We start from the raw sequence: 68,424 nt of genomic DNA, 5'->3' as shown, positions 1-68,424 counted from the left end.
ATTATATATTAATAATGACACTTCAGTAAGTTTCATGATCAACAGAATATAAAGATAAAAGGATACATTAAAAACACAACATGGTAAAGCATAACAAATTTGTTTGGATATTTTGAAGTTTGGTGTTTTAGTGGCTTAAGGACTAAGTATTAAAATAAATAATGGGGAAAAACTTGAAAGTAAGAGTTAAAGAATTCATAATTGTAGATAACACTGATTTATAAAGTAGAGCATTAAGAACAGTGGTTATTTTCAGTGGTAGCAGCAATTTAATATAAATATTTTGTCTGCTTGGCTTAGTGGAAGAGTCATTGAATAAATATATGTCATTTTAACTAAGTTCTTGAGGTGTAGCAGTACTTCTGTGTGGCTGTTATGGTCTTTGATCATCTCTGTAAGTTAGTCTTAATTGCACGTTAAATAACTTTCATGTTTTACCATTTTTCTCCCATGCATTACTGTGGTGTCCAGTTTAGTTTCATACCTGCCTAATAAGAATAACTGGATCTTAAAAGTATTGATAAGGTTATAGTTAAATTAGACTCAAGTCCCTAAACATGGATAGAATATTTTGTTTTGGAGTTAATCCATTTGTTATGTTTCACTGCGGTGACTTAATCCTTGTAAAAAAATTTTTTCTATTTTCTTTTCAGAAATTTCTGAATAAATTGGCAGAAGAACGCAGGCAGAAGAAGGAAGCTTAAGATGTGCAAGAAGCTTAATGATTTCAAAGAAAATAATGGTTCTTTGTTTTTAAATGTTAACCTTTTTTAAATACAATACAGATAGTTAGAAAACTATTGTACTCTTTTGTTATAGTGGAAAAATAATAGACGTCTGTTCATGTGTTAAGTGTTATAGCAAAAATACATATACGGTTAAGTTAAGAATTGTTTTTGTTTTATCAAAATGGTAACAGACAGAAATACTTGTTAGAGACTGACTTCATATGCTACTTAAGACACTTGCACCACTAAGAAAGATACGTAGAAACATTCAGAGAAGTGAAATTTAGTAGTTCCAAGCTTCAAAGAAATGTCAAAACTTTTGATTCCATTCAATAAAGAACAAAACCAATTGTATTTTTATTACTTTCATCTGAAACATTCCACATTTTAATCTGAGCCTTGCAGACTTTTCATTTGCAGTTCGAAGCATTTTTGGTTTTGTTTCAATTTTTGAGAACTTCATTAATGTGAGATTGGTAATTAAAATGCAGGTGCAGTTTTCTTTTAATGTCATGCTGTTTAGGTAATAAGAAATACTAAGTAATTGGCTTTAGATTTTGTAATTTTTTCCCTAAGTTCCTGCTAGATTTCGTATTCTAGTAGTCATTGTCTTTTTCAGTGAAATGTAAAAATATTCCCATTCTCTTTGACCAGTATTAATTTCTTGAGATATTGCTTGTCACTTGAATCCTGTAGCTGTCATACATCTGGTATAAGCACATTTGATTTTTGAAGTGTGTAGACCATCTCTTCATATTTTCAAGATGTAATTTTACATTTCTGCATTTTAAAAACAGTTTGGCCATAATCTTAGACGCACGCTTCTAATTCATATACTGCATATGTGACCTTTGTGAACAGAAATTTGCATGTATAATCTGTGTTTACTTGTAACTTTCTGGTTATATACTGCTTATATCTGTGGATTCAAGTTTCTGAAGTGAGTACCAATAAAAAAAAACCTAGGCCATGTTCATTGGTTATACATGTTTGAAATGTTAACCAATATATTTGTCAGTTGTGGTTTTTATTCACTGTTACACTTTTTGCATGCTTTAACATTATTACAATTTTAATTTAGAGTGTTCTAAAGACTGCTACTAAAGATATGAGTTTTAAAGCTTTTAGTGCTGGTGGATTTCTTGTTCCTGTTACATAACTGAAAATGGGACTCTTCATAGTTTTTGTTTTTTTGGTTTTTTCTTCATAGTTTTTTAAAACCTTGGAGTTTTAAGACGTTACGGGTGAGGAAATGGTAAAAGCTCATGTTTAGACATGTCTAAGTATTTAACGATAAAATTGGAAGTAACATGGAATAACAAGAATTGGTTTTACCAGCCTTTCGAAGTTGTTGGGATTATAGGTATAAGAAATTATTGTCAAACAAATTTTTAATTAAAAAAAATAAGAATTTAAGGGATTCTCTTTGAAACTCTTAGGTCCAAGTGTATTAAAGGATATATCAAATAGTTGAAAGAAATATTATGATCTACCACTGAGGGGCAGATGACACTTTTTTAAATGTAACATGCACAAAAAATCCTTGCCAGTTTACTTCTGTAGTTTAATTTTGGCCTTTACTAATTACCTGCTTTTGTTTAACTCCAACTTTTAACTAACAGCAGCTACACAAAGCATTTTGTGTACACAAATCAAGGAATCCCTTGATTGTTTTCTGTCAATGATAACTTTTTTCATAGATCCTACTTTGTTAGATACACCAAGTTGGAGAAAAGAATGTTTAATATCTTCATTTGATAGCATTTGAAAGCAGAAATTCTCATAAATTGCTAGTGATTAATAAATCTGTAACAGCTATTTCCCAGATTACGGCAAACCTTTATTTAAGAGGAATGTTTCCACTTTAACCAGCTATAAAGTTGAAAATTTTCCCACCACCATTTTAGTTTTTAGTTTAATCTGCTGTTAATCCTGGGTAAAGGAAACTTTTTTTTTTTTCCCGCGGTACGCTGGCCTCACTGTTGTGGCCTCTCCCGTTGCGGAGCACAGGCTCCGGACGCGCAGGCTCAGCGGCCATGGCTCACGGGCCCAGCCGCTCCGCGGCATGTGGGATCTTCCCGGACCGAGGCGCAAACCTGTGTCCCTTGCATCGGCAGGCGGACTCTCAACCACTGCGCCACCAGGGAAGCCCGAAGGAAACTTTTGTAAACACCTTCATGTTTGTTTTACAGTTTTAACCGATTGTTGATAAATTTGGCATATGAGAGTGATCCTGGTAAGGCTTGAGTTGGCTAGCTGTAGTATTGTGTATCTTAAAAATAATTTTAAGATTTTATTAATGAGGAAGGTGAATCTCTGGCTATAGAGTACACCAGGAGGTACCTCCTCTAGAAAATGGTATGATTGCAAGGACCTTTTAAAGGTTATATCCTTTCTCTGAATTCTTTTACCCCTTAGGGTGATGGGGACAAGTAAAGGATGTATGTATACCCTATTAAGTATTATGGTGGCATTAAGTTTATAAAAGGGGAAGGGTACACATATTTATGCCTCACCTTGTTCACAGTGCATTTTTGGTGGCTTTGACCTGTAAAAACATCATGAATAAAAATTGTGACAAAAGAGGCTCACGGTATGTAGTAGAAATCTGTAGAAACACTACAGATTATATTTTTAAATCAAATTAGTAACAAAATTGATATAGACAGTTTGGTTAGGATAATATGCACTAGGGCTAGGAGTGAGTAGCTCTGTACTCTTCTGTATTGGTCTCCATCACAGAAAATGGCCTAGGATAGCTGAAAGCTCAAAGTATTGAATGGTTACGCATTTGAGATTATATTCCCTTGACAAGGACCTTGAGCTGTTTGTTGAGCTGCAGTGCCTCTCCAGTCTGATGCAGGTCCTTTGACTGTCATGGGTAAGACCAAGATTCTTATCCAACATGGTATGTAAACAAAATGGTTCTGTGAATTCTTTTCCTTTAGTGGTTCTCAAATGTTAGCATGCATCAGAATTACCCGGAAGCTTCATTTGAACATTGCTGGGCCCTGTTCTTAGAATTTCTGATTTGCTAGGTGTAGGGTGGGTGTTAATAATTATCCATCTTTCAAGTTACCAGGTGATGTTGATGTCAAGGATAGAGGCCACACTTTGATTGGTTTACCTGTAGCTGAAGTGTTACTGCTAGGCAGTTGTAATCAAACACCTGGTTTAGATAACTGTTGCTTGAAGTACTGGTTTTGCTACCATTAAAAACTGAAAATAAGGGGAATGTTGGAAAATAATCATTATTTGGGGGCACTCGCAAAGCATTTTTTAAAGAGCCGTTAATGGGAGACACCCACTTCAGAGCCCTAGATACAGCTTTCCCAAGTCAACCCTTTGTCTTTTGCTTGGAACATTAATAAAATCTTGAACAGCTAATTTACTGAAGTTTCAAGTGAATGGCAAAATGGAAGTAGGTACCTCTCATCACTCCATGTATAATTTGCTGAATTATAAACTTTATAGTTGACACAGGCTAGAGCTCAGTTAAGGTACTAGTTAATTTGGAAAAGTTCTGAGGGAGAGGACTGTCAGGTAATACATGATTAATTTTTAAAAGGCTATATTAATACTTTTAAAAGGCTTTATCTTAAGACGTTTTAGTCCTGGCCTTCCCTTGAAATTACAGTTCTTGCCTTAGATTTATAATTTCCATACAGTTTAAGAATTCTGCAAAGTCACATGTACAGTAGAGAATGGGAAAATTGAAAGGCAGTATGTTACATGTAGTAGAGAAATGTCAAACGTATCCATGACAATAGCATTTGTAAACTTCGGGTGAAAATTGCTGCCATTAGATACAAGTTTAATGATCTTTGAACCATCTTGTCATTGTGCTTCATACATGGCAGCATTGATGTATTGGTTCTGAGGACCTGATCCAAATGGATATACCAAGAGCAGCAGGAATGTCCTACCTTTGACAAGGACAAAATACTGAAGTTTCAGTCATTGCACCTGACTATCAAAAGTAGGGCCAATTTCTATTTGCTCTATTAGCAACCTTGCTAGGGTTGTTAAATCACAGCTACTTCCTTGGCAACTACTACCAACTATGTTCTTGATATATGTCCCCCCCCTTTTTTTCCTACACTTTGTATCAAGTTAAGCCCTAGTTCATGCTCTGTGTGCACTCTATTTTGTGGTATGAAAACCTGTGGAAAGGAATTGGAGTTTAAATGATACTTGGTGTAATGGATGGTGAAACTTTAGTGAAGACCTAACTGATTTTCCTGATGGTGGCTGCTTCTGCTCGCAAGTACAAGGTGTGTTTCTGACCCATCTCATTTTAAGTAGCTGGGCTGTGCAAAACCAGCAAGGATGGGCTTGGCTCAGACTGGAAAAGAGGAATTTTTTCTTCCTCATATCACCCTTCTGCAAAAACCTTTGCTTATTTTACATTTACAACTTTATACAAATTTGATCCTCTTTTTAGGATAGTTTTTTGTTTGTTTGTTTGTTTTGCGGTACGCGGGCCTCTCACTGTTGTGGCCTCTCCCGTTGTGGAGCACAGGCTCCGGACGCGCAGGCTCAGCGGCCATGGCTCACGGGCATAGCCGTTCCGCGGCATGTAGGATCTTCCCGGGCCAGGGCACGAACCCGTGTCCCCTCCATCGACAGGTGGACTCTCAACCACTGCCACCAGGGAAGCCCATAGGACAGTTTTTTTTTTTAATACACAAAATTTACCATCTTAGCCTTTTTTTTTTTTTTTTTTTTTTTGGGGGGGGGATAGGTAGGAAGTGGATTTATTTAGAGAGAAACACTCCACAGAGTGTGGGCCATCTCAGAAGGAGAGAAAGGCCAGTCATTTTTTAATAACTTGCTTTACTCTGTTAATACCATAATTCACTTAACCAATTCCCTATTGATAGGCTTTTCAGTTTCTTGGTTGTTTATAACATAGCTATGAATACCCTTACGTATCTATATATATGTCCGATTTCTTCCCCATACATGGAGTGTTTGAGTCAGAGGATTTACACGTTCTACATTTTGATAATTCGGGGAGAGTGGGAACCTGTTCATAGCCATCCTATGCCTTCATAACCATCCTCTCCTGATTCCTACTTCACCTTCCATCTCAAGTTAGAATTGTTAGTGCCTGAGACGGTTGAATGTCTGCAGCATTTTAAAACTGCACCTCTGATGGTTCCATTGCAGTGTCTTTCCTCATCATTGGCAAACTTATTAGCCTTCATTATTGTGATAGTGTTTTCCATTCATAGACCATCATCACCACCATCCAGGCATAGCATAAAAACATGACAGTACCCTGGGCCCATCAGGCTTTCTCAGCTACAATGGTGAACTCACAGTGAGCTGGGAATTGAGATCTATAGCCCCTTTGTGTGAGAAAAACAACATAAGCCTTTGAATGGTTCAGATTAAAATAAGCCAGGATTTAGCAAAGATTATTTTTCAACATAACTTACATGGGTTGTGTTAATAAGTTCCATTTATCTCCATGATTAGCTTTTAAGATTGCCAGAGTCATCTACAGATTAAACTACCTATTTTGATTTTGTTCTCCCTCCTGTTCATGCCTCTTCTAGCCTCGAGTTGATAGTTCCGGGTTCCTTGAATGAATCATGCTCCACAGACCAGTAAAACAGCACCATCTTTCCAGAGCTGTTGGCTCAGCAGGCAAGAAAGCCAAGCCCTTCCAGTTTAGGATACAGATCTGCAAACGTGGTCAAAGTGGTTGACCAAGGGACAACTGCCAAACTTTCTTTGGAGCTTTGGGTGACTCAAAGCAGTTTTGTTTTGTTTTGTTTTTGCGGTACGCGGGCCTCTCACTGTTGTGGCCTCTCCCGTTGCGGAGCACAGGCTCCGGACGCGCAGGCTCAGCGGCCATGGCTCACGGGCCCAGCCGCTCCGCGGCATGTGGGATCTTCCCGGACCGGGGCACGAACCCGTGTCCCCTGCATCGGCAGGCGGACTCTCAACCACTGTGCCACCAGGGAAGCCCCAAAGCAGATTTTTAATCAGTGAAATGGCCCTAGAGAGAAGCCCTCGCTTGGATTCAAGAGTTTCATGGAGGGAACTTTTTTTTTCTTTAGTTTTAGCAGTTATAAAAGCTTGTGGTTTTTTAAAGATTCAAGTTGTACAAGAGAGTAAAAAGATAAATCTCAGTCCCTCATTTTACTTCCCCAAGGGGAAGAAGTTAGAAGTTTTTGTGTGTCCCCTGTCAAATACAATGTATATTCGGAATTTTCTTACACATACTATACACTGTAGCTTGATTAGCATCACTAAAAATATATTGGGACTTGCCAGTGATGAAGCAAGGAAGAATGGATTAGAGTAAAGTGTACGGGGCAGCCCATCCAAGATCATGGACGAGGAAATTCTTGGACCCTTAGGTCTCACCCTTCTATCTTACCTCTGGACAGAGTATTTCCTCCCTTAGCCTGGGCACCATATATATATCGGTAATTTGCGCCTGTGTGTTAAGCTCTAGCTTCAAAAAGTGTGTTCCTGAACGTGTATGAGTGCAGGTGCTTGTAGATCAGTTAACATGCCTCTGTGAATTTGTCTTAGTTTATTATTTCTGTGTTATGTTTCTGTGTCAGGATCTCTGGATATGGTTTGGTACATGTCACTCGTAGTGTGACGCTGTGTATCACGTTTGGTGTGTGTTCCTGGGTGTGTGAGTGCGCTGTCGTTATCTAGATGTTCCTATTTGATGTCAGTGTGTTTGAGGTAACCGTTGCGGTGTGAATAGTCCACGTCTGTGTATCCTTTCTGGGTCTCCTTCCCAGCTCCCCCACTCACTGCATCCCATCATTCTTGAAGGATGGGCGGTTGTGGGGACACTGGCCCAGCTCCACTTCGGTTTTCCTGAGAGAACACGACAGGACTCCCACTGTTCCCCGCGGCCGCCAGGGTACGCCGGAAAGGCCGTTGCGCATGCACATGTGTGCAGCTTGGGCGACGAGAACTTTGAGGTCGCCCTTTCTCTCCCGCGCGCTCTCTGGCGGCCTCGGAGGGCAACGATGACAAAACGAGAGGCGGAGCCGGCGGCGACGGCGGAAGTGAAGTCACTTCCGGGCTGGGGTGTTTGTTTGGACTGGAGAAGGGAGGCGGCGGGCGAAGCGCGCGTCAAGCGGGGTAGCGGTGCTGCCTGTGGAGATCCGCGGAGGCCGACCGGATTCGTTGGCTGCCGTCCCCGCTGCCGTGCACTGGGTGAGGGGTTCTCTCGGGCGGAGCGGCGAGAAGGGTGCGGCGGCCCGGCGGTGGAGGGGCAGCACCTCGGCGACGGCTGAGGGGCCTAGAGGGTCCCCTGGGTTGTTGGCTACCAAGCCTGTATGGCCCCCATTGTTCCTTGCCTCTTCCAGCCGAGTCTGAGGGATGATCTTGGACCGACTTAGTCTCTTTCTTCTCTGAGAAATGGCCGTCGCTTTTTTCTCATTGTCATTATTATGGTTTGGATCTCGCAGCTCTCTATCCGGGTCCTCGGTGGCGCGCGAGGGTTGCTGGGATAGCACTTTCTCGCGTGCTCCCCCTCCAATCGCTTCACCCACCCTCCGATACCCTTTTCCCCTGCCCCCCACTGCCGCCTCGGCAACAAAGCTCATTGTTTCTCCCCACTTTACGCCTGCGCGTCGCCACGCGCAGCCCCTACTTGCTGCGCTTGCGCGTTCCTCCAGAAGCTTGGGTGGGGGAAGAGAAAGGGGCGGAGGGACTGGCGGGCTGGCGATAGTCCTAGGGGAGCATTCTGTAACCGTCCATGAGCCTGTACCTTTCTGATGATCCCCTTTCTCCGGTTTCTTCGCCTTCCCCTGACCCTTATTTTTAGTTACATTGTATTCCGTGCTCGGGATAGGAGGGCCTTTGGAGTACTGGCAGCTCCTACTCCAGGACTGTTTTGAACCAGATGAACCCATCCAATTCACATTCTTTTGATTTTGGTTATCTCACTTTTTAATTTCTACTACTGTGCTTATTCTCTCCCACCATCAAAAATATATGGCTTCTGGTAAAGTTGTTTGTTTCAAAGCATTTGTTGAAGCAGTCAGCAATGGTATTCTCTAGTAACTGCAAAAGGTGGCCTTTTCTGCTTCCTTTTGTTGTCTTATTTTCCCTGATTTTGCAACCCCATCATCTTACAGAAACCGCAAACTCTAGAAAGAATTTGGATTCCAGTATGCCGTGGGATGAGGTCTAACAGCTGACAGCTTTTGACATTTCAACAGAAGACAGATTCCCATTTTGCATGTGCTGGTTAATCTTGTTAACCTGATAGCATAATTTGTCACAATTTGCCTTTGAGCAGTTGGTCGGGTGTTGGTTTGCCTTTGAAATTTCGTGGGCTGCAGGTTATGTTTGCAAATAAGGGTCTCTCAGGGTTTTTAATGAGATTCCTAGTGTTTGCTGTTTTGTGCTTCTGTTTCTGGTTTGTGAGAGGGTATTTGGGGCAAATTAGTCTGTTTATATTACAGAACTTAATTGTGAACTTGAACAGAGCTTAATTTTTTCTCACAAATAAGTGTCTATGATAAAAAGATAGGTAATCCCCCCCAAAAGTATAGCCTCCTTATCTGTTTCTTTCAGGGATGGGAGCTAAGTGAGTTTCATATTTATTATTAACCTGTGAAATAGGCAGGGTAAGTTTTTTTTTTAATACAAATTTTAAAATATTTATTTATTTTTGGCTGTGTTGGGTCTTCGTTGCTGTGCGCGGGCTTTCTCTAGTTGCCACGAGTGGAGGCTACTCTTTGTTGTGCTGTGCAGGCTTCAGTAGTTGTGGCATGTGGGCTCAGTAGTTGTGGCTCACGGGCTTAGTTGCTTCGCAACATGTGGGTTCTTCCTGGACCAGGGCTTGAATCCCTGTCCCCTTCATTGGCAGGCGGATTCTTAACCACTGTGCCACCAGGGAAGCCCTAGGCAGAGTAAGTTTTATCCTGCCCATTTGGAAATCAGGAAAATAGAAACTTGAGAGATTATTTTATTAGGCACATATTTCCATAGCACTTAGTAATGCCAGGCATTGTTCGAAGTACTTTTACAAGTCTTTAATCTTTCATGTCTGTAGGCAGTAAGTACTACTGTAAAATGAAGATTATAAATGAGAAATGTGAAGTAACTTGCCCAGTGTTACATAGCTAATAAAAGCTGGAATTCAAATCCAAATACTCCAGAGATTATGTGCTCTTAACCACTATAGTGTGTTGCCTGGGATTTAGTAGTATATCCAAGGTACTCTAGGTGGTTAGTGGCATATCTGGGACTTGAATCAATGCAAGGTTAAAGTTGTCCAAGTTGTCATCTTTGTGATCTGGATCACCCTGTTGCACAGATGCATTAATAGTTTGTATATGTTACAGCCTGAGGTTCAGTTCCAATAACTCAATCTTTTTTCTTAATGTCTTCATCGTTTAGAGTGGTGCTGTCCAGTAAGATAGCTACTAAGCACATGTCTGTTGAGCACCTGAAATGTAGCAAGTGCAACTGAAGAACTAAAATTTTAATTGTATTGAATTAAAATTAAATTTAAATAGCCACATGTACCTGGTGGCTACCACATTGGATAGTGTGGGTTTATTTGAATTGCCTTTGCTTTTTATTTTTTGTATCAGTTTTTATAAATAAGGATGGTATTTCTGATGTGCTTTGAGCTTTTATCAGCAGTGTTGAGCCATCCTTACTCTGACCTGATCACCCTGGTTACACTACAGTTGAGATTAGGGTTATACTCTCTGGGACTTTTCTGTGACATTGTTTCACTCCTACAGATGTTTGGACCTATTATTTTTATTTATACAAATTTATATTTGCTCTAAGTGTTTAATAATACTATTATGTGCCAGGCTGTCTGCCTAGGTACAGATGGGGAACCTGAAACACAGAGAGGTTAAATAACTTGCCCATCGTCACATGGCTAGAAAGGTAGCCTTGTTCCAGAGCCCCTTTTTTGTTTTTTTAATTTTATTTTTATTTGTTTATTTTTGGTTGCGTTGGATCTTCGTTGTTGCGCGCGGGCTTTCTCTAGTTGCAGTGAGAGGGGACTACTCTTCCATTGTGGTGCGCAGGCTTCTCATTGCAGTGGCTTCTCTTGTTGCAGAGCACAGGCTCTAGGTACGCAGGTGCAGTAGTTGTGGCACACAGGCTCTAGACCGCAGGCTCAGTAGTTGTGGCGCACGGGCTTAGTTGCTCTGCGGCATGTGGTATCTTCCTGGACCAGGGATTGAACCTGTGTCCCCTGCATTGGCAGGTGGATTGTTAACTACTGCACCAGCAGGGAAATCCCAGAGCCCATGCTTTTAATCGTTCCTTTATACTGACAAACATTAAAGCAAAATATTCAGCGCTGCTCACAGACTTCTGAATTAAATACAGAGGCTGATGCAGAAATTTCTTTATCTTCTCTAATTAAAATACATACGTATACAATATATATGTGTACAAATAAGGTTAAGGAGTCTACTGTAGTTCAAAGTAGAGTCCAGTGGAATAAGAAAAGGTGTTATGTCTGTCTGGTCAGTTTTTTTATTTTGGGGGGTTTTGGGTTTTTTTGGCCGTGCCACGGCTTGTGGGATCTTAGTTCCCTGACCAGGGATCAAACCCAGGCCCCCAGCAGTGGAACCCCGGAATCCTAACCACTGGATCACCAGGGAATTCCCTGTGGAGTCAGTTTAATGAAAGAAGCGGAAAGAGAATCCTGTTTGAATTTTAATGAAAATTTTTTTTGAAGAGTTAATGTTTTTATTTTTTTATTACAGTTTTATTGAGATATAATTGAAATATAGCACTGTATAAGTTTAAGGTATACAGCATAATGATTTGATTTACATGTATCATGAAGTGTTTAATGAGAATTCTTAAGAAAGTAGGGGGAGACTTTCTAAAACTTAAAAGATTTCCATATTTTAAAATTTTGTAGGGACTATGAAAGGATGGACACTGCTGGAAACCAGTATGTGTAAGAGGCATTTCAGAAGGGAACAAAGAGCTGAAGTAAAGAGTTTGTAGATTTAAAGTGCCAGGCATCAGAAAAAACAGCTCTCACCTAACCAGAATCTGGCAAAATCTCTGAATTTAGGTGTTAGGCTCTCATATCAGGCGTGATGTAAACAGCATGTTTACAAAAGAAAGAAAATTCATTTTCTACAATAGTGAAAGTTGGAATATTCGTAGGTTATTGATAGAAAGGACAAGTCTAAATCTGTCCCACTTAATATTACTGTTCAAATATGAAAGCAAAAGACAGTTTCAGACATGAAGTAGCTTAGAAATTTATATCCTCAGGTAACCTTTTGAAGAAATATTAAGGCAAAATAAAGGTGTCAAGTTAGCGGAAGATGATTATATATATATATCATATATATATATATATATGATTATATATATATATAAGGGAATACCTAATAGTGTAGATCTAACAGTGCTAAATTATTTCTACAAAACTCAGGATATGGGGTGGGGAGAGGAAGTGGGTAAGTAAAATCATCCTAAAGGTCTTGCTTTGTCTGGGAGCAGGGATTGGGTTGGATATATTGAAGAAGATAAAGCATTCTAAATGTCTTGAGTTGGTTTGAGGGTGTATAGAGTATTTTTTTAATTGATAGGAAACTGTTCAAACTAATTTCACAATAGATATAAGTCAAATCATTGTGCTGTACACCTTAAACTTCTACAGTGCTGTATGTCAGTTATATCTCAAAACTGGGGGGAAAAAACCAACTGAAATTCCACAGTAGTTTGTAAGTTACAGAAAATAAATCAAGTATTTTTTTTTAATCTGCTTAAAATAGTAAAGTAAACATTACAGGAATAGAATGTAAAAAGAAGCTATAAGAAAGCTAAATATGAAGTTACGATGAAAGACAGTACCAAGCATCAGTTACAAAAATGTTAATTCCCTGTGAGACAGATCCTCAGACTGGGTCAAGTAATCTAGCTGTTATAGTACAGGACTTGAATATATTGCTTTCAGAATTTAACAGGTAAAGTTTAAAAAAAAGAAAGAAAAAAAAGGTCAGCCTAATATATATGCATCATTTTTTTATGTAAGAAATAGAAATCACAACAACAAGGTCCTAGTGTATAGCACAGGGAACTATATTCAATATATGTGAAACCATAATGGAAAAGAATGTAAAAAAAGAATGTGTATGTGTATAACTGAGTCACTTTGCTGTACAGCAGAGATTGGTACAACATTGTAAATCAACTATACTTCAATTTTAAAAATTCACAGAAAACAAAAGAAATGGAAGTTACACATTTTTCTCTTTAGGCCCAAGGAACATTTTGCAAAAATCATTAGTTGCCTGCAAACAAAACTGTAATAAATTCCCAAAAGTGAAGGTTTTCTGGCTGCATTTTATAACATAATAAAACTAGAAATCAGGCATCAAAAGGTAACCAAAAGAACCTTAACCACTTGGAAATTAAGAACATTCTTCTGAATAATCTCTGGCTTATTATAAATTAAATAATTTGTAGTTACCTAAAGTTGGTAACTGTATTCTATATTAAAATTTCTAGGGAAAATTCATAGATATAAAATTTTTGTGAAAGCTTGAAAATAAACATTTGTCAACTTGAAAAACAAAGAGCAACAAATTGAAGTTATGTAAAAAGGAAGGGAAAAATAATGTGAGAAAAGTAAAATTAATAAAATAAACAAAAAATAAGTAGAAAAGATCAATAAAACCAAAAGCAAGAGTTTTGTTTATTAAAGTTGAATTTTTAAATAGGTAATCCATTCCCAAAAAAAGATATAAAAAATATCCTTAGCCATCTAGTTCTCCTCCCTGTAGGTAACCAGTATTCTCAGTTTTGTTTTTAGCAGCTCTTACTGACCTATAGTTCACATACCATGCAATTCATCCATTTGAAGTGTATAGTAGAGTAGTTTTTAATATATTGCCAGAGTTGTGCATCGATCACCACAGTCAATTTTAGAACATTTTCATTACCCCAAAAAGAAATCTTGTTCCCATCACCTGTCATACAATATGTGTTCCTTGGTGACTAGCTTCTTTCATTTAGGATATTTTCAGTATTCATCCATTTATCAAGTGGTGGACCTTTGGGTTTTATCCACTTTTTGGCTATTAAGAATAATATTTCTATGAACATTTGTGTGTATAAGTTTTTATGTAGACATATTTGTTTTTCTCTTGGGTATATACTTAGGAGTGGAATTGCTGAGTTATAAGGTAATTCTGTGTTTAATCTTTTGGGGAACTGCCAGACTGTTTTCCAGAGCAGCTGCACCATTTTAACATTCCCACTGGCAGTGAATGAGCATTCCATTTCTCCACATTTTCACTAATATAAAGTGGTATCTCGTGGTTTTGATTTGCATTTTCCCTGAAGGTTAAGGATGTTGAGCATCTTTTCATGTGTTTATTGGCCTTTGGAGAACTGTCTATTCAGATCCTTTGCGCATTTTTAAATTGGTTGTTTTGGGGACTTCCCTGGCGGTCCAGTGGTTAAGACTTCACCTTCCAATGGTGGGGGGGGGGGGGGGGGGGGGCGAGTGCGAGTTCGATCCCTGGTTAGGGAGCTAAGATCCCACATGCCTCCCGGCCAAAAAACCAAAACAGAACAGAAGCGATATTGTAACAAATTCAATAAAGACTTTAAAAAATGGTCCACCTCAAAAAAAATCTTAAATTGGTTGGTTGTCCTTTTATTATTGAGTTGTAATAGTTCTTTATATATTCTAGATATAGTTCCCTTATCAGATACAATTTCCTTCTCAGTTTGTTTTCTGTCTTTCTAGAGATTCTATGCATTTGCAAATTGTGAACACACACCTTTTTTTTATATATATGAAGAGTTTATTACACTTGCTGTTCTGCAAATTGCAAAGTTGGAATTTTTTTTTCCTACGATAGATCCCTGGTAGGCCTAATCGAGGAAAAGAGGAACGTAGTCAAATTAGCTATGAAATAGGAGAAATTAGATAGTTTCTATTATAACAAAATTGAAATTATGGAGAAATAAAATTTTAGTGAAATAAAAATGACCATAGTTAACCAGAGAGGTAGAAAACCTGAATAGATGAATCAAAACAAAAAAAACAAAATTAAAGGTTGTTAATAATGTACTAGTTTAAAAAGTACCAAGCCCTTATAATTTTTGATTCATTTGTCTTCAGGGATCCCATAATTCTTGTTATTCAAATGATTCCTTAATATAACGATGGGAAGTTTCTAGTTCATTTGTTTGAAAACTATTTTCTGTAGAGTTCTAGCAATCTGGGTTTGCAGTTATTTTCTTTCAGTGTGGTCTTTTGCTTTTCATTATTGTTGAAAAGCAGCTGGTTTTTCTCATTCTTCTTTGAAAATAATGTCTTTTTGGGTTTTAGAATTCTCTTTGATATTCTGCAGTTTGATATATCTTGCTTTTTATTTATCTTACTTTGAGATTCTTGGGCTCCTTAAACATGTTGGTTGATTGCTTTCATCAAATATGCAATATTCAGATCCTGCCTCTGCCCTATGTTTCTTCTTTTCTTCTTCAGGAATTCGATAGTTGTCACTCTGCCCTCTATATTGTTTGAACCCTCTTTTGTATGTTCTATCTTTTTATCTTTTTGCTGTTTTCTGGATACTTTCTTTTGTTTTTCAATTCTGTTGTATCTAATCTGCTGCAAGACTTACTACATTTTTGTTTATGTTGTGATTTCTGTATATCTAGAAGTTTTATTTGGCTCTTTTCCAAATCTACTATGCACTTTTTATATTTTGCTGCTTTCTGAAGATATTTTCAAGCTTGATACGTAATGATCATTTTTGTCATCTGCCACATGGGTCTGATTATGCTTTCTATAAATTGCACTGATTCTTGCGTGTTGTATCTTGCTTTTTCCTTCTGGATTTAGTTATCTTTCATTTTGAACTCTTCTTTGGCCTTGAAAAATCATTTTTGGAGGTCCTTAAGTCCTAGCATGAAGATGCCTTCCTCCCAAGGAGTTTTACATTTGCTTTTGCCAGGCACTGGCACTAGAGACACTACCAAGTCAGGACAACTTCATACTCATTTCATGACTTGGGATGTTCTGGACCTCCCAGGTGATGAATTTATTCCTCCTATCCACAGGAGGACCAACCACAGTCACAGTGTCTGTGTTCCTTTCCACCTTTTCCTTTTGATTTGCTTGGTGGGGAGTGGGAGTTGCTTTTGGTTCACCCTTACCCTGAGCCTATAGCCCTTTAGGGTCCCAGCTTAGAGTGGGGAGGATCTTCTCTTCAGTTTTCCACCTTGACCTTTATGCCTTTTGCCCCATGAAGCATCCAAGGTCAACCCAAAGAAGGCTAATGGGCAAAAGTCCTCAGTGCGAAGGCAGCTTCAGTGTTTAAAAGTTCCACTTTGCTCTCTGAATTCCCACTTTACTTACTCTTCAACACTTGAGTGCTTTTAAGTGTTTCTTTAAGACTATGGCATCCAACACTTTCAGTTTGCAATGGGAAGACTGGTCCAAATAATCTAGCCCACCATTATTGGTAAAAAGAAGTCCTGATTCATTTATTTTATTTATTTATTTATTTTTTGCGGTACGCGGGCCTCTCACTGTTGTGGCCTCTCCCGTTGCGGAGCACAGGCTCCGGACGCGCAGGCTCAGCGGCCATGGCTCACGGGCCCAGCCGCTCCGCGGCATGTGGGATCTTCCCGGACCAGGGCACGAACCCGTGTCCCCTGCATCGGCAGGCGGACTCTCAACCACTGCGCCACCAGGGAAGCCCTAAGCTGCAAATTTTTAATAAAATTCCAGTCAGACTCCTATGGAAAAATTATTCTAAAGTTCGTATGAAGAATAAAAGTGCAAGATTTCCCCCCCAAAGAAAGTTGAGACGGGAGTTGTGCTACTGCGTATTTAAACTTACTGAAAGGCTCCTGTAATCAGAAGAGTAAAATACTGTGCTGAAATATTTGAGGATGAAAGGTCATAATGTCTGCAACTTATCAGATGGTTAAGCAAAAAAAATTGTACAGAGAAAACAACTGTGGCAAAATGTTAACAGTTGATGAATCTAGATGAAAGGTACAAATGTTTATTGTACTATTATTATGACTTTTCTGTAAGTTTAAAATTCTTTAAAATAAAAGTTGGAGATAAAACAGTATACATACAATACACTGTCATGCAACAAAGAATCTAGAAACCGTGTAAGTGGGAATTTGATTATGATAAACATCAGGAACAAGCTTTCATTAAATAATGAATGATGTGTTCATATGGAAAAGTATAGATCTTTCACATCATACTCAAAGAAATGCTCACACGAGTTAAAGATCTAAATGTAAAAAAAAGAAACTATAAAAATACTGAGAGAAAATAAAGGAAATATAACCTCAAGGTAGGAAAAGACTTATTACTAAGCAAGATAAGCATATCCCAGGAGCTGTAGAGGAAAACAGATTCTTTTTAAGCCCATCTGTTTGCAAAAGTAAAATGCTATGTTGCTTATATAGAGAACTGTTGAGGATGCAGAGAAATGGGAGCACTCAGTGTATTATAGGAATGTACATTACCATAATATTTTTGGCAAATAATCTGTCTTCTCTTAAAGCTATAAGTGCACACGGCCTTTGACCCAGTTATTCCCACTTACCAGAATGTATCCCACAGAAAGCTCAGATAGAAAAGGATATGTGTACAAGGGTGATCAAAGCAGGATTGTTTGTAATGAAAAAACTGGAAAAGTAAATGCATCAAAGGGGGAATTGTTGAGTAATTGGTGCTGTATCAATTAAAAAGTAAAGTGGGGGGCTTCTCTGGTGGCGCGGTGGTTGAGAGTCCGCCTGCCGATGCAGGGGACACGGGTTCGTGCCCCGGTCCGGGAAGATCCCGCATGCCGCGGGGCGGCTGGGCCCGTGGGCCATGACCGCTGAGCCTGCGCGTCCGGAGCCTGTGCTCCGCAACGGGAGAGGCCCGCATACCGCAAAAAAAAAAAAAAAAAAGTAAAGTGTATTTCTACGTGTTGACTAGTAAGTATATTTCATGTAATATATTTAGCATGATTCTGTAAAATATATAAATCCTTTATGTGTGTTTCTGTAAGCAAAGAGATATGAAAGGACACATACTAAGCTGTTAACATTGATTACCTCTGAGTAGGATTGGAGATCAAAAGGAAAAAACTTAAATACACTTAGGACCTGTTTTGTACATTTAACTTCTTTTTTTTTTTTTTTTTGGCTGTGTTGGGTCTTCGTTGTTGTGCGCGGGTTTTCTCTAGTTGTGGCGAGTGGGGGCTCCTCTTCGTTGCGGTGCACTGCTTATTGTCGTGGCTTCTCTTGTTGCGGAGCATGGGCTCTAGGTACGCAGGCTCTAGAGCACGGGTTTAGTTGCTCCGCGGCATGTGGGATCCTCCTGGGCCAGGGCTCAAACCCGTGTCCCCTGAATTGGCAGGCAGATTCTTAACCACTGAGCCACCAGGGAAGCCCTAACCTTTTTTTTTAAGTAGGGTGTACTTTGTATATGTACATTTCTTTCACTTTAATGCTTCTTTTTTCAACAAGATGTCCTAACTATGTACAAAATTTTTTAAATGATTATTGAAAACACTATAAGATGATACATTGCTGTTTTACTATTTTGTAATTTTTGTTTAGGAAAATCTTAACTATATGTAGTCTAACAACTACTAGATATTTTATATTAGTAATTTAATATAGCGTGTTCTGAGTTAGTATTACTATGTTATTTTAAAAATCCTTTTATGAGAGTAAGGCTAAAAAATTATTTGAATTACATTTTCTGATAATTTTAGGATTTTAAAGCATAATAAACATTTGAAGTAAATATGAACATTAAAAAATTGTGGGGAAATTACTGGCTTTCTCAGTTCATTTCTGCCAGTTTTAAAGTGGTTTGGATTGAAGCATGAACAAAGATAAGATAGCAACAGATTGGTATGGTTTAATTACCAGATTTTTTTTTTTAACTGTATTTGTCGAGTTATTATCTACATTGTGCCCTCAGACATCACTCAAGCAAATTAGGTGCTTCTGTTGTATTTCTAGTAGTTCCTCTTTTAGTTTTGGTTGGTTTTGCTCTAGAGAAAAACTTTTTCTCAGCCACAAAAGACTAATATATATAGATTTGAGTTCATTGACTCTTGGAGTCTTGAAGCTGCTTCTTTGGGGCTGCCTCTGAATGGGATGGTGATACACCCCAGCAATACACCTTTCACTGTATATTTTTTTGGTGGTTTTCCTAGTGGTTACCCTGGGAATTACAACTAACATCTTAGTTTGTAACAAGTATGAACTAATAACAATTTAGTTTCATATAGAGAAAAAGAGTTATAAAGCAAAACATTATTAGTGACTTTTGTATTTACCTATGTAGTTACCATTGTTTATTTCTTTGGATGAATTCAAGTTAATGCTAGTATTCTTTTGTTTCAACGTGAAGGACTCACTTTAGGTTTTCCTATAGGACAGGTCTATTGGTGATGAATAAGCTCTCACTTTTTTACTTATCTGGGAATGTCTTAGTCTTTTTTTTTAGTCACTTTGTATATGTTTTCCTACTGCCTTCTGGCCTCTGGTTTCTGATGTGAAATCAGCTATTAATCTTATTTTGAAGATGCTCTCTTTGACTTTCAATAACTTGATTACAGTGTGTCTCGGGTGTGGATTGCTTTGAGTTTATCCTGCTTGGAGTTTGTTGAGCTTCTTGGATGTGTAGACTAACATAGATTTCATCAAGTTGGAGGAGTTTGGGGCCATTATTTCTTCAAATACTCTTTCTCTTCTCCTTCTGGGACTCCCATTATGCATATGTTGGTACATGTAGCAGTGTCCTACTGGTCTCTGAGGTTCTGTTCATTTTTCTTCATTATTTTCTCTTTCTGTTTCTCAGGCTGAATAATCTCAGTTGACTTACCAAGTTTGCTTATTCTTTCCCTGCTCAAATCTGCTATAAACCCTCAAGTAGAATTTTCATTTATTGTACTTTTCATCTCCAGAATTTCTACTTGGCTTCTTTTTATAATTTGTCTCTATTGACATTTGCTATTTGATGGTGATATTTGCTATTTTTATGGTTTCCTTTAGTTCTTTGTACGTGGTTTCCTTTGGCTCTCTGGACAATTAAAACACCTGATTTAAAAGTCTTTGCCTAATAAGCCTAATGTCTGGGCTTCCTCAGGGACATTTCCTATTAATTTCTTTTTTTCCTGTTTATAGGCCATACTATTTTATTTTTTTGCATGCCTTATAATTTTTGTTGAAAACTGAACATTGTGACTATTATATGGCAACTCTGGAAATCATATTCTCCCCTCTCCCCAGGGTGGTTGTTCTGCTTGTTCGGTTATTTGTTTAGTGACCTTTCTGAAATAATTTTGTAAAAGCTTGTATTATTTTTTGTGTGGCCATTGAAGTCTGTCCCATTAGCTTAGTTGTCAGCTAGTTCTTTTCTTTTTTTAAAAACTTATTTATTTTTAATTAATTTAGTTTTGGCTGCATTGGGTCTTTGTTGCTGCACGCAGGCTTTCTCTAGTTGCAGCGAGCAGGGGCTATTCTTCATTGCGGTGTGCAGGCTTCTCATTGCAGTGGCTTCTTGTTGTGGAGCACAGGCTCTAGGTGTGCAGGCTTCAGTAGTTGTGGCTTGCAGGCTTTAGAGCACAGGCTCAGTAGTTGTGGTGCACGGCTTAGTTGCTCCGCGGCAAGTGGGATCTTCCCGGACCAGGGATCAAACCCGTGTCCCCTGCATTGGCAGGCATATTCTTAACCACTGTGCCACCAGGGAAGTCCCAGCTAGTTATTTTCAAGAGATGTCCTTTAATACCCCTAAGCAAAAAATAAAACTCTCCCAGTCTTGGCAGATGGGTTTTTGTGTATGCCGAGGTACACCTTTAACACTTGGGCAGTTTACAGCTCTTTCTTAACCTTCGTTTTATGTGCAGAGCCTGACGCCTGAAAAGTGTAGGGCCTTGTTAGTTGTTTTCTGAGCGTGCTGTCAGCACTGGGCATGCCCATGGCCTTTTAGGTTTCCCAGAATATGCAGGAGCTTTTCAAAGCCTTTATTCCCAAAGCATCTCCTTCACCAGCCTTTCCTCCAAGGCTTTTTGCCCCAACTGTTATTCTTTGCAGGCATTGGCTACTACATTTGCCTTTAACTTGCTTTTGACAAATGCCAATTTAAAATTGTAAATTTTATGGTATTTGAACTATATACTCAATTTTTTAAAATAGCAAAACACACAACACAATCTAAAGAGTGTGGTCTAAGAAGGATCAAGAACAGGTCATAGAAGAAAATTTAAAATCTGATACAATACCTTATATTAGAACACCTTGTACTCAGTAATTGTAGGTCTGTCAGCGTTCTGAAAGTAAATGATCCTTACCCCTCTGGCTTTTCACTTGGCTAACTGTATCAGAAATCTGGTCAGCAGTTGTTCCTTCCTCAGCTATCTTAAGGTTTAAGGTTAGTGCCCAGGCTCCAGTTGATTTTTACTGGTTCCAATTATGATTTGTTTCCCAAATATTACTTGACAGCGAAATTTCATTTACTGTCCTTCATAGACTCTTTCACTGGGATCTATACCAAAGCCACGGGTTGTTTGATGAGGTGATAATCGGCAAAAAGCTGACCTAGAGACATGTCAAATGCAGGGATTGGGCCCTTTAGGCTAAGCACTATTTATATTTTATTTGTTACTGGTTGGCGTCAAACAAGCAGGGAGGGAGTCCCTTGAGATTCTCAGACTATAGAATTTGCTGATGCAGATTTTTCATTGTTTCATTGTTATGCTCGTGAAATGTATGGAGAACACTTTTTTCTTTTAAAAAAATTGCGTTTATATATAGATAATACTTTAGTCACCAGAAGCACATTCAAACACAAGTTAGTAGTATTTCTAGTACATGTCTCACACGTATAATTGCTACTTAACTATTCAATTCTACTTGAATATCCTGTACTCTGTGCTAAACATGATTTTTATTTGCTGTTTTTAACTAAAGATATAAGTCACTTATTAATATCGTGGTCTTCTGAAACGTAGGATTTAATGGGCACGAGTTGGGATAGGACACATGTTGGGAAAATAATAATGTAAAGCTGTTATAAATTGGGGTGTCTTTGAATATAGTTTAATGATCAGTTCATATGCAGAGTAAACAAAGTTCCATCCAGTTGCAAAGCAGAATTGACCCCCTGCTTTTCATAATATTTGAGTCTAATCTAAAATGTAATTTGTTTAAAGATGAGCATATAAATGTTTGGTAGCCTTGACATATAAGAATGAGTAATTTTCTAAAAAAAAAAAAGTAATCTTTAGAGGAACTGATTGCTCTCTAGTCGAAACTTGTTATCAAAATAAGGGGGTTTATTTAATCCAAGATTAATGATAAATAAAAATATCAAAGATATCCATCATCTGTTTTCTGTCATGTCTGCTTTCACAGTGCTACACTTTCTTAACCCACATCATGTTTTCTTTCTACCCACAGCCTAGCCCATAAATTTCAGTCTGTCTCTGCCTTTCTTTCATATACATACAACAATGAATAAGTAAGGCAGAAGTTCTCAGTAATTTTTAATTCAGGACTTCCTAACAATTGAAAATGCTACCACCATGATGACTGTTCTCATTCGTATTCAGTCTTGGGGGAAATGCATATGTGTGCCAGGATAGGACCCCCTACCACAGCTTAGAGACTAAATTCATGTTATATGAACAGCTATAAGTTTTATTATCCTTAGGTTTTCCTAAGGATAAGTACATAAAATGAATGTAAAGGGCCAGGCAACATACCTAGAGCAAGTCTTTCCCTGAACCTTACCCAAAGAAAAAAAGTATTTCCAGTAGAAGATTTTAGTTTTAGTATTTTATTTGATTATAAGTTTAAGAAGGCCTGAAGAAGTTTTTTTTTTTTTTTAACTCTATTAGGTATGCTATTTCCTTCCTTTGGCACAAGTCACACTAATGTTTGGATTTATGTACAAGTGACTCTTGCTTTATGTAAACCCATTTTTTAGCAATTTTAGAGTCAGTGAATTGGTAGACTATTGTAGAATCTGAAACTTTATGCTTCGAACTTTTAGCCTGCAACATATCAGCTAGGTTAGATCATGTTATCACCTGTTGAGTAGAGTATAAGAAACCACATCTACTGTATGAGATTAGATGCCTGATACTTACTGTGCAGTGGGAAAATCCAGACATGGAGGAACTCAACATGGACCCAAAGATAAAGCAAATAGAGAATGGGCTATGAAGTCGAGAGAGCCAGAGCTGTACCTTGCGACTAAGGAAATAGGAGTTATTAAAAGTTTGTTAGTTTTCACTTCCAGTCTCTGGGCTTTTTAATAACAATTTTAAAAAGTAGAATTTGCTTTTCATAAAGTCTCTTGATGACTTAAGTCTTCCAAACCATGCTTGTTTTATAAAGCACAGAATATCCAATTTAAAAAAAATTGGATGGTTTGGGGATTCCATTTAAGCAATTGATTGCCTTTGTTTACTGTTATTAGAAAACATTAGATGAATCTAGGCTATTCTCAGCTATTTCTTAAACATTAAAATCATTTAGGAGGAAAAGCTTTCCAATTGCTGTGTTTATCATGTGCATTAATATATCATGTACATCTAATACCTAATCATGATGGCTGGTAATAATAGATGCTCACTAAGAACTGAAAGAATGACTGACTAGATTAACTGTATTGTTCTTCCTTTAAGGTTAAAGACTATATCTAACACCAACCATGAAAGATCCAAGTCGCAGCAGTACTAGCCCAAGCATCATCAATGAAGATGTGATTATTAACGGTCATTCTCATGAAGATGACAATCCATTTGCAGAGTACATGTGGATGGAAAATGAAGAGGAATTCAACAGACAAGTTAGTTTTGTGTATAAACATGCTCTTTTATTGTAGCCTATGACAGCTGTCATATAATATAAATGTACTTTTCCCTGAAATGCATTTTTCACCTGGTCCCTTATATATGAAATACATGGATTTATGTGCTACCACTCCTATTTTAGTTGGATGCTGATACTACCAGGTTTAACTGCTCATTGAAATAACCTAAGGAGCTTTTTTCGGGGTCCCACCCAGAGATTCTGATTCAGAAGGATTTAGGGTGGAGCCTGGGAAACGTGTTTTTTAAAAGCTCCCAGGTGGTTCCAGTGAGCAATTAGGTTTGGAAACCACTACCTTACACCAGTCAGATTGTTCTACTGCAGTGAAAGTCAAGAGAGCTGGAATCAGGAGCAAATAGGCATAGGTACTGGGGTACAGATTGTACTGTTTTTCATGTAAGGTTCTCATTCTGATCAGCCTCAAAATCTGACACCACTGTTTTTTTTTAGAGAACTCTCATATATTGATAGATGTCTTTTATTCCCATATTTCTGGTACCTGTTTCTACCTTTCATCTAGTTTCTCTCTGATCCTGGCTTTGATAATTAGTAGCCAGCTTGATTTCACCATATCCAGTTATATATATTCAAGAGTAAAGCAATGTAGTCTTATTTCAGTGAGAATGTTTAGTTGCTGACCCTACCCTCCAAATAATTTTATTTATTTATTTATTTTAAATTTTGGCTGTGTTGGGTCTTCGTTGCTGCATGAGGGCTTTTTCTAGTTGCGGTGAGCGGGGGCTACTCTTTGTTGCGGTGCGCGGGCTTCTCGTTGAGGTGACTTCTCCTGTTGCGGAGCACGGGCTCTAGGTGTGCGGATGTCAGTAGGTGTGGTGCGAGGGCTCAGTAGTTGTGGCTCACATGCTCTAGAGTGCAGGCTTAATAGTTGTGGCACACAGGCTTAGTTGCTCCGTGGCACATGGGATCTTCCCGGACCAGGGCTCAAACCCATGTCCCCTGCATTGGCAGGTGGATTCTTAACCACTGTGCCACCAGGGAAGTCCTACCCAAAGATTTTTTTTTCCAGTCATTTTTGAGTGGGTTTAGGGTTTGTATAGTTTTAGAAGCATCACAGGTAATTCTGATACACATTCCTCCATGAGAACACTTCTTTGTTACTTCTTCCCCGCCACCCTCAGTGGAAAAAAAAGAATATTCTGCTGTGACAAGTAAAGACATAGCAAAACCCTAAACAGATCTTTCCAGGTCTTATGGAAAAGATTTTTTTCTCCTTAGCACAGAAGCAAAGGAGGAAGGTATGACATTATGTTTTTAAATGGTTTAGTTCAAGATTCTTTAAGACTTTTCTAGTGATTTCATCTTACCAAGTATGCTATAAATTACCCTTTATTTATTATAAATCCAGATAGAAGAGGAGTTATGGGAAGAAGAATTTATTGAACGCTGTTTCCAAGAAATGCTGGAAGAAGAAGAGGAACATGAGTGGTTTATTCCAGCTCGAGATCTCCCACAAACTATGGACCAAATCCAAGACCAATTTAATGACCTTGTTATCAGTGATGGCTCTTCCCTGGAAGATCTTGTGGTAAAGAGTTATTTTTTCATCTTTTTAAAACCTAGCTCATCTCTCCCATAAGTGGAAAAGCTAGCAACCATCTGTTTAAGAAGAGTTCTACATCTCTTCCCCTTCAGAAATTCTGCTGCTTCTTACTATGGAAGCAGAGGCCTCCTGGTCTTACTTGTGATAAGGAGTGACTTCTGGCAACACTCTGGAGGTAGCCTGAGACTACTAACAGACTTCTTGCCACTGCTTTTAGATAATGATAACTATGTTGCCCTAGGAAATGTCTTAAAGCATTAATTCAAAAGGGAGTACACAGGATGTTCATGTGACTTGCCTATGCAAAAGTAGCTTGATGGAGAGGTTTTGCTCTTTAATTGTCTTAAATATTTGGTGAAATTACAAATTTTTTCTGAAAGATAAAATTTGAGGTTTTTTTTCCTGACCCAGGATTTTCATTGAGTTACCCCTAACTCCATTTGGAACTATGATAAGGACTTTTACATGCTCTTGGCAGAAAAGGAACACAAATCTTTTTATATTTTTAGTTATTCTCAGTGTCTCATTGCTGATAGTTTATTTGTAGTGAAAAGTTTTTTCACGAATTTTGATAACTAAGCATCAGTACTAGAGTAAAACCTAATGATTCGTTTGCTAAAATTAAGATAAAATAATTTAAAGTCAGAATGTTAAATTTTCTTTCCATATGGACAGTCTGTCTAGTTGCTTCTACAAGATGGTTCTCTGGAATTTACCCCTAGACTCTGAAGTAATTTTTGCAGTTGTCTTCTGTTCACTGTGCAGTGATTTCCTAACCTGGCTGTACGTCATAATTACCTATGAAGCATTACAAAAATTTTCTCAGCAACATCCCAGACCTGCAGAATCAGTCATCTAGGCATGTTAATTTTTTAAAAGCACTCCCAGAGGATACCGCCAGCCCGCCCTATCAGGCATTTGGAAACCATTTTTCTAAAGGGCTGTATAGAGAACACTGAAATTTACTTGTGGTATAGCTTTTGTTGCAGTAAATGACACTAACCCAATTAAGCAGATACATGATCTGAATAGTCTGTTGGGATATGCTTGCTTATGGCTACACATTAGGCACTCCACAAATAATCCTGGTTGCTCTGCGGAGGGAAGCCCTTTGCTGGGCATAATGTATAACTTTAACTGGACCCAGCGTCTTTTCATTGTCTAGAAACTGGTTTGTTTGACTCAAGTCCATTTGAGGTTAATTCCTTCTCATTCTTTTGTAGCTGCCAAAAGATTGGACATTCAAGAACACTGCTTTTTAAATTTAAACCTCAGACTTTTAAAGTTTAGATATATTTCCCTTGAGAGAAGGGAATGGTTGTATATAAATTATGAAACTTAAATTATTGCTCCAACATGTTGTTTAATATGCTTTGGTCTTGAAGTAAGTGATATTGGGGGCTCAGATTCAATCTGAAATCCTGCCAACATGCCTACCATTTCAGGCCCTGGAATCGTCCTGGTTTCTTTTTTTCTTGATCAACTTGCATTCAGAGATGTGGTAGAGGAAAATTTCCAGCCATTCCCTATATGCTGACACATCTGCTTAGGAAAGTAAAGATTTAGAAATACAAAATAATGGTGGTACAAGTCTCTCACGCTCTTAGAGGCTTTGGCCCAGTCTTCCCCTAACTGATGCAAAAATGAAGTCCCAGAGAGTGACTTATCCAGGCCTATATAAGAAGTTAGTTAGCAGAGCTGGGATTCCAACTTAGGTCTTCTGACTCCCCATGCAGTTTTCTTTTCCTCTTATATACCATGCTACCTGTGGGAATTAGAATACAGCAGTTGTAAAAGACAACTCCATATTTTCAAGGAGCATCATAAAGTAAAATTAATCTGTAAATCATTCCCCAATCACTTTTATCATCATTTCAACACTTGTTTAGTATTTTTGCATATTATGAAACTGTTTAAATAGCAAGTCAAGTATCATAGTTAAACGAACAGAATTCCGTGTTCTGAGACACTCCTTTAGTTGATGTGAAGTTAGTGAGTTTCTGATTACACTTAAGCAAATTTAATTTCAATTTCTACTTTCTCTTTAGAAAGTTGATAAAATTTGGTATAATATACGTAGCTTACATCTGGTTCCTCCTTTCCCTGCTGTGGATTTTATTTTTTTTTTTACTTAAGTTTGACCTTACAATCTGAATTCTTGCCTTTGTCTTATATTTTTGGAAGATGTTTTTGCATGTGGATCTGGGTTGAATGCTTCTGAGTATCTGAAGCTTATCTGTTAATGAACTTGCTTTTTTATGTACTTATTTTCCAGGTCAAGAGCAATCTGAATCCAAATGCAAAGGAGTTTGTTCCTGGGGTGAAGTACTGAAATATTTGAGTAGACGGGGCCCTCTTTTGGTGGATGTAGCACAATTTCCACACTGTGAAGGCAGTATTAGAAGACTTAATTGTAAAAGCTCTCTCTTGTCACTGTGTTACACTTATGCATTGCCAAAGTTTTGTTAGTCTTGCATGCTTAATAAAAGTGCTGAGACTGTTATTAAGTAAAAAGCTGTCAAACATTTACTGAAAATAGAATTGGCCCCATGGCTTGATGTGAAGACAGTGAGGAAAGAAGCACCAGTCAAGTTGTGTCAAAGCACCAAATTAAATGACCTCTAAATCTTAGTGAATTGTCCTTTTTGAGACTAAACTGGTCCCTTAAGGTTAACTGATACTTGTTAATGTCTAAATTTTTTTAAATGAGTAAATTTAAGTTCTAGTAGTTAATTTCTCAGTTCAGACTTAAATTTGCATTTGTCCCCATCAGAAAGAATCTCCTTTTTCTGATGAAGGCTTGTTAGTTAATTTGAAATAATTTTTTATAAACAAGTATGTCTTAGGTTCACTACCTTAGTAACCAAAGTCCTGGCTTTTACGGTATGTTATCATGTAAGAAATATTGAATTCTCCTAATGTTACATCTGAGAAAGTATGTGATTTGAGAACTACATCCTCTTCTAAGGAGTCATTGCATCAAAGCTGTACCTGTGTAAAGTCTAACATTTGACCAACCCATAATCCAACTGAACAAAGAAATTGTAGCCTGTGATTTGAGTGGTGCTTCTCCTTGCTTTGTTAACTATCACTACAATAGTCTGCAGCACAACTTTTCTTTTAACAAAGCTAGAACAGTTTTGGCTTCTTAAACTTCTTATTTGGGTAGGTTAAGCTGCCATACGTGTTCAGTGTGAATAGTGTTTAAGTTGAAAATATTGTAAAAAAATTATATTTTTTCAAAAATATTTAAAAAAATAAATAATAGTAGAACTGAGCAGATGGTTGTGTTTATTGGTGCTGGAATACAGACTCTCCAGTGGTGATACTTCCTTCAGCGTGGGCTCAGTCCCTCAGGACAGCCCTGCTGGCAAGATTTGCTGAGGGAGCAGGCTTTATTATTATATTCCATAGTGTCGAGTATGTTGTTATATAAGTGTCTGTCCAAAATACAGCAGTAAAATAAATCCCATAGCCCCTTCCGTAGCCCACCTTGATCACCTCAGGCTGCAGTGTCAAGGCAATTAAATATATCCATGTTAAGAAACTTTCTGGCTGGCCAGCATAATGGTAACCTTACTGTAGTCTAACCTTCATTGAGTTTTGCCCTTCACAAACCATTGCTGTTCTGATTGGACTGGTTTGCTATTTTGATTCACCTGGACCTTCCCCTTTTTCACCCTCACAAGCTAATTAATAATAGGTTTGTGGCTAATATTTATTTGGGATAGGCTGTCAAACCAACTAGCAATTTCCTGGTTCCACATACAATTCTGCCCCACGGCCCTACTCAGTCGTTGATAATGTCCTCTGTGTTCTTCTTGAGCTTGGAGGGCTCAAGATTAAGAAGGCCATCTAGTCAGTTCTGGGTCACATTCTTCCTAGGGTCCTTTGGTGTGCGTACCTGTGCCTGGTGTTTTTTAATAGCTACCTTACTAAGCTAATAAACAGGTTCTTTTAAGATGCTGAAGCAGACGATCCTGCTTGGCTTTCATTCTTTTTGGAGCCATAATACCACCAGTCCCCTCTGTACTCTAACAGCTCAGTACCACAAGTGGCACAGCAGGCTGCCAAGTATGAGGGTTACAGATCACTTCTCTGAGCCTGGACGGGGGCAAATGAGTTCATTTCCACATACTGCCGAATTATCATCATGCAGTATAATTAGAGGTTATAAACTTGAATTAGAGAGGCATTGTAACCTAATGTTTAAGAGCAAAGACTAGCCTATCTCAGGATTGTGTGATTAGTTAATACACATCAAGTACTTAAGACAATCCCTGGTACATAGAAAGTTCTATTTAAGTGACTTATTACAATTAAGGAGTTATCTAAGCTAAGCTCTCACTTTGTTGGAACTTGTCTGAGGCAATGTGCACATTAAAACCACTTTGATTTTTTTTTAAGGGCTTGAAACACATTATTACCCCATCTGGGCCTATGTGGCATAGTTTTAGGGTAACTGAAGTCATTCTGTTTTGTAGGGGTTTTATCTTATTACAACTATTTAAACAAGGCACCTTATGTGAGAGGATTTTTCCTATTCTTATGCTATGTCAGTTACTTCTCAACCTTTTCTATGTCATAAAGTGTAATTTATCATACTGGAGTGTAAGGATGAGGCTGCCTGTAGCTAGAGTTTATGGCTCATGGGCTCCAGTTGACCCAGTATCAGCCCAGATAACCAAAGGCCAAAGGGATCAATACTTAGTATACTTGTAACCTCCTACAAGGTTACTGGCCCACACCTGTTGGGAAGTTCCACTGTCACTATAAAATGGCTAAGGAGTTCCACATATGTATATTGACTTTTTACCCAGTATGCCTTCTGATTGAAAATATTCAAATAGGTCACAGAAATGGAAACTGAGTACTTTGTTTTCTCTTTGGTTAAAGCATAAGAATGTTGTGATTTTTCAACCCTCCCACAAAAGCCATAGACTAACAGACATCCTACCTTTCCTGGGCGCAGTTTTTCAGATCTTGGTGCACACAGACCCAGTTTCTGTATTTTGTGGGGTATCTTCTGGAACTGGAAGCTGGTCTTTTGACCTTGAAGAAAATCCTTTGAAGACTGGGCAGATAGGAATGTATTTCAGAAAGGCAATTCTTTTTACCATGCTCATCCCGATGGGAAAGTCATAGCTCTTCAGGCTGGTAGACATCTCACTGTTGGCATGGGCCCCAGCTTTCCACTGTATCAGACCTCGTTCCTCTGGGCTTCCTGGAAGAGGACAGTGGGGTCACTTACCAGAGCCAGCAATCCTCTGCTACCTCCCCTTCCCATAACCTAGCCATAAGGTAGACTTCTGGAGTTGTCTTGATTCTCAATTCTCTGGTCCTGAAAAGTTGAATCTGTGATATCTCAGCTCTTAACTTGGCTAGAGCTCTAGGGAACCCTAAGGGATACTGGTTATACGTAATTAGTATTTATTGTGTATCTACAGTGTGCTATGGTCTGTGCTAAGTGCTTTTATTTCATTATCTAATTTCTTTGAAACATTGGTGGGAGGTGTATAGGCACTATTACACAAAATTTTATGATCAAGAAGGCAGGCAGACGGTTAAGTAATTGTCGGCCTACATCTCGAGTATGGGGCTGGTGTCTCCTGGGCCAGTGGGGACCAAATAATGCTCAGACTGCTGTGAGGGCAGGAAGTTATATTTTGAAACACTGTAATCAGTATTAATATTCAATATTACGATTCCATATTTGGAAAATAAACTCTCTTGTTTTTATAATACAAACTTCAGAAAGTCAAGCTAAGTAAAATCTTTGTTGGTGGTAGGGATACGCGAGAGAGATTTTTTACAACTAGGGGAAGTCTCCTTTAGGAGGTATGGGAGGGATGTGTGAATTCTCTGAGGTTTTCACAAGAGGGCTGGGGTTGACCGAAGACTGTGAGACAGTGTAAATCTAGTGCAAAGATTTCCACGCGTTGGCAGCCCAGACTGAAAAGCCCCATGAGTAGAGAAACCAAATGTGTCCCAAAGTCTCAAAGGAGAGGGCACTGAGGGAGGGCTGGCGTCCTTAGAGAAGACCACTTGGAGGAGGTACTGTTTGAGCTGGGCCTGACTGCACAAAGAGCACAGGTGGGCAGAGTGGAGGGAGAAGAGCTGCAGCTGTGGCACAGGACTGAGGTGACTGATGGCCCCACTCCTCACCACTGCTGGGACACAAGAGCCAGCCCGGCACTCCCTCGCCTCCCCTCCACATCCCTACCTGTGTTGCCTTCTCCAGTGCTTCTCCAAGTCCTAATCTTCTTGGCCCCACCCAGAATCATCCAGGAAGCCCTCCAGATGACTCCAGCCCAGGCTTATTCACCTCATTGCTCTAAATTGCTTTAAACCCAGTTTTACTTCCTATCTTGTTGACTTAATGTTTTTTACCCTTAAGTGTCTAACTCGGGGCCATGCTTGCTCCAGTAGCACTTGCTGAACTAAACTTACTGCCCCTCTAAGGTTGGTCTGTGGGTAGGTAAAGAGTAAGAGCAAATGCAAAGTGGTCTATCAGCAAAATGTACCCATCCTACAGAATAAAGCTCTGTAATTCCATTGTTGAGGACAAGGTTCTGAGCCAGCCAGACCTGGGCTTGAAACCAGGTTGTGTGACCTTAGGCAAGTGATTTAACCACTCTGAGCTTCAGATTCCTCATCATGCACATTGAAGGACTGTTGAAGATTATGTAGCATAATACATATATTGATCATTGGCAGAGATGGTTGCTGATGGGCAGCTGGGTTGAAGGATAGAGATGTGAGGAACTCAGGCACTCTGAGGCTGTTAACATCTGGGTAGCTTAATCCAGCTGCCCAAATCACAGACCCCTCTGTACAGCTGCCCACCCAGACGCCCTCTATCTCCGTGGATTCCCTAGGCATTGAGGTTGCCACTTCCCTGTCTCATGTCCTCAGGATGAGCTTCTCCAGGTCCCACCTCAGCTTCCTCTGGTGGGCGAGGGGGGTACCATGGTCAGGTATCACCCATCCATCCAAGTGATAGCTGCTACCAAAAGCTCCCTCATCTGATGCTATCTAAAATCCCTGAAAGTGCCAGGGAGTCCTGGCCCTTCCCTGCCCAAACTCTAACCCACCAGCTGTGCATAGCCAGCCGCTGATTCCTGTGCTCTGAATAGACACTTGTGTCTTCAGAGAGGGGAAAGCAAATGGGGTCAGCTATGTTTAGGCTGTTAAGTCGCAGAAGATGGAGAGCTATCATCCTCCATCTGTCATCTCTGTGGACTGATGCAATCTAGCCCCTGTCTCTACGGAGCTTTCCTTGATCTTACACTTCCCCTGAAACTCTCTAGCAGAGGCACTGTGGTGGAGTGGCTGGGACACAGGCCTTGGACTAACTGCATCAGATGGACTTGTTTAAATCCCAAATTTGCAGCGTTTTAAATCAGCAAGTTTTGTGACCTTCGGTGAGTCACCTAACCTCTGATTCTTTTTTCTCATATAAAATGGTGTTGATAGTCTCTGCCTCACAGGATAGTTTTTGAGGATGAAAGGAGACATTTAGCTCCATGCCTGACCCATAAATGTTTGGTAAATGCTAACTATTCTTATTAATAGTTAGAGCACCTGGTGACATTTAGTTTTTATATATTTCCTGGGCACATAAACATGGGTCAGGAGGATTCTCAGGGACCCCACAAAGTATCCTCCATGATCCCTGTAAAAAGCCCTGATACCAAAGAGAAACGTTAGGGGCTCTTCTAGTAGCCAGCATAAGTCACTGGCATATTTGGAGTGAATTTTGCCAACATACTGATGCTACATTTCCATCTGTCCTACTCTAAGAAAGCAAAAGCAACCCTCAACCCAGTGGCAACAAAGAAATGGAAAAGAAACAATTTACAGGGCCCAGGAATGACTCTCCTAGCCACACCCTCTTCAAGACTAAGAGGGAAGCCTGTGCCTCTATCAGGCTGGTGGTCTCTCCCTCCGGCCCATCTGTTCCTGCTTCTCCCTGCAGGGCCTGAGGCATTGCATCTGACCTGGCCACAGCTTCAGCTCAGGAGACATCTGCTGGACTGCCTGAGTCCAACCTGGTTCTCTGTTCCCCTTTTCAGGGCTGACCCATACCTGGCACTGTGTTGTCCAGTATGAAAGCGAGGCACCCACCCACAAACATCTCCGTAGTCAGCAGCACAGTCAGAATCTGGTCCACTTCAGGAATGCCTGTGGAATAGGCCAAAGGCTAATGGGTGTCACGGCCCCATCTGGAGAACGGAGCTCAGAGACTTTCTCCCCACTGGTGCAGCCTGCTGACTTCCTTGAGCAAGCACAGAGATGGAAAGTACAAAACCTTGACTTTCAAGATTATACACCTCTGCCTCCCATCCTTGGATTCAAATCCCAGTTTTGCTGGTTGCTACTTGTCTTGCAACAAATCATTTAACCCATCTGAACCTCACTTTTCTCACCTGTAACATGAAGATGGTAATAGTATCTATCTCATGGAGCTGTTGTGAAAATTAAATGAGCATATGTAAAGCTCATACCTGTCCACAGAAAGTGTCTTAGTAAAGAAGAGCTGTTAATTAGCCTCAGCTGCTAACATCCAGAGACAGGCAGGATTTGTGGCTCTGGCTGTGTGGAGCCTTTGAGGGAAGAGGCTGTGCTCAGAGTTGAGCCCACCACACCTCCCCCACCCTGAGACAGGTAAGACAGGTGGAGGCACCTGTGTTGATGGCATCTGGGTTGGAGTCCAGGTAATTGGGCAGCGTGAGCCCAAAGAACATGGAAAATCCAAGCACGAAGAGGTTGCGGGAGGAGTTCATGTCCACGAACTGCAGGTTAGACAGCCCCACAGCTGTAATCATGCCTGAGAGCACAAAAGAACCGCTGGAGGCTCCTCGCGGGCCGGGTAGGCTCCACCACACGGCGACCACACCCCAAAAGCACGCACAACACTCACCAAAAAGGGTGCAGAACATCCCCCCTAGGATGGGGTCAGGGAGCGAGGCGAAGAGGGCTGTGAATTTGCCAATGGTGCCCAGGACCAGCATGATACCCGCACCATACTGCACCACGCGCCGGCTACCCACCTGCCAGTGAGCCAAGGGGTGGGGCTAGACCCAGGGGGTGAAGTTGTGTGGGGTTAGTTGTGGGAGGGGAGGGGCGCGGTGGGTGGGCGGGGCCTGTTATAAGAGCAAGGTACATATGGGTCAGAGCATGATGCAAGGGAGGCCTGTCAAAGGCAGGGTGGGGCTAGGCCAAAGTAGGGACAGGTTTGGGGCGGGGCCTGCGGCACATGGAATTGGGGCGCGGCTTTGTGCTGCTCTGGCTAGTTGCGGCACCTTGGTAATCCCCAGGACACCAATGTTGGGGCTGGATGAGGTGGACCCGTTGCCCGTGCCCAGCAGCCCTGCGATAATGCAACAGATGCCTTCGGTGAAGATACCCCTGTAAGAAAAGGGCAAGTGGGGGCCTTGGTCCATGCTCTAGCCTGGTTTGTGTCCTCCCATTGCCCTGGCCAGCCTGGCCAGAGTCTCTAGGGCTGTGTGAGCTGCAACTATCTGTCTGTAGTACTCCCCACTCCGGGCCAGAGGTGGGTCTGGGAGCCAGGAGCCCAGGTCTGAATGCTAGTCCCACTGCCCTGGCAATTAATCCTTAGGTGATTCTGGGCTTCAATTTCCTCATCTGTCAGATGGGGATATTAAGAGTACCTGTCTTACAGAGCCATTAGTGGATTGCATAAGAGAACGCACATCAAGAGCTAGACACATGGGGACTTCCCTGGTAGTCCAGCAGAGAAGACTCCGTACTCCCAATGCAGGGGGCCCCAGTTCCATCCCTGGTCAGAGAACTAGATCTCACATGCTTCAACTAAGAGCCCGCATGCCGCAACTAAAAAGATCCCATGCGCTGCAACTAAGAGCTGGTGCAGCCAAATAAATAAAGAGAGAAAGAAAGAGCTAGACACATGGAAGGCTGTCAGTGACTGTAGTTTCCCTTAGACTTCGTTGTCTCCTCAGCTGTTCGCAACACAGAGTGAGTGATGAGAGCATCTCCATTTCATAAGTAAGGAGAACCTGGAGAGTTAGTGACTTGCCCAACTCCTTGTCCCCCACCTCTGGGATTCAATTCTGTCCGGACGTTTGCTTCCTGAGTGACCCTTGAGGGGATGAGATACCGGGGAGGGCAGGTCGGCATACCTGTTGATAGCGTGCACTGGAGGGGGTGGTGCGCCAGCCAGGCGGGCACAAGCATAGTAATCTCCGATGGACTCAATGATGCCCGCTAATGTGGCACTAAACATTCCCAGCACAGCAGCCGCAGTCACTGTGGGAAGCCCCCACTGACCTGTATCAACAGGGAGATGGGAGGTTGGATGCAATGAGTGTTCCTAGGTGGGTCAGGGAGTGGACTAGGCAGTACTTGGGTGGAGCAGGGGAAGGGGTAAAGAGATCTCAAGCTGGGGTGGGAGCTATACAGTTGTGGGAGCTTATTTGGGGTCACTTAGAGTCATAAAGCTGGAGTGAGACGTTGAGTACACCACCACTCTGCCTGGCACACTATAAATGTGCAGCTAATACTTGTTATGTCATCAGCTGGACTCGGGTCACCAGGGGCCTCACTGATGGTCTCAGTTGGAGGCAGAGGGGCCCAGATGGAGTTGCTCACAGGGGTAGGGGATGCGGATCCAGGGAGCAATAGCCACGATGTCCCCTCGGGCATCTGTTCGTGCCTGGAAGCCATAGGCTGTGGGGTCTGAGGGCAGCACGTCCGTCAGGGTCAGTATATAGCAGAGCAGCCACACGGTCATGATGGCTAGCACGATCTGAAGTGGGGGTGGGGGGTAAGGGTTGCACTGAGGGCCCAGGAGGTCTTGGTCCAGGCTAACCAGCTCCTACCTTAGCCCTAGCCCCAGCCCGAGCCTGTGCCCCAGCCCCAGCTCAGACCCCGGCCCCCATCCCTGGCTAGGACCTCAACTCTGCCTCTAGCTCCCCTGCTGCCCCTGCCCTTTCCCCTGCCCTTGGCCCTGGACATAGGTCCAGCCCCTGCCCTAGTCCCACCCCGAACCGCCTGTCAGCTCCTCACGGGAAACATCTTGAAGATCTGGATGCGGAAGAGAGTGAGGCCCTTTCCCCGGCGGTAGACAGGCAGCAAGAAGGTGAGATTTCGCAGGTACTGGGAGAAGAGGACAATCAGGAGAATGGAGCTGGGGACAGAAGCACAAAGAGAAAACGGCTGGTAGGCCGGGCTGGGGGCAAGAGCCAAGGCTAAGGGGGCAGGACACGAAGGGGTTGAGGGACTGGGGCTGGGCAAGGATCAGGCCTGGTGCCCACTCACCAAGCTGAGATACCCCAGTGGGAGCCAGCTCGGTCACCAGCAGCTTGGAAGACAGAGAGACCAATGAGGGAGACAGTGGGGGTGACTGTAAGAGGCCCGATGTAACTGAGCAGGGCCCCAGGCAGCCCCATCAGCCCAATCACCACCTCCACCATACTGGACACCATGATTGCACCCTGGACCTGGAAAAGCAAAGATCAGCTATAAGTCACCATGTAGAAGCCATGACCTCTAAGTTAAAAAAATGTTCCTGGACCACATCCTCATATCCCCCAATTCAGCAGTGGCCTTCCCTCCCATCTAGTCCCACCCTCAAGTCCAGGTCTCTTCTACCCCACATGCAAACCCACCTCTCGTATCCGTGGGTGCCAAATATGAGAGGTATTCAGGGGCAGGCTCCAGTTACCATAGATCTCCTCTGGGGGCATAGACAGGAACACACACACACGTGCACGGGGAACAGAGAGAGAAAGTAAAGATGCTGCCCTGAAGGCACCTTGGGGTATGGACATGGAACAGTCGCCCAGACCTCCGGGCTCCTGGGGCTCCCCTCTCCAGTGCAGCCCCCAGAAATGTGCCCACCTTCTGGAGGACATTTCCATCTCTCCAGGGCCAGGATGGCTTTGGCTGGGACCAGAAATGCAAAGGCGCTGGCCTGGAACAGTGGCAGCCTGGAAAGAGAGGCACAGAGCAGCAGGGACAGGGTGGGAGGTGGGGAGGCAGGAACACAGAGACAGAGGAGATGGGGAGGGAGGGGCACAGAGTGAGGCACAGGGAGAATCACACACAGGGACAGAGACACAGAGGAACAAGGGCAAGGGCAGAACAGAGGGAAGTCACTGAGGCCCCAGGCAGGACTCTAACATTTTGGGGGCCTAAGAAAGAAAACAGATGGAGCCCCTGGCTCACAACCTGCTCCCTTTCCTTCTCAGCACCAGCTCCTGCACTGTGAGGGGCCACGTGCACGGAAGTGGACAGCTCAGCTCCTGCATGCAAGCTCCACTCACAACCTTCCTTCATCTTCCCACCATACAAATGACCATCCTTAGGCCACCCAGGCCTAGGACTGTGCACGCAGGGGCAGGGGGCCCCCAGGAGGACGGACCACTGAAGAGGCCCACACAAGCCCTGGCAGCAGGGGAGTGAGTGGTCCCAATTACCCAGAGTAAGGCTTAATGGAGGAGAGCCCAGCTAGGGCACGTTCCCCTTCCTTGAGGGACACCAGGGGTCCAGGGTGGGACCCCAGCTGCCTAGCTCTAAGGCTAGCCTGGAACCAAAAGCAGCAGGTGGGGGCAGATAGCAGTTTTTCTTGTCCCACAAGAGTCCTTTGAGACGGCTCCTGCTGTGTGGATCACTGCGTGTGTGTCTACGTGGGGTGGGGTAGGGGTGGGAGTGGGGCAGCTCACCGGATGCCCAGTGTGGTCTGGATGAGGGTGGTGATGCCCACACAGGTGAAGATGGTACCAATGAGCTGGCTGACCATGTACTGGTCACGGCCCACACACAGCGCCTCAGCCAGGAGGAAGGGCACAGCGATGGTGCCACTGAAGCAGGTCAGGTAATGCTAGGGGTGTGGGGAGAGCGCATGAGGCAGGGCCCACGGAGCTCACAGGGAGGCAGGGGAACCCTCACAGTCCTCACGCCTGCCTCAGTGGGCCTGAGCCCGTGCCGCCCCAGCCAGTGTGCCCACCCAGGACTGATACTCCCATAAGGCATTCCCACAGAGCGACTGCTCACCTCTCTGGGGGTTACTAATCTGCCCCCAAGTTATTCCTGCAGCTTCTGTGGAGTGGGCCCCTTTTCCTGTCACCGGCACTCCGCCTGGCAGGTGATACCTCGTCCCTTTCAGGCCCCATCAAGCCTCTTCCCCACCCCTGCTTGGTGACAGTCACTGCTTCTGACTTTAGGTTTCTCTTCCTGTTACCCAGGATGACCTCTTTGGCCAGGGAGGGGGCTGGGGAGCAGGCAGGGCGGGGGTGGGAAGGCCCTGGGGAGATGCCCACCTGGAAGCCCAGCAGGACGCACAGGTACCAGGGCGGCACATCCTCGATCTTGTACAACATGTCAGACTTGGGCTCTGTGCACAGGGCCGTCGGGGGGTCCTTCGTGGAGGTCCCTGCTGAGCCCAGGGACTCATGCTGGGGGCAGCAGAGAGAAGTAACTCAGCGTGGAGTGATGGGAACCAGAAAAGTCCATTCTGCTTCAGAATCAATTAGGTAGCCCAAGTGGCCTGTCAGCTCCTCAGAATGGGGTCCCCACCCTTCCTCAATGCTCATGCACCCAGCTACCCCTTGGCCTGGCTACACGTGGCTCCCACCTCACATTGCTTTGTGCAGGGATGAGTCCACTGTACTGGCTCCTGGAGCCCTCAGAACCTGGGCCTTCTTTCCAAGAGAACGGGCCCATACATCAGAAGGCCGGGGTCACCAGGAGAGGAGGCAAAGAGGGCTGGAGACTGTGACAGGCCCTCTTGGACGTACTCTGGTCCCCCCTCTATCCCTTAGAGGTCCTTGGGGTGTCACTAATGGGGCGGTAGGCTGGGCCCCTGCCGGCCCCCAAGCTGGGGTGAGCCAGTCCCAGAGCAGAAGTCTCCTTCACCCCACTGCCACCCCACCCTTCCCCCAACTGCCACATTCCGCCTGGGACAGTCACTCTCGATCCAGTTCATCAGAACCTTTGTCTCTGCCCTCCCAGGGAGCAAGGACTGCTCAGGCCCCCAGCCCCACCCTGCCCCCACCCGCTCCCCTCATTCCCCAGCACCTGTGTCTGGCCCTCAGGGTCCTCCTGGGCCCTCATCTTTGGGGCACAGGTGTGAGCAGTTCCTGAGGAGAAGAAGGGATTGCTTATACGAAGGCCAAGGAGGACTTTAATCCGCATAGCCGACATTGTTCAAAGTAAATCTGTAACCAGATCTCCAACACTGATTGCGAAAGGAGGGCCCAGGCCCAGGTAACGTATTAACTCCGGCCACGGTGGAAAAGGCCGCCCAAGCCTCTGCCACATTTACCTCCCGAGCACACCCTTCCTTGCCCGCACCTGAGCCTGGGCACGGGACAGGTATTTTCCGAGAGAGGGCCGGAGAGGGGGTGAGGAGCAGATGGCCTTGGAAGTTTACCAGGCCCTGGGTGAGGTGAGAGGAAAGGAGTGAAAATGGGCACATATTATGGTACACTCTGAATGAGGCTTTTCCCTGCTTATTAATCAAAAGTTAATCATTATCATCATCATAACCCATCTCGTTATTTAGGAACAACTGCGTGCCAAGCAACATCTACGTATTGTCATGTTTAACCCCAGGTGCTAGGTGCCATTAACCTCTTTTACAGCTGAGGAAACAGATTTAGGAGATGTGATCTGACCAAGGCCACACAGGTAGCAAGGTTTTAGAAAGCCATTCCAAAAATTCAGGTTGGCCTGAACTACTGAGCCCACGCTGTTAATTATACATAAAATGTCAGACAGGGCTGCCCTCCCCACCACCTCCACTCGCCCCTCAGGGTCCCTGAGGCGCAGAACAGATGGGCCTCCGGAGAAGGAGCTGCCGAGGCTAGCCCGGTCTTTTCTGTCCTCTGTGTCAGGACAAGGATTCCTTCCCTTCCCCTCCCAGTCAGGACCAGCTACATAATCTGTGGGACCCAGTGCAAAATGAAAATCTGGTGCCCCTGTTGCAAAAGTATTATAAATTTAAAAACAGCAACAGCAGAGCATTAAACTGATTTGTGGGGCCTTTCTAAGCACCGGGCCCTGCGTGACTGCCACGCAGCCGCTGAAGCCGGCCTGGGCCCGGCCTATCTTCCCCTCCTGGGGGCTGGGGAGAGCCCAGGGGCTGAGGGCCCTGATTCTGCTCCCTTCTGCGCTGCCCCAACCCCATTAGGGTCCACCTACTTCTGGGTCGCTGTGCCCATGGCCAGGCCCTGCCCCAAGGCCTCCCCCGCAGCACCACTGTCCAGCTGGGTAGCAGCTTCATGTCACAGCCCCGAATCTGAATCCGACGGCCTGTCCAGCCTCCAGCCCGTTCCTCTGTCCACCTGTCCTCTCCTCTCAAATCCTGGCTCCTGTTCCCAGGTTCCCAAAGTCATCTGACCAGTTCGAAGCCTCTATTCCTCGGCACTCTCCTCCCCACCCTCTCCTCCCCGGTACTTCCCAGGGCCTGGGGAGACAGCCCTACCCCTTCCACACATTGTCCGTTGGACCCTCAAATCAACCCAAACCACATACCACACACATGGAGACAAAGCCGGGAAGTTGCACATGGTCTCAGATACACAATCACACAAATGGACCTGGAGCACCTAGACTCTGACGCAAAGTGTCTCTAAATCACTCCACAAAAACACAGGGCCACGCAGGTGCACATCATGGGCTCCCGGCTCCACACCTGATACTACTGACTGCTCAGCCAATTCCTTGGGCCCTGGCTCTCCTGGTGCTTAAGAGTTCTCTCCTGAGGGCCAGGAGGAGGGGCCTCAGGCAGATGGGGAACAGGTGATGGAACGTAGGGGGCTGGGGTGCAGAGTGGTAAGGGCCTGCCTGGGACACCACCATTCCTTCAGCCCTAACCTTCCCCCACTCCCCAAATTTGAATCCCCTCCCAGCCCTGCCACTGCTCAGCCTGGGACTCTGCCTGAGCCTCTTTTGTTGTCTGAGCCCCAGTTTCTGCACCTGTCAACAGGGGATTAGAGTGTCTGTTCTGTCCACTTTCCAGGGCTTTGGAGGATCAGAGACACAAATGAATCTGTAAGCTGTAGCACCACTGACCCCAGATACCCAGACCCAGGTGTGAACCAGGTGGAGCTCTTTTCTCTGTTTCTAAGAAAAGGGGCCCAGGTGAGAATTTCTGGGGAGAGCAGGACGTACAGCCAAGATACTGAATCCAGCCTGTTCCAGGACCCCTGCCCTGCCCTGCCCTGTCCCAGGTGAGCACCGAGGGCTCAACCATGCTAGCTGGGGTCAGAGCAGAGTCTAGAAAGTGAGCAGCTGCTGGATGTAGACCCAGGAAGACTAGTGTTCTGGGAGGGGCACAGTAGCACGCAGTGGTTGCAGTGGGTATGTCCACAGGCAGCCTGCTTATGGAGTTTGCCTTGGCTTTTCTTTTCTCTCCTGAGGGATCTGGGGTTTCAACCGTTCAGATAACTGGTTCCATATGCCTTTGACAGCTCACTCACATTTCCAGCCATGACAGATCTCACTTACCTCTGGGAAATTGTGGGGGATGTGTACCTGGCCCTCTCTAGGAGGGACGTCAGCAGAAACACCAATGTCTATCCTCCCAGCCCCCCAAGCACCTTTTGCAGAGAGAAGGAATCGAGGTCACTGGTTTTATTTGAGTCCAGAGGGGAAGGCCTTGGCCGCCCCCCCGGGCCCCAGGGCCCAGAAGCTGGAGGAGGGAGGGAGAGTGGCAGCACAGAAGAACAAGGCCTCCCCGCCCTCCAGGCAGCCTGCAGAAAGGAGGGGACAGATCCAGAGGAAGCCCAGCTCCCTTTAGGGGCTGACCAGGAAGGGGAAGGAGGAGCTGGACTAGAGCTCTGCCCTTGTGACTGGTGCCTCCTCTGAGCAGGCCCCCCGGTGGCCTCCACACAGCAATGCCTCCAGGGCCCCTTGACCTTGTTGGTGGGCTTCATAGATCTGGTCTTCTCCAAACTCCCCCAGGTAGTGAAAGCATGTCTTGGAGAGCCTAGGGGAGCCCAGGAGGAGCCTCAGACTCTGCCCGGCCCGCAGTGGGGCAGACCAAGGCTCCATCCCACCCCAGTCCTCCAGTCACGACCTCGTGGGCCACGGCGCCCCCATGATGATCACACTGATGGTCGGCTCCGGCCCCTTCCTAAGTCCTGGGCCCATGAGACGCTTCACCTGGTCCACTTCTCCAACTCCGTAGCTGGAGGCAGTGGGAGGAGAGGGAGACAGCATTAGTGGAGCCCATCAGCACATGAAGCTGGGCACACTGGGCATCTGCCGAGTTTCGTGCCCAGATTCTGAGCCTCCTTGCTGAAAAACTAAGAACCAGAAAGGGGAAACTCCAGGCCCAAAGTCACACAGCAACCTTGTCTCCTGGCCACCTTACTCTTCTACTTGCTCCCAGCTCCAGAGCTCAGACTCTGTCCCAGCCAGTCCCCACCCTTGGGTCAGAGCCCTATTGGAGTGTGTGTGGTGTGTGAGTGGGAGAATGAGAAGCCCCACTCATCAGCCTGCCCCTGGAGGAGGGGGGCAGGGGCCAGATTTTCAACTCACCCCTGCCAGGTCTGGGAGCAGCTCTGGTCCAGGACGTCTGTGTATACCGACTCTCTCAGCTTGCCACGGCCCCCGGAGTCCAGGGTGTGAAGCTTGGCCTCTGCCTTTGTCAGATGCTGCCACATCTGGAACAAGGAGGGGTTGAGAACCAGGGCTTCAGAACTGCTCAGCATGAAAGGAGGGGTGATTGGGCTGGGGGCGGGGACAGAAGCCTGTGTCTCTGAGGAAGAACGAGGCAATGGAGCCTTTTGAACAGGAAACACCTGTGAGGCAGGCTTCATGGCCCTCCCCCAGGTCCAGAAAGCTGGGACCACACCAGCTGAGGCAAGATCCGCTGCCTTGGGATGGGAGGTGGGTGGGAAACACTGAGGTGGAGAATTAGGCCTGGGCATTGGGGCCCCTCCCCCAGGTAACACCTGCCCATCAGCACACACTATTTGAAACCACAAGAACAAGGAAAGAAAAAAAACCTCCCAGTCTTCAGTGACACGTGTACTCATAGCCCCCATGTGCGTGCGCGTGCACACAGTCACACAGACACACACAAGTACTCAGGCACGCGTGACAGGTTTGTATGTGAACTCAAGACACACACATGCTCATGGACTCATGGGACTGACAAACATGCACACGTGTACACATACACCAATGCTCCCCAGTCATGCTTTGGGAAGGAGTCCAGACTTAAGGGTGGTTCTAGAAAGGGAGGAGTCCGAGAGGACAAGCTAGTGACTCCCTGGTGTCCCAGAGATTGCCTGCTCTTTGTTGGGCAAACAGATAGGTAAACTGAGGCAGGCCGGTGCCGGTGAGGTGAAGATGGCAATATCATGGAAGGCTGAGTCTAGCTCGATGCCTTGGGGGGGGGGGGGGGGTTTGGGGATCCAAGGCCAGCGGTGGAATCTGAGGTAGGTGGAGGGGTCTGGCTTGGGTGGGGGCCTGGGTAGGGGCAGGAGAACTGCTCGCGGGGCGGCGAGGGGGTGGGGGGCTCACCTCGTAGGCCACTGCCCTGCAGGCGTCACAGCGCAGGTGAGCAGGCATGTGTGCTGAGAACTTCTCTTCATCATCCAGCTCAGGGGCGGTGGCTGTGAGCGGGGCCCTGTCCCCAAGGCCCCCTGGGATGGTCCAGGACCCCAGCAGCAGCAGCAACAGCGGCGACAGCCTCATGGTCTGTGGAGCTGGCTCAGCAAGCAGGGACTGTGGTTGGGGTGCAGGGGTGCAGGTGTGTACGCGCAGTGGGGGTTGCTGCAGAGAGCCTGCCCCAGACCAATGGGAAACCGACACCTCACCCTCCCGTTCTCTCCCTTCCCCCAGGGCCCTGCAGACACCGCTTGCGCACCTCCTCTCGTGGGACCCCGTGGTTCCAGCCAATGAGGCAAGGAGAGGGGCTGGGCCTGGGCGAGGACACATGGGGGCTGATACCTCTCATGTCCTGGGACCTGAGCACATGGCAGGCACTACGCTGAGCCCCTCAGGGAAGGAGGTGGCTTGTTACTGTCATCTTAAATCTACCCCTGAGGACACAAAGGTTCAGAGAAAAGTGACAAATCCAAGGCCACACAGCTAGAAGGGCTATGCTGAGATTGGAACCAAGCCTGGTTGACCCCAAGGTGCACTGGCCACTGAGCCACCAGGAGGAATGAGGCCACAGGCGTGGTTGCCAGCCAAGGCTCCCTCCCTGAGAGGCAAGTTCGCTGAGGCAGGGATGCCACAGTGTATGAAAGACACACATGGTCCCCTCCCCCAGGCCACACCCAGGCATGGAAGGGCACTCTGGGGTGCTAAGGGACCGCAGCAGGAAATCAGACACCTTACACCAGTTGTTCCAGCCATCGTGGCCATGGGGTCAGCAATTTATTGCACACCACGATGCGGTGAGGGGGAGTGGCCCAGGGCCCTCATTGCCATCAGGACCAGCATCTCCAGCCACAGAAAGATGTCCAGGTTATTCTGACTCATAGTTCTCTCAGTCAGCTTCCAGTTCAAGGCAAGGGGGCAGTGACTCCAAGGGATCCAGGCCCCCCGGAGGCCTGGAACTTAAGGAAGGCATTGATCTCCATCCCTGACACTGCTTCTAATGGTAACTGTTCTTCCCCAAACTCATCACATCACATACCAGTCCCACAAGGCCCAGCCACTTCACTCAGAACTCTACACAGACCCCCACGCAGAGCACCTCCCACACCATGCATCTCCCTCTGCTCTCCTCAGAAGCTCCTGGAATCTCAAGGCAATTGGAACACAGGCCCTGGGTCCCGTCCCTTCCTATGCTGTGATGAACCTGAAGAGCCAGCCCCTCCCTAGGCATGTTTGCCACACCTGTTACCAGGGCAGTGGAACCAGATGAGGGCTCCTCACAGGGGCACCCCTTCTTTTGCCAGCCCTAACCCACCCTCCACCCCACCCAGAGAGATCAAGAGTCTCCTCTGGGACAACAGCTCAACCATCCTCCGTGCTTTTAAGTCTTTCCTGACGACACAGTCATCTGTCCCCCACCCTTGGTGGGAATGGCTGGAACCTCCACTCCTAACCCCAGGACCAGCCAGTTCAGCTCTGAGGGCTTAGACAAGGCAAGTCAGAGGCTGGGGTTGAGGGGACAATGAGGGGCGGTACTCCCAGCTGGAGACTACAGTCACCTCCCCACCTTCCCCATAGCACCCCCACACCAAGTCCCAGGATGACCCTCCATGGCCCCTTCCGTATTACTTCCCTCTCCACCTCCACCACCTGTCCCCGCAGTTCTCTCTCTCAGATGAGACTCACCTAGGGCCTGCACTAGCCACTCTCCCCCGCAGCCTCCCAGGCCGAGGCTCAGATCCTCTTGCAAAGAATAACAGATTTGATAGCCAGTGTCTTTCTCTCCTCATCCAATCAGTGCTCACTAGCCTGCTCCACCTCTGCTGGGCCCACCTTCAGGGAGACACAGACAGCTCACTACCTCTGGGGGCAGCCCTGTACCCTGCAGTTCCCATTTCCTGCTGCCCCCGAGGAACCCCGTCACCCCCTCAGGTTGGCATCTGGGGCCATGTCCTGGGATTTCTCACGCTACCAACTAAAAATTGTCACTTGCCAGCTGCCTCTACAAGGATGAAATCACTAGCCAGTGCAATCGCTGACCTTCAATACACCCTGAAAGGAGTTCTGGGCAGAGATCAGGAATGAGGCCCTCTGTGCTCTGGGCAGAGATCAGGAATGAGGCCCACTGGCAGAAAAGGCCTTTAGATAATCAGATATTTTCAGGAGAAGATTTTATGAGCCCAATTTCTTGCATCTTCTCATAACTAGAAAAGCACTAAAATCATTAATGGACATCTGCTCCTTGTGACTAGCAGCAACCTTCTGCCAAAATGTGTGCTCGATTGCCTGTATCCTCCTTCACCAAACCCACATCTATACTGACTTCCCTCACTTACCTCTTCAGAGCAGTTCCTCAGTGCTGAGAGGCTGTCTCCCAGGCTTATAGTTTTCATTTTGCCCCAAATAAAACCTAACTCACAACTCTCACGTTCTGCATTTTTTTCATCCCACAACACACACACACACAGCCCCCCAACACACCACACTCTGGGAATGCTTGGGAAAGGGGTATACGATTCTGTCGGGAGAGGAAACAGGCAGCCATTTCCTGAGCTCCAGCTCCATCAGCGCTGGGGGTCTCAGATAAGCACTCTGAAGGTAACTTCTGGTCTGAAGACTGCATGAGATGGGTAAAAGAAAGAGGTGATAGAAGGAAAAGAGGGCACAGGACTGGATGCCAGAACTTCCAAGGCCATTAACGGGCCCCAACACCATGGGGATCAGGCCCTGGGGCCTCACACGGGGAACAAGGAGCCCTTGCTCGGCTGGGCGGGACCCAAGCTGGAGGGTGGAGCACAGAGGAGCAGAGGAGGCGCGGGGCTGGGGGTCCCGCTCACTGGCAGGTAGTACATCCCGTCCAGGGGCCCCGCCTCGGAGGCCCAGGGTAGCTGGGGGCCGCTGAAGGCCGGCGGGCCCGGGGATGGTGGCAGTGAGAGGCCAGGGATAGGCCCATAGGCCGGCGGGTAGAGGCCGGGGCCCAGGGCCAGCGGGGTGTAGACGCGGCGGGGTGGCACCGAGGGCGAGGGTGGCAGCAGCACCTCCACGTACTGCCCGCTCTCGGGGTCGAAGAGCAGCCGCAGCCGAGGCTGCCTCGGCGCCTCCACAAAGTAGTAGCGGCCGCTCTCTGGGTCCACCAGGACCTTCCCCGGGTGCGCGGCCCCGGGCGGCCTGCGCGCCCCCTGGGAGGGGCCTTCCGGGGACCGGTCCATGGGAGGCGCCGAGGCGGCGCGGGCCTGGGGCGGGGCCGCTCTGCCAGCGGACGCTTGGGGCTCCCGCGGGAGGGGCGACTGGACCGCAACCGCGGGCTCAGGGGCCATAGGTGGCGTCTCCTGTTTCGATGCTATTCCAGGGCTCGAGCTAGGGTACGCCTGCGGGGAGCTAGGGCGGGGCGGTCTGGGAGGTTGGGTCCCTGCCGGCCCTATCGGCGACTTCTGGGGTGAGGTGCGAGCGCCGCCTAGAGGGCTGGTACGACCCTTGTCGTCGGGGACCAGGCGCTGGGGCTCTGCATCCCTGTTCTTTCCGCCAGGACCGCGCACCACGACTCCCTGGGTTCCCTCCGGCCGGCGGCCTAAGGCCAAGGCACCAGGCAGGCGGATCTCAGTGCGCGCGAAGGGTTTCGCCGTGCTGTTCTCTGCCCTCCGCCGCAGTACCCCGTTGGGCTGCGTAACGTCCCGGGGGACTGTGTCTGTGGTTGGCTCTGGGGTCTCGTAGGGGTGTGACACGACCGGCAGAAAGTCCTTGAGAAAAACGGAAGTGTAGTGAGCTGGGGCGTGGGCCCCCAGCGCCTGAAGCTCTTGTGTCTTGGATGCGCCGCCTTCCTCCCCGCGGGGTTCCGCAGGAGGCACAGGGAGCCCTGAGCCTGGGGTGCTTGCCGGGAAGCTTGGCGCGTATGTGGTCTTCACCATCTTGCGCACGTCGCGGGGCCGCGGAATGGCCACGCGCGGGCGTCCCGAGGCCGCTTCTCCAGAGCCCAAGGCTTCCGGGCGCGCATCGGCATCCAGGGTGCCCACGAGGCGACTGAGGGGCAGCTGGGGTGCAGCCACCGCTGGCGACAGCTGGCTGCCTGGGAAGGCAAGATCCGGCATCTCCCGCGTGGACGGACTCTGCGCCTCTGTTAGCTCTGGAGTCCCGGGTGCAGATGGCGTGGGTGGCACCAGTTCCTCCTGGGCTACGCCATTCATAGCTTCCCGCGTAGAAACTACCGCTGAGCTCTGCACTGTGGAGTCCCACGTCTCTTGGGGCAATGGGCTCCACGTCCCAGTAGGACGATCTGGAGTCTCCCATGAGGACAAGTTTGGCGGGGACGGGCTCCTACTCCCCTCAACTATATCCCCACCTGCTGGATGCGGAACCTCCCACGAGGAAGGAGCTTCGGGGGATGGGCTTCTTGCACTGGCAACACCCCGATTCCACTGGGAAAGGGTCGGAGGGGAAGGGCTCTTCCTGCTGACAGTTTCCGTGACAGCAGCATCCTGATTTCCCCATGCGGAGGATGCCTCGGGGAGCGACGGGCCACTCACCTTCCGGATAGCCCTATTCCACGGGGACAGGTTCTGGGGCGAGGGGCAGCGAGGACCCCGCACGGTCCCATTTGGGGCTTGCCACAGCGGGGATGGGCTCCTCGGTCTCACGGGCTTACTCGAAACCTCCCGGGGGGCCCTAGACTGGGAAGACGGACTCTGTGCCCTCAGGACGGTTCGATCCGGAGTCTCTTGCGGGAACCGAGTCTTGGGTTCCTGGTGGTGCGCCTCCTGGATCTTCTCCCCAGACTGCAGGAAGATGCTGGAACTAACTGGACCCAGAGGCTCGGTCCCGGGCGCGGGCTTGTCGCGCCGAATTGCGCGCTCACGGAGGCTAGGCCACGGTCGTGGGGCCCTGGCGGGGGCTGAACTATAATGCACACGAGGTGGCCGAGACCTGGCCTCCTTCAGAGCCACTCGAGTACTGCGGGGCGTTTCCGGGGCCGCAGGCTCTGGCGGTACCGTGGGTCCGAAGGTGGCGCTGCTTGGGGCAGGGGTCGCGGGGCTCAGTTTTCTGGCCAGCGCCGTCTGCACGAGGTCCGCGGCAGCCTGCAGGCGGCCCAGAGACTCGTCCAGGGAGCCGGTGCGCAGGAACAGTCGCGGGGGCGGCGCGCTGGCCTCCCGCGGAGGACTCCGGGGCCGGGGGCGCAGCTCGATCTGACGTTTGGGCACCGTCCGGGTCCTGGCAGGCGCGGCACGCTCCTCCAGCGCCACCTCCACACACTCGAACTGCGCTGGGGTGGCAGGACTCGGCCCGCGGGGTCGCAGCTGCAGGTAGGTGGCCCAGCGGGAGCCACCGTCGGGGCCCTGGGGCTGCGGTTCGGCAGAGATAGGAGACGCGGAGCCGGGCGGAGAGAGGCTGCGGAAGGCCTGCGTCGTGAGCTGTTGCACCTCGCTATCCTCTGCGTCAGAACGGCTGAACAGGGGCCCGGCGCCGAAGATGACTTCCATCTCCCCCGACGGCAGCATGCGCAGCTGGGGCTGGGGTGGCCGCGGGCCCGAGGCCGGGCCTCGCGGGAAACCCGAGCCGGGCCCGAGCTGCTGGCGGCTATTCTGGGCACTGACGGACAGGCGAGGCTGCGCGCCCTCCCCCAGCACAGGGGCCACCGTGGGCCAATTCGCCCTGCCCTCCGCGTCCGGCCCAACGTCCGGGGGCTCTGGAGAACCCGGAGCCGTGTGGTAGGAGCCTGACGAACTGGAGGAGTCCTGGCGCCGCGCGGGGGCCGCGGGCAGCCGCCCTGGGACCCCGGGCAGGGTTGGTGGGGCGAACGCGGTCAGCATGCTGAGGCCGGACGCCGCGCACTCTCTCCCTCGCGTTCGCCTCTGCTGGTGCCGCGGATGCCAGCACTGTCCCCGCCCCGCCCGCGGGTGCCGTGGGGTCACCGCGCCTTAAAGCGGCCGCGTCCGCTCCCGAGACGTCGGCATAGGCAGCCAGAGAGACCTGGGCCCTGGGTCCTACCCTCCCAGACCCCTTCTCCGGCGCGGCCAGAGAGCCTGGGGTGGCATTCCAGGCTTTGGTGAGGGGAGGGCAGGCATCCAACTTGTACGCAGGAGCTAGGCCCAGCTCCACTCATCCATCACAGGTGACGGAACGGAGGCTAAGCAGGGACCTGCCTGAGATCAAGCACTACGGCATGTGGATCAGAGTGTGAGCCAGGAGACCAGACAACTAAGGTCTTGCTAACAATTTCATCTTTATGTCAGCCCCCCGCGTCTTCCCATCACTGCAGTGCACCCCTCCTCCCTGGCCCTCCCATAGCCTATCGCTAGAGCTCATAAGGGTGCATCCCCCCTCACCTTTGATAGAGGAGCGTGGCTTGGAGGGCTCCCCCCGACTCCAAAAGTTGTACTGGGGCCTCAAAAAACTGCTGTCCCTGGCTGGACCCACTGCCCTTAGTGGAAACCTAGGCTGGAGGGGACAGTTCTAGCTTTTCAGGCTTCCAGAACAAGTCCCGGATGCTGATGTGGCATCTCTTAGGAACCTCTGGGGTAGCTGTGGTCCCTTCTCTAAAGCCCCTCTGAGGCAAGAATAGCTCTGTGCTCCCCCATACACTCACAAGGCCCTCATCCAGCCCCTGCCACCTTAGGACTTGCCCTGGGGACAAGTGCCGATGGGGAAGCAGCCACCACCTGTCACTCTCCTGGGACAATGACAATGGGCACCACTTGCCCTTAAACTTCTGGCTTCAAGGTCCTGCTATGACTCAGGCCCCAGCTGGCCCTGGAGCAAGAGCACTGGCCCCTCCTACGCATTCATTCTCACACTGAGCCAGGAAAGGCTAGACTTGACAAATCTGACTCAGCCTCCCTTGAGTGGGACCCCTGCCTGGTGTGTCCCCTTTTTCACCTACGGCACATTAGTGATGGCTTCTGAGAGGATCCAACCTGTCCATCACATCCAGCCCTGCGTATGCAACTTGAGCACGTCATAGCCCCTTCACACACTGTTACCCCACCTTAAAAAGACATAGCAGAAGAAAAACACACACACACAACACAGCATTGTCCTTTTTCCTTCCTCCATTTGTGCAGACTAATAAGCTTCTAAGTTTGGGAGAAGTGTAAGAAGGTGCAAATGTGATTCACAGGTACAGCGTTATTGTTATGTGATGGAAACTGATTTCCCAAATTCACTGTGGTCCTGGAACCCACCATCTTTGAGCTCTCCAGTCGGGGCTTCTCATAGACACATACACAACACATACACAGATAGCCCTTCAAGTTGGGAGAGTTAAATTTACCAGGGCACTGGGGTAACCAGGGTTGTTTATATAGGAAGGAATTTAATACCAAGAGTAAGAAGGGACAGTGCCTACTAGACAACCAAGTAGTCCTTCCCTAGGCTACAACCCCATACCCCCATGGGCCCCCACTACTACCCAAAGGAGGGAGGGAGGGGAGTAGCAGGGGCTGGAGACTCGAGGAGCATCCGTTCTGAACACAGCAGTGGCCTGGCAGGTGGTGGTCCAAAAGGCAGGCAGGGAAGAAGGAAAGAGTGTCTTTTGCCTTTCGCCCTACCTCTTCCCTGGGGTCCAGGCCACTGTGAGGCCTGAGGGAGGTACCCACAGGGATCGGAAGGGTCAGGATGGGGACCACCACAGCAGAGAAGGCAGAGGTTGGGCATTACAGCCAGATAACAGGAAGGAGACGCCCATTTTATTTTTCCCTGGAACACTGGCGGCTCCAGGTCTGACGCATCCCCGAGGCTTTCTTATGCTTCTGGTCCAGCACCTGGGCCATGTAGTTCTCCTGCTGCTTCTGGATCCAAAAGTCAGACATGTGATTCCTGCAACGGAGCCGGCTGGGCATGGGCTGGGGACAGCCCAAGGGTAGGGACCAGAGGTCTGGCTCCCCACTTCCATCAACAATCCCCAGCCTGGCCTGGACCCCTCACCTGAAGATCTCTTTCTGCTGGCTGATAACTTGCTGCAACTCCTTAATCTCATTCTCTTTGCCATTAAGTATATCTTCTTGCTTTATAACGTGAGACTCAATTTCTGTGGGGGAGAGAGGCAGGGAGGAGGAGTGGTTCCCATCCCATGAGCTCCTTCCTGAAATAAGGCATTCCCTCAGGGGTCTCTTCAGAACTTGGCTCCCCCAATGCAGAGGTTGTCCAACAGTAGTTGCTAATACCTTCGTAAGAATGAGTTTATTATGGAGTCATGATGGGGTGGGAGTGGAGGGCACAACATCTTGATGAATGTGTCAGTGACTTTACAGCTCTATTCTGGACCAGGTAGCTCACATGAGGGCAGGCAAGGGCCCTTGGAGAGAGATGGTCAGCCCTGCCCAAAAGCAGGAGGATGAATGGCTCCTGCCCTCAACTCCTGCAGCTCTTTACAGATATCACCTCCTTGGTGAGACCCTTCCTAGTCCAAAATCACAACCCTTCCCAATACTTCCTATCCCCTTTTCCTGCCTTATTTTCCTTCTTAGCACTTATATCTCACAGACCATACATTTTGCTCATTTGTCTTTTCCTCTACTAGGATATAAGGTCCACAAGGACAAGGATTTTTTGTTTTATTCACGGCTTTAACCCTAAGGCCTAAAATAGTACCTGGCACGTACTAGATGTACAATACTTTTACTTGTGGAATGAACAGGATGTCCCCTGGGCCTTTAGGTTTTAGAAACATCACCTAGTTCAGTCATTTCAATCCAACCAGACCTACTGAGGACCAGCTGGATGCCCAGCCCTGTGTTAGGGCCTCAGGGGAGAAGACAGGATCCCTATTCCACAGGGCGGGTGGGGAGGACCCAGGGAGACAGTGGTGGCAAAGATTAAGTGCTCATTAGAAGCAAGCGTAAGTTTTGTGTCTTGGGTTAAAATCCAGTAAGGCTGTAGGGATCTCGGGTTGCTTCATTTACATAATGTCCCTCAGGGAGTCCTGGAAAATTCTGATCCTCAAAGGAAGAAAATCCTACTGCTTTTAAAGGCTGGACAAAGATTAACTAGAACATAAGCTCTGAAAATGCAGATATACTGAAGCAGTGAAGGTTTCAAAAGAGAAGATCTGATTAAAAAGTTAAGGCACACGTTACAGAGAGACATGGGTGAAGGAAAAGAATGAAAACATGGGCTCACTGGGCCACAGGACCAGGACTATTGAACCTCCTTCCCCAGGTCATCCAGTGAATCCAAACTGATTGTCTGTGAAGTTCTTATGGGAAAAAAGTAACATAGGGCTTCCCTGGTGGTGCAGTGGTTGCGAGTCTGCCTGCCGGTGCGGGGGACACGGGTTCGTGCCCCGGCCCGGGACGCAAAAAAAAAGTATCATAAATGTGTTTCTTTTAAAATAAATGAGAGCTAAATTTAGAATAAACAGCACCCAATGAGAGAATGGTTAGAAAAGCCTTTTGAGAATAAGGAACTATGTAAGAGTAAAACTGGAACCATGCAAAGGGAGGTAGCGGGGGTGGGAGACAGGCCAGGGGGTAGCTCAGGTCACCAGATCTCCTCATGTGAGGGCTTATGCCCTACTGGAGGAGTTCAGGACTTTCTTGGGGGAGGCAGCCAGGCTCCTCCCCGTGACTCACACACCTTCCACAAGCAGTCACAGAGCCCCGAGGCCCTGGCTGATCTCTAGGAAATGTCCTAGAGGAAGGGCCTCTAGCAGCACCAGGAAAGAACCCTAGGTTCCTTTTAGGGAAGTGGGGGGATGTCCAGGGAAAGGGGAAGGACTAGGAGACCAACATCCTTGGGTATGGAGGCACTGACTGCCTGTTGGGCTCCAGGAGGTCCTAACAGGAGCTCTTTTTTTAAATTTATTTATTTTATTTTTGGCTGCATTGGGTCTTCGTCGCTGCGCGCGGGCTTTTCTCTAGTTGCGGTGAGCGGGGGCTACTCTTTGTTGCGGTGCATGGGCTTCTCATTGCGGTGGCTTCTCATTGCGAAGCATGGGCTCTAGGCACGCGGGCTCAGTAGTTGTGGCTTGTGGGCTCTAGAGCGCAGGCTCAGTAGCTGTGGCGCACAGGCTTAGTTGCTCTGCGGCATGTGGGATCTTCCCGGACCAGGACTCGAACCTGTGTCCTCTGCATTGGCAGGCGGATTCTTAACCACCGCACCACCAGGGAAGCCCTAACAGGAGCTCTTGATCAAACAACCATGAGGCTTGTTAGTCCACTTGGCCAGATTAAGATGGCAGCCTGCTGGCATCTTTCCAGTGACAGTACTCACCAGGGGAGAGAGAAGGCTGCATTGGTGGGTAGGGAGTGCCCAAGGCTCCAGGTGGGGGCCCATCAGGAGAGACACTGAACCTCTTTTGGGCTTGAATTCTGGCCTACTCGAAATGAATGCTGCAGTGAATGAAGGAAATGTTGTATATGGAATTCACATCTACTTCTTTTTTTTGCGGTACGTGGGCCTCTCACTGTTGTGGCGTCTCCTGTTGTGGAGCACAGGCTCCGGATGCGCAGGCTCAGCGGCCATGGCTCACGGGCCCAGCCACTCCACAGCATGTGGGATCTTCCCAGACCGGGGCATGAACCTGTGTCGCCTGTATCGGCAGGCGGACTCTCAACCACTGCACCACCAGGGAAGCCCCACATCTACTTCTTAAACTAGGTAAGGGGAGTTTAGCATTCTGGGAAAATGAAAGGGGGTCCTAAGGTCTCAGGACACTGGGTAGCTCACTGAAAGTGCCCCACAACTCAGAGCACCAACTGAGTCAACAGGTGGCCACAGGCATCTGCATAGAGCAGAGTTGAAACCTAATGGCCCACAGACATATTTTCCTTGGCCCATACAATATTTTAAAAATTTTTAAATCAGTTGCCAACCCTAAAAAGTCAGAAAAGCTTCCATTAAAATGTGGTCTCCAGTTTCTTTTTTAAAGATCTGACAGTACTGGGCCCCTATTCCTACGGCAGAGGTTCTAGGCCCTTGAGAGGGGGCATGGTTCTCCACATTACCACAGTCCCCACCGCTCCTAGTGGATCCCCAACACTGAAACTAAGGGTCAGATTCCACACAGCACTGTGATTGCCCCGTTGTTCCTCTGGTAACAGAGTTATAAGTCAAGTACACTATTTCTAATAGTCACCAAAAGTGGGAAAACAAAAAGGTAGGCTAAGAAGGTCATATGTTTCAAGAAAAATGGGAGCGAGCCCATTCCTTTATGGCCATGAAGAATACTGTACACCAACTACTTCCCTCATTTCCGTGGCCTGCCTGGTCCCTGAAGGCCTTTGCGAAGGTGTGGCCCACCTGGGCTTGCCTTTATCCTCAGCCAGGGGCAGAAGTTGGGGTGAAACCCTGCTCTGAACACCGGCACTGGGCTGTGAGGGAAGAGCCCACGTACGTAAGCATGGGAGGGAGCGTGGGCCTCCCGCCTACCATTGCACTTGGTGATTAGCTGGTCCTTCTTGCTGGACTCCTGTGGGGCTCTGCTCTTGGCACTGGAGAGCCTGAGTGGAGAAGATAAGAAAGGGTGGGAAGGCTGATGGGCAGATGGGACCCCCAACCGTTCCCCCACTACCAAGGCCCACTCACGCCTTTTCAAAGGCCAGCTTCTCTTTCTCCAGCTGTTTAGACAGCACCTCTACATCTCCGAGGGCAAACTGCAACTTCTCCTCTTCCTTGGCCAGGAGAACCTTGGTCTTGGCATGGGCAGCTTTCTCTTCCTGCAGGGGCAGCAGCAGTGACCTCATTATCCCAAGCCACTTTGGGTCTCCTAGGCTCCCTTAACCAGCCCCCTTTCTCAGAATGGCACATAGAATCCAGGGTACAGGAAGATTCTGTCCTTACTATTGGGGCTGGAGGCTCTCAGAGGCTAATACTCAATGACTCTACCCAATCACAGGGATCCTGGGAAATGGGGGAAGCTTAGAAGCTGACAGAGGCCATCACTTACCACCAGCTTTTTCTCCACTGCCTGGAACTCTTCTTTACTGACAAAATTTTCATCCTGGAGAACCATCTGCAACAGAGGCTGGCTCAGGGAGGGGCTGGGGTGGTAGGGGTTTCTCTCGGGACCAGGACTGAGAATAGATAATGGGATGCCCAGGGCACCTAGGATGACACTGGGGCCCAGGAAAGGGAGAGTTCATTCCACAAGATTCACTGATGCTCAGCTCTATGTCCTGCCCTCAAGTAGCAAGAAGTCTCATGGAGAAGACAGCCCATGGCCACCACTTCTAACATGGTGTGTGCTATGATGGAGGTTCCCAGAGGAGGCCCCTGACCCGCCTGGGGAAGGGTCAGAACAGCTTGAAGGGAAGGGGATGTCAACTTGATATCTGACTGCTAAATAGGGGTGGGCCAGAAGAAGAGGATGGAAAAGAAAAGTGTTCCAGACGGTGAGAACACACATGCAAAGGCCAGCTGCCAACAGAAAGACCTGGGTACCTAAAGGTATGCAGGTAATTCAGTGTCCAGAGCTGCATACTACCGTTAAAGAAATAGATGTGAAGTCAGTTTTATGTGTCCCCACCTTCTTACCCAGATAAAAAACAAAACAGAAAAACCATGAACTCCAGTTGGCCAGCGTTTTACCATGCCTGTCCATGTAATCTGTGGCTCCAATGCTTTGCACACATGAACGGGGGTTTGACCAAAAAAGCAAAAGCAAAGGGACATAAAGGGATTGGAAGCCTTTAAGTCAACATGTGAAGAGCCAATTCTGTGCTTACTGCACTCATCATGGGGAGGGGATTCCATAATAGGAAGGATGTTATAGTTACTCTGCACACAAGGGCCTTGGCAAGTCAGTGAAGTCATCTTCAATTAGAAATGAGGAAATTGGGAATTCCCTGGCGGTCCAGTGGTTAGGACTCCAGCTTTCACTGCGAGAGGCCGGGGTTGGATCCCTGGTCAGGGAACTAAGATCCCGCAAGCCATGTGGCGAGGCCAAAAAAAAAAAAAAAAGAAGAAATGGGGAAACTAAAGCTCAGCGAATAGATGGGCATATCTATCAGGCCCTGCACAACCAGTCAAAGAGAGTAGGAAACAACTTGGCGTTGACTAAAATTCCCCGGTAAATATTCACGAGACACTGCCCCCTTTTGGCTCCACCTCTACCAGCCGGAACACATCTGGGCCCCGCCTCCTCGTGATGACGCCATTGGCAATGTGCTCTCGGCCCGCCCCTGGCATCGGGACAGCGTCTGGCCCCGCCCCCACCACTTAGGCGTCCAGTCCGGCATCCCCCAGCTCTTCTGGTTGCGTACCACGTTCCTCAGCTGGTGGATCAGTTCCTCCTGAGCCTCAATCACGTCCCGCAGTTGATCGAAGGCGAGACACACTGATCCTGAACCCGCCTGCGACCACCCGACGGGCGTCCCCATCTTTCGCCCCCGCCAGCTCGTTGGAAATGGCTGCCGCGGCTTGCCTCCCCGCTGACGCCTACCAATGAAAATGAGACGCCACAAAGCACCCTGGCAACCAGGGGCGGGGACTTCCTTTGTTAGCAGGGATGGGGCCCGCCTCCTAAAGGAGCCGCTCTCTTAGAGGAGCCGCCTGGGTAAGAGAACCTCCAACACCGTTAGTAATTTAAGTTTATAGGGAATTTGCATATCTATTATATGATATGTTTCTCACGCAGTCCTGAGGAGCGGGCAGGCAACACTCAGACACCAGCCCTCACCCTTCTCCCAGGGCCCAAGACCCTGAAGCAAGGGTCAGCTGAGACAACCCCTGCATATTTAGCTTCACATGTCTCTTTATTCCACTCTAATCTCTAAATTTCCCCCATAGTATGAGACTCCAGCCTCCTGTGATCTTTATTCCTCCTAGGAACACACTTAGTACTTAGGGGGCCTGAGCCTAAGCAATGAAGGGAAGCTCAAGAATAGAAAAGGAGAGTGGCTTCACCCAAGATAAGAGTCCTCACATTCTGGTACCAGGCTCTGGACAGCCTGAAGAGCCTGAAGATATTAGAACTGAAGTCAGGCATGAAGGAGACTTGTAAAATGGAGGCAGGGAAGGATAAGGTGATCACACATCCCCACCAATCCTCATTGAGGGCTTTTTTTTTTTTTTTTTCCTGTACGCGGGCCTCTCACTGCTGCGGCCTCTCCCGTTGCGGAGCACAGGCTCCGGACGCGCAGACTCCGCGGCCATGGCCCACGGGCCCAGCCGCTCCGCGGCATGTGGGATCCTTCTGGACCGGGGCACGAACCCGGGTCCCCTGCATCGGCAGGCGGACTCTCAACCACTGCGCCACCAGGGAAGCCCTGAGGGCTTGTTTTGAAACCCAAATAAGATTACGCTCAGGCTATTAGATATTAGCTATTACCAGAGCTAATATTTATCGAGTATTCACTATTTCATGACACCATTATGCCTTATTAGTGTTATTTCATGTGATCCTCACAATAACCTTGTGAAGTAGGTTCTAATGTCCACATTTTACAGATGAGAAAATGCAGGTTCTATGAGAATGAATAACCCAATAAGCCAAGGTCACCCAAGCTAGTGAGCCTTGGAACAGGGTTTTGACAGAGGCAGTCTGATTCTAGAGTCCATGTTCTTAACCGTGATGCTGTGATGCATTTTGGTTGAACATAATGGATTCTGAAGTTATGGAATTTGAAACCCGCAAGTAGGAAATGACTAAAATAAGAAGGAGTTTGGAAAAAATGTTGTCGATGACCACAAAGGGAAGTTGAAATTTCAGGTAAGCCACTTAGGCTGCTCTCCTTAGCTGCTTAGGTGCCTCTTTTTGGCTGGATGTTGTGACCTAACAAACATGGCCATTCCTGTGGCTCTCCCAATGGTAGCCCTTGTTTTATCTTTCCTTTTTTATTGTGTCTGTTCTCATGTCCTTGAGGGCAAGGCCACCTCTGTTGATCAGTTTTTAAGGGCCTAGAGCTGTAGAGTCCAACAGAATTTCTCTGATGGAAATGTTCTGCACCGTCCAGTACCAGCAGCCAGTAGCCTCCTGTGGCTCAGCAGTACTTGAAATGTAGCTCAGGTGACTGAGGAATTGCTTTTTAAATTTTTTAAAATTCCAATTTAAATTTAAATAGCCAGGGACTTCCCTGGTGGTGCAAAGGTTAAGAATCCACCTGCCAATGCAGGGGACACGGGTTCGAACACTGGTCCGGGAAGATCCCACATGCACGGAGCAACTAAGCCCGTGCACCACAACTACTGAGCCTGGGCTCTAGAGCCCGTGAGCCACAATGGCTCACGTGCTGCAACTACTGAAGCCTGTGTGCCTAGAGCCCATGCTCCTCAAGGAAGAGTAGCCCCCGCTCACTGCAACTAGAGAAAGCCCAGGCACACCAATAAAGACCAAACGCAGTCAAAAGTAAATAAATAAATAAATAATAAATAAATTTAAATAGTCATATTTGGCTAGTGGCTACTGTATTGGGTATCATGGGACTATAGGGTGCTCTGTGGTTTATGTGCCTCAGGACAGAGACCTCTAGGAACTTTGTCTTTCAAATGTGAATGCTCCTTTGAATTACCCTGGACAAAGCTGCACATTGCTCTGGGGCAGCGATCACTGAATCTCCCCATGGACTCTGTCCCCTCTCTAGGGTCTTTTAGGAGGTGCTGCTTGATGTTCCCTTGCCACTCAACATTCACCTCCGCCAGCTGCCCTCCACATTTAGGGCAAAACCCTAAAAGGCTCCAGCAGCCAGTTCCTGAGGATGGGAAGTTATGAGCAAAGAGAGAACCCTGGATCCAGGTCCGCACCCTGCATACTAACATGGACATGAGGGACGGTCACCCTGGTTGGGGATTGCCACGGACTCCCACTCTATGTCAACAAAAACTACAGGTTCTTAGCCAGCTGGGGCTCAGCAAAGCTCAGAATAACATGACATCACAGATAGCTTTGTGATCCTGCCCTGGGAAGTGCTGCCTTTCTGCACAGGCTTGTCATACTGGTTGATGTTCTGGTTATCTACTGCTGTATTAACAAATCACCCAAAATTTACAGCTTAAGAAAATCACTTTGCTCAGGAATCTTCACTTTGGGCAGGGTTCAATAGTGAAAGCTTATTTCTGCTCTATGCCTGGGATGGTTAGTGGGGTGGGGGGTGAGGGTATGAGAAGTTCCACTTCCAGGACGGCTCACTCGCATAACTGGCAAGTTGGTGCTGTCAGCTGGGAGCTCATCTAAGACTCAGGACCAAGGTTCTTGGTTCCTCACCATGCGCCACTTGGGCTTTCTCATAGCATGGTGATTGGGTTTAAAAGAAAGCATCCAAAGTGATGAAACAGAGGGAATACCCTAGTGGTCCAGTGGTTAGGACTCTGTGCTTCCACTGCTGGGGGCCTAGGTTCCAAAAACAAAAACAAAAACAAAACACAAAGTGACGAAATGAGAGATGCCAGTTTTCTTAAGGCCTGGGCCTAAAAACTGGCATAGTGTCATTTCTGCCCAACCCTATTCGTCAAGGAACCACAGAGTCCATATTCAAGCAGTGGGGACATGTCCTACCTTTTTTTTTTTTTTCCTTTGCGGCACATGGGCCTCTCACCTCAGTGGCCTCTCCCCCCGCGGAGCACAGGCTCCGGACCCGCAGGCCCAGCGGCCATGGCCCATGGACCCAGCCGCTCTGCGGCACGCAGGAGCCTCCCGGACCGGGGCACGAACTGCGTCCCCTGCACCGGCAGGCGGACTCCCAACCACTGCACCACCAGGGAAGCCCCATCCTACCTTTTGATAGGAGTAGTTTCAAAGAATTTGAGCTGTACTTCCAGAGGAACTCCTGACAGGTGACATGTCGTTTCCTTCAAGGTTCAGTTCAGATAATACCAGACTGGAACTTAGTCTAATGGGGGAGACAGATAATAATCAAATAAACACCCAAATAAATCCCAGTTTAAGTCACTATTCAAGTAAATAGCATTATAGCTATGAGAGGTACAAGAAAGAGAGGAATGAGAATAATTTAAAAGGAGATTTAGCCCAGCCTGGGGTGTCAGGTGTGAGGAAGAGATGTTTGAGCTGAATGAAACCTATTAAGGTAACCAGGAGGCACTTTGCAAAGGGGGCAGGGGCAAGTGAATGGGAAAGGCTTCCAGAAAGAGTGAATAGTATATACAAAGTCCCTTGGGCAAAAGAGTTGGCATAGTGTAGTAACTAAAAGGCTAGTATGGCAGAAAAGAAAAAGTTGTACAGGACAAGCAGGGGTAGCGGCCAGAAACTTGGTAGAGCCTTGTTAAGTATTAGGCCATACTGAAGACTTTGCTGATTTTTATTACAGGGGCAAAAGAAAGGTACTGAAGTATTTTAAACAAGAGGGTGATATGCTATAATTTATGCTTTGAAAAGATCTCTCTGGTTGAAGCAAGGTGTACAGATTGGAGATGGCCCTAAGTAAATGCACAGACTACTTAGGCAGCTACTGCAGTGGTTTCTGTCAGAGAAAGTGGATGGTATTTGGGAGTCAGGTGGTATCAGAGGAGATGAAGAGAGAAGATGGATTTAGGATGTTCTGGAAGTAGAATTTATAGGACTTAATGATGGAGGGGATATGGGAAAAAGGGAGCCGAGGTGTTTGGTTATCTACTGCTGCAGACTACCACAAAATGTAATGGCTTAAAACAGTAGCCAGGGGACTTCCCTGGTGGTCCAGTGGTTAAGACTCTGCGCTTCCAATGCAGGGGCCGCGGGTTCAATCCCTGGTCGGGGAACTAAGATCCCACATACCGCTCGGCGTGGCCAAAAAAAAAAAAAGAAACAAACATGAGCCAGTGTATTATTTGCTCATGGTTCTGCAGTTTGAACCAGGCTTGGCAGGGCAGCTCATTTCTGCTGTGATCATCAGCGTGGGTGGCAACCAGTTTGGCTCAGATTGTGTCTGGGTTCAGTTCTTGCTGCCAGCTCAGTTGTTTGGTTCTCCTCTGCATGGCTTCTCCATGTGGTTAGCTTGGTGGTCTTAGGGTGGTGGGACTTAAATGGAAGCTGGTTTCCCCTAAGTGCAAAAATGCAAGCTGCTGTTTTTGCCACATTCTATTGATTAAAGATCAAGGCCAGCCTGGGTCAGAAAGGGGACTATACAAGGTCATGAATATTAGGTGTGGTCCACTGGAGGACACCAAATTAAGTCTACCACACAAAGTCTCCTGGGCTTCTGACTTCATATTTGGATGGATGGTGGTGCTATTTGTGGAAATGGGAGCACTCCAATGGTGTTGCTTCTATCCCCATTTAAAAAAAAATCACTGCACTCTGTATGAAGGATGATTACATTTCAAATCTCTTTTCCTCAGAATTGCTTTCACTGATCCTCCATCCTGGATTAAATCCCATTGTTATAGATTCCCAAGCTTCCTTTGGTCTCCCCTTTGACATTCATCCCACCAGGGAGCATTGTCTAATTGGCTCCCCCATTAGATGTGAACTCCAGGAGCCATGGTACTGGGTCTCACTTGTTTCCTGACCCCCATCCCAAAAGTTCAGCCCACCTGGTACATAGTAAGTTCTCCATCTTTGCTGAATTGAATATCACCTTAATATTTCTTCACATGAAATGTATTATTATTACATTAACAATGTCCTGTATTCCTAAACCAAGACTACCCTAACTGAGGACCGTTAGGAACAAAGCCAGCAAGGAACTGGGATAACACCTGATGTTCAGATGCTAAGTAGATTTGATGTGTACATTGGCTGTAATATGCTGCAGCTGCTGACATCTGATGGAAAACAAATATTGAATTGGTGATGCCACCAATGCTATCTATTATGCTAAACACCAATAATTCCATTGATGTATGAGGGAACACTGGAGCAGAGGTCAACAGCCTGTCTAGTCCTAAGTGGCTCCAAGGAGTCAGGCAATATGCAGTACCTACGGGTGCCATGGGCAAAGGTAAAAGAACAAAGGAAAAATATAAAGCCATTCTTTTTATATAAAACCATTTAATTTATTTCTGTTAAAATACACTCAATCCAGATGTAATGGATCAGGTGACCAGATTTTTCAGGATTCTTACTCCACCAGGAGCTGATTCCATCTGTGTCAAACCTGGCTCTGGTCACAGAACATTCACATCTTTAATTCCAAATACTGAATGTGATGCAAAAGATGTAATCAATATGTAACACACAGGTATATAGTTACTTGGTGGTCACTGCACGAGGTTATCAACAATGCAGGCTCAAAAAATAAGATGTATAATAAGTTGGTCCTTTCCAAAAATAAATATATTAGGACACTAAGCTTATACCTTAAAGGAATCCAAAATAAATACTAATTAAGCGCTAGCTCCTGTGAGGAACAGTGCATGCAGACAATGAACCCGCGTGTGTGGCTATTCGTAACAGAAAGCTCTGGAATCCCAACAGTGCCTCCTCACAAAGCCAGTCCTGAGTGTGAGGATGTAAATGAGAGTAACACATAGCTTGGCTAGGCTGCTGGATTCCACGTTCCAGTGGGGTTTGGAGTTCGGCGTAATTTCTAATAGTTTCCAACAGAAAGAACAGCAATGGCATTTTCTTGCTGGTCACTTCTCCCAAGCTGTGAGGCCTGGAGCTGATCAAGGAAGTTCAGAAGTCTTCTAGTTTGAGCAGATGAACCCCAGGGTTGCTAATCTGGGGACACGGATTCCTTTAAACTGCAGTGCCCCTTGTGATGAGAAGGGTTTTCATCCCACCTTCCTCACTGTTGATCATTTAGTGCAGAGGGCACTTCCATTCTTACGAGAGCTTCGCCTTCTGCTCGAGCCTCAAGCCCTATTTCTTAGCCCCACTCCCATCACGCATCTCCAGTCTGCATTTGTGCTCACAGAAATAGTCTAGAGTTGCATGCCAAGTTCTGAGAGCAAGAATACGCCATGCCTAGAGAGTTTATATATAATAAAAACTTTCCAAATGATGTAGGCAAGAGGAAAATGCTTATTTTACCACCATGCAGACAACCCATCTAAAATGCAACCCAGGAAATTATAGTTTAACAATATTCTGGACAGTACCAAATAGATTAAACTATCCTTCAACCCAAAGCAAATACCATTCCCTTCAGGAAAACCAGATGTGAGTGTTGCAGTCTATTAGGTAATAAATAAAACAGTACCATCAGTGCTATAAAAACAGACAACAGACCTGACATTTAATGAAGTGAGTTAGTATTGCCTCTATTTAGTATCATCACAGATAACTCATCTCTGCCATGAAATCCAGGTGTGACTACACTATTCACGGGCATCTAGAGCAGAGTCTTGTACCTTGTTAAGTCAGTTTAATTAGGGCCCATTTTCTAGCAGAGATTGGGGTTGGGGACAGGGGAGCTTTGATTTTTGTGTGTACAGGAAAACAACTTTCTATAGCTCATTTGGCCCACAGGCACATTTTACCATGTAAATCCCTTCAGTCACTCAGAGGGGATCAAGGAAGCCCCCCAAAACCCAGGAGGATAGACTTCATTGGGTGACAAAATCTGACTATCTCTGGAGCTGCTCTCCCTCCCTACAGCTGAGTAGGTGCCCCTACCAGCCACCAAAGTCCCACTCTTTACCTCTGGACTCATCTCCTGACCCTGTGGGATGCCCACACGTGGGACAATACTAGATACATCTGCCTAAATCACGGCTATGCATCTGAAAGGAGAAACTCTACTTTGGAAACAAGTTTTAACGTAGACTCTCCTTCCAACAGGAACTTTTCTTCCATCCCGAAGAAAACATGGAGTGTAGACTACATTTACCTACTGACCCTTCCAGGTTCAGATTCATGATATAATCTGGGCAGCTCAATCCTGGTAGCTCACCTCCACAGGAAGGCCCAGAACCACACAGTCCAGGCAACAACTTCCGTCCTCCTTGTCACCAGTGGGAAGAGCTGCCTGCTTTTGTTTTGTACACGGAAGTGGTGTAGAGAGGTGTCCTGAGCGGATATAGCACTGCCATAGAAAGGATACAGGATCCCAGGGTGGGGGGAGGAGCATCCTTGGGAAAGATTCTGCTTTAACCAATATGGCTAGAATTACCTGAGCAATGGGGATGATCACACACTTCCTACTTGATAGTCGGCCTACCATCTAGCTCTGTCACAACAAGTTGTGTGACCCAGTTCAACCATGCGTCCTCTCTGGGCCAATGTTCTCATTCCATACCAGGCACTCAACAAATGTTGACTACATGAAAAAGCATCTCCTATCACAAACTACAGGGCACTGGGTTAAACAAAGTGACTGCTGGGGCCAACGCCAGACCCCCATAGCCTCAGACTGAGGGTCTTTCCCCTCTATCTCTAGGCTTGAGCAAACAGCCCAGCTGGCTGGCAGTGCCTCCTCTTAGGTCTGACCACTGTACCTCTGTGGGGTGTAGGGACTCAGCTCAAGTGTGATGCTGCAAGGGGAAATGTCAAAAAGAACATTCTCTGAGTTCTGTGATGGACTAGGGAACCTGCACTGAGCAGCTGAGACTTAGTCTTGCATTTTACCTTCACCCCTGGCCCCTGCTTCCATGTCCATTGAACTGTTTCACTCAATAACTTAATTTCTGGGCTCTCTACAAGAGAGAGGGTTAAGGAAGTAAAAGAAACTCAAATTAGGCAGTTTGCTAATGCTAGTAACTCTGAACAGAGATTAGACAAATAGAAAACTGTGGACTAAAACAGTTTACATTTCTCCATATTTCCCTTAGAAAATGGAAAGTTGAGTTGTTCCAACAGCTGAATCTGGTGGGGAGACGATGACTCTAATGAAGGGAGAGGTATAATTCTCAGTGCACATTGTAAACAACCAATATTAAGCTGCTTTGGCTAAGCCTAGGAATGACTGGCTATTGAGACTTCACTGAAGGGAAGAAGAAAGAAAATATGAATCTGCTCTGGGGTGCCCTGAACTACCTTTCTAGAGGCAGGGTAGGTGCAGAGCAGGGGGCTGAATCTAATGCTTTGCCATTAATTCAATTTAGATGACCTGCTCCTGGCCCCCAGAGCCAATCCCCGGGAAGGAGTCTGTGATGACAAGTCTGGCTCCATGCTGAAGCACCTCCAACTCTGCCCACCAAACAAAGTTAGCAAATTGTAAAATGTTCATCATTTCCTAATTTTGTATTATACAGTGGAATTAGGAACATAAACAGTAACACGTAGCAAAACCCCGAGCCTGCAATAGGACTACCATCCTCTCAGCCACCTCTGCGTAGGCCAATCAGTTTGGAAAGTTTTTCACAGTTTTCAAGTTTCAGTGACTCTGCCTTCTGTTTCAATCGTTCATCTCTGTATAATCCTGCCAAATTGGTCAACTCTGACTCTGAAAGATAAAAGAGGTAACAATTCATGAAGAAAGTTGAGCTCCTCTGTTTCACTTCAATACTTCTGGAAGCAAAGCTCCTTTTACTTTAATGCTTTTTCTTTCAATTAAACTTAAGAAACACTCATTTACTCAAGAAACACGTATCAGGCAGCTACGCTACACCAGGTGCTGAGGATTAAGGGACACCTGTGATCCTGAAGTCCAACAGTATCTGTGCTCTATTACAAAAGCACTGGACTTAGTTCTTATCAATAGAACATTTGGCACCAGACTTAGGAAACCTGCACGCGTGCGGTAAGAGGAGACCCTGTTTCAGGGCTTTCCTACGAATGGTATTCAGATGGCAGTTGGGAGAGAATGGAGTCCAATCGCCTGTTCCTGTCATCTGAAACAAAGACAGCTGCTTCATCCTTCCCTCTGCATTGCTGGATCATAACTCATATATGCGGACCGACACAGAGCCCTCCACCGGCAGGCACGCTTCTATAGAAGGCCAGGTTGCTGGCGGCGTTCTTCATTCCCTCACCACATGTGGGGCCCCTAACTCAAAGGCCAAAGGCAGCTGGGCTCTTTTAAAAGTGAAATCATCTGGATCCGGTGACCTCTGTCTCCTCGAAGAAACGTATTTCATTTTCTCTTCATGGTGGAGAAAGTCATTCTATTTTTAACCAGAATATAATCTCTGCTGTCCTCCCGGACTCAACAGTGGTTTGGCTGCCTCTCTTTTTTATTCTTTTGTATAGTTTCAGAGACATTCGTAGGAAGGAATACCTGAAAAGCAACTCCAGAGACGTGTTGTGTATTAACATGATGGCATGCTTCGAGGGCCTGCGTGGCTTCTGAAAGCCTCAAATAGCAGGCAGCTACTCAATGTTTAAAGGACCACACTTGTGAAAATGCTATTTTAATCATTCTGAAATATGTCTATCCATTCTTAGTCATCTTGCTGACAGATTTTGTTTTTCTTGGTGGAACAAGAGGCACCTGTCTGATTAATCAGCAAACTGCCTGGAAACAGGACTTAATAGCTAGCCAGAGGGAACAATGCGCAGTGGTTTCTGAATAAGTCTCTATCAACCAAAATACAGGCATTTCTGCTCACAATGGTTCTGTTCACACCAAGTAAGGCCCAAAGTGCAGATTAAGTGCAGGACTTCAGGGTGAACCCCCTCTGTGATGGGGGTTCAGAGGTTGAGCCCTGGCCCAGCAGTTGCTTGGCAAACAGGGGGTCTCCTAGGCTCTAGAACAATGTGCTCTCACCCCGCGGCGTGGGGCCTGCAGTGCGCGCCAGCCAGAGCTTGCCCCCCACACAGGCATCCTCGCAGGTGACGTGGCTTCATGGCGGATCATACACTGTACCCAAATGAAAGCCCTCTGCTCCTTCGTTCTGCCCAGAGCTAGGCACTGACTCCATTTGTCTGGCTTCTTTGGCATGTGGGAAACCTGTTCAAGAGGGCTCTGTGAAATCAGGCTGTCCCTTTGGTCCTATGGCTTTGCTTTTCCTTGAAACGATTTCCTTAGGTTTTTTGTTACTGACCTTATCCAAATGTCTCATTGCCTGAAATCTCATTCCAGAAAACATTAAGGGCTAGTGATTCTTACTGTTTTATACACTGACAACCACTGTAATAAGCTGATGAAAGAGAACTGCACATATATGAATGCTTTTCTCAAAACATGACGTTGCTTTTTTAAAGTTCATTGAAACCAGTTTTCAATGCTCCAGAGATTGAGAGCAATGACCTTGCTCTAGAGCAATGACCTTGCACAAGGGCAGTGTTTCAAGGAACTATGTCCCACACCCCCATGATCATGCTTGGAGAAACTTCTCTCCAAACTGCCAGTGAATCCTTTTGCACTTCAATGAACAAAAGGTCAATTCAATGAATATGTTACTTTTCACAAGTTCTGTTAATATTCAATAACTTCTAAGAAAAAACAAAATCTTTGGCAGGGGCAGGATCAAGAGAACATCTTTTCTTCTCTGCAAAATGTTTCCTGTGCCCTGAATGCCAGTGTAATAGATGGACAGAGCATTGCACCTTCAAGGTAAGCTGACTCAGGCAAATTGCCAAGAGAGGCAAGTCCCAAAGCCTCTCTCAAAAACACTCTGCATGCATGGGCTTCCCTGGTGGCGCAGTGGTTGAGAGTTTGCCTGCCGATGCAGGGGACGCGGGTTCGTGCCCCAGTCCGCGAAGATCCCACATGCCTCAGAGCAGCTGGGCCCATGAGCCATGACCGCTGAGCCTGCGCGTCCAGGGCCTGTGCTCCGCAACAGGAGAGGCCACAACAGTGAGAGGCCCGCATACAGCAAAAAAACAAAAAACAAAAAACTCTGCATGACAGCCCAGATCAGAGTCCTGACAGCTGGAAGACCCTGACAGATCCCAACGACCATCATGATCCAGCCTCATAAGACAGTGCTGCATCCAGTCAAGCAAGGCCAAGCAAGGTCTGGATTCGGTCAGGATCCAAACACTTA

At 46.5% G+C, this 68,424-nt stretch overlaps 7 protein-coding genes across 18 annotated transcripts in view; 2 read left to right on the top strand and 5 right to left on the bottom strand.

Annotated features, from left to right (window-relative positions):
- The window catches only part of MATR3 (matrin 3), a 48,447-nt gene extending 46,713 nt beyond the window's left edge, over nucleotides 1–1,734 (top strand). For all 8 annotated transcript variants that reach the window (XM_027096134.1, XM_027096094.1, XM_027096108.1 and 5 more), the window contains one exon: nucleotides 654–1,734. In XM_027096134.1, coding sequence (XP_026951935.1) covers nucleotides 654–667 — 14 coding nt within the window. In that variant the 3' untranslated portion in view covers nucleotides 668–1,734. The remainder of the gene's footprint in view (nucleotides 1–653) is intronic.
- A 6,047-nt stretch (nucleotides 1,735–7,781) lies between these two features.
- PAIP2 (poly(A) binding protein interacting protein 2) lies at nucleotides 7,782–28,426 on the top strand. Its single transcript, XM_027096083.1, has 4 exons — nucleotides 7,782–7,925; nucleotides 23,402–23,565; nucleotides 24,955–25,134; nucleotides 27,425–28,426. Exons 2-4 carry the CDS (start codon nucleotides 23,428–23,430, stop codon nucleotides 27,479–27,481), a joined length of 375 nt encoding a protein of 124 aa, XP_026951884.1. The 5' UTR covers nucleotides 7,782–7,925; nucleotides 23,402–23,427; the 3' UTR covers nucleotides 27,482–28,426.
- Nucleotides 26,493–41,640, bottom strand: SLC23A1 (solute carrier family 23 member 1). 4 transcript variants are annotated; one of them, XM_027096015.1, is made up of 16 exons: nucleotides 39,487–41,640; nucleotides 39,211–39,272; nucleotides 38,454–38,588; nucleotides 37,857–38,014; nucleotides 37,033–37,121; nucleotides 36,801–36,868; nucleotides 36,451–36,632; nucleotides 36,199–36,319; nucleotides 35,782–35,938; nucleotides 35,313–35,460; nucleotides 34,455–34,560; nucleotides 34,073–34,202; nucleotides 33,836–33,979; nucleotides 33,238–33,333; nucleotides 30,107–30,373; nucleotides 26,493–26,914 (listed from the first exon to the last, which is right to left on the bottom strand). In XM_027096015.1, exons 1-15 carry the CDS (start codon nucleotides 39,608–39,610, stop codon nucleotides 30,126–30,128), a joined length of 1,968 nt encoding a protein of 655 aa, XP_026951816.1. In that variant the 5' UTR covers nucleotides 39,611–41,640; the 3' UTR covers nucleotides 26,493–26,914; nucleotides 30,107–30,125. The 4 variants fall into 4 exon arrangements, with proteins under 4 accessions (XP_026951816.1, XP_026951831.1, XP_026951823.1 ...); XM_027096030.1 differs by lacking the exon at nucleotides 37,857–38,014 and having other exon boundaries at nucleotides 39,211–39,589; XM_027096022.1 differs by lacking the exons at nucleotides 36,801–36,868; nucleotides 37,033–37,121; nucleotides 37,857–38,014.
- Nucleotides 41,641–41,754: 114 nt separating this feature from the next.
- MZB1 (marginal zone B and B1 cell specific protein) lies at nucleotides 41,755–43,872 on the bottom strand. The gene is made up of 4 exons (XM_027096074.1): nucleotides 43,669–43,872; nucleotides 42,679–42,803; nucleotides 42,215–42,325; nucleotides 41,755–42,124 (listed from the first exon to the last, which is right to left on the bottom strand). Exons 1-4 carry the CDS (start codon nucleotides 43,840–43,842, stop codon nucleotides 41,968–41,970), a joined length of 567 nt encoding a protein of 188 aa, XP_026951875.1. The 5' UTR covers nucleotides 43,843–43,872; the 3' UTR covers nucleotides 41,755–41,967.
- A 2,064-nt stretch (nucleotides 43,873–45,936) lies between these two features.
- On the bottom strand, nucleotides 45,937–49,687 carry PROB1 (proline rich basic protein 1). Its single transcript, XM_027096005.1, has one exon. The coding sequence runs from the start codon at nucleotides 49,551–49,553 to the stop codon at nucleotides 46,488–46,490; it is 3,066 nt and encodes a 1,021-aa protein (XP_026951806.1). The 5' UTR covers nucleotides 49,554–49,687; the 3' UTR covers nucleotides 45,937–46,487.
- A 1,301-nt stretch (nucleotides 49,688–50,988) lies between these two features.
- On the bottom strand, nucleotides 50,989–57,086 carry SPATA24 (spermatogenesis associated 24). 2 transcript variants are annotated; one of them, XM_027096061.1, is made up of 6 exons: nucleotides 56,943–57,086; nucleotides 55,628–55,693; nucleotides 55,267–55,397; nucleotides 55,111–55,181; nucleotides 51,667–51,769; nucleotides 50,989–51,558 (listed from the first exon to the last, which is right to left on the bottom strand). In XM_027096061.1, the coding sequence occupies exons 1-6, from the start codon at nucleotides 57,057–57,059 to the stop codon at nucleotides 51,429–51,431; spliced, it is 618 nt and encodes a 205-aa protein (XP_026951862.1). In that variant the 5' UTR covers nucleotides 57,060–57,086; the 3' UTR covers nucleotides 50,989–51,428. The 2 variants fall into 2 exon arrangements, with proteins under 2 accessions (XP_026951862.1, XP_026951855.1); XM_027096054.1 differs by having other exon boundaries at nucleotides 51,043–51,530.
- A 5,496-nt stretch (nucleotides 57,087–62,582) lies between these two features.
- DNAJC18 (DnaJ heat shock protein family (Hsp40) member C18) overlaps nucleotides 62,583–68,424 on the bottom strand; it is a 24,211-nt gene continuing 18,369 nt past the window's right edge. Inside the window, exon 8 of the mRNA XM_027095993.1 lies at nucleotides 62,583–65,939. Coding sequence (XP_026951794.1) covers nucleotides 65,815–65,939 — 125 coding nt within the window. The 3' untranslated portion in view covers nucleotides 62,583–65,814. The remainder of the gene's footprint in view (nucleotides 65,940–68,424) is intronic.

This window comes from Aethalodelphis obliquidens, unplaced genomic scaffold, assembly GCF_003676395.1.
Source record: "Aethalodelphis obliquidens isolate GAN/ISIS:26980383/991018 unplaced genomic scaffold, ASM367639v1 scaffold4, whole genome shotgun sequence".
Taxonomy (NCBI): domain Eukaryota; kingdom Metazoa; phylum Chordata; class Mammalia; order Artiodactyla; family Delphinidae; genus Aethalodelphis; species Aethalodelphis obliquidens.
The sequence above is the reverse complement of the archived record's forward strand: the minus strand, read 5'-3'. Positions and strand labels throughout refer to the sequence as shown.

Coding starts and splice junctions, on each gene's coding strand:
- PAIP2 (XM_027096083.1), top strand. CDS start 23,428: ATGAAAGATCCAAGTCGCAGCAGTACTAGCCCAAGCATCATCAATGAA. Junction 23,566..24,954: donor AAGAGGAATTCAACAGACAA/GTTAGTTTTGTG, acceptor TTATAAATCCAG/ATAGAAGAGGAGTTATGGGA. Junction 25,135..27,424: donor CTTCCCTGGAAGATCTTGTG/GTAAAGAGTTAT, acceptor CTTATTTTCCAG/GTCAAGAGCAATCTGAATCC.
- SLC23A1 (XM_027096015.1), bottom strand. CDS start 39,610: ATGTGCCCATTTTCACTCCTTTCCTCTCACCTCACCCAGGGCCTGGTA. Junction 39,273..39,486: donor TGTCCCGTGCCCAGGCTCAG/GTGCGGGCAAGG, acceptor TCTTCTCCTCAG/GAACTGCTCACACCTGTGCC. Junction 35,461..35,781: donor GATCCGCATCCCCTACCCCT/GTGAGCAACTCC, acceptor CTGTTGATACAG/GTCAGTGGGGGCTTCCCACA.
- MZB1 (XM_027096074.1), bottom strand. CDS start 43,842: ATGAGGCTGTCGCCGCTGTTGCTGCTGCTGCTGGGGTCCTGGACCATC. Junction 42,326..42,678: donor TGCTCCCAGACCTGGCAGGG/GTGAGTTGAAAA, acceptor CACTGCCTCCAG/CTACGGAGTTGGAGAAGTGG. Junction 42,125..42,214: donor GGGGCGCCGTGGCCCACGAG/GTCGTGACTGGA, acceptor GGGCTCCCCTAG/GCTCTCCAAGACATGCTTTC.
- PROB1 (XM_027096005.1), bottom strand. CDS start 49,553: ATGCTGACCGCGTTCGCCCCACCAACCCTGCCCGGGGTCCCAGGGCGG.
- SPATA24 (XM_027096054.1), bottom strand. CDS start 57,059: ATGGGGACGCCCGTCGGGTGGTCGCAGGCGGGTTCAGGATCAGTGTGT. Junction 51,770..55,110: donor GCTAATCACCAAGTGCAATG/GTAGGCGGGAGG, acceptor TCTCCCCCACAG/AAATTGAGTCTCACGTTATA. Junction 51,531..51,666: donor CAGCAGAAAGAGATCTTCAG/GTGAGGGGTCCA, acceptor TTTTGGATCCAG/AAGCAGCAGGAGAACTACAT.